The 72,089-nt window shown below is 50.6% G+C and overlaps 2 long non-coding RNA genes across 2 annotated transcripts; both read right to left on the reverse strand.

The window, feature by feature from the left end:
- Positions 1-29,800: 29,800 nt before the first annotated feature.
- LOC146758110 (uncharacterized) lies at positions 29,801-30,616 on the reverse strand. Its single transcript, XR_014935125.1, has 2 exons — positions 30,488-30,616; positions 29,801-30,111 (listed from the first exon to the last, which is right to left on the reverse strand). It is a non-coding gene; the product is annotated as an uncharacterized LOC146758110 (long non-coding RNA).
- A 3,674-nt stretch (positions 30,617-34,290) lies between these two features.
- On the reverse strand, positions 34,291-37,014 carry LOC146758111 (uncharacterized). The gene is made up of 3 exons (XR_014935126.1): positions 36,912-37,014; positions 35,314-35,432; positions 34,291-34,751 (listed from the first exon to the last, which is right to left on the reverse strand). It is a non-coding gene; the product is annotated as an uncharacterized LOC146758111 (long non-coding RNA).
- Between the last annotated feature and the right edge of the window lie 35,075 nt (positions 37,015-72,089).

Genomic DNA, 72,089 nt, shown 5'->3' on the forward strand with positions numbered 1-72,089 from the left:
AGCCCCACAGCAGATCCTGCCTCATAGATCTGACACACACCTGCCCCACAGCAGCTCCTGCCCCATTGATATGACACACACCTGCCCCACAGCAGCTCCTGCCCCATAGATCTGACACACACCTGCCCCACAGCAGCTCCTGCCCCATAGATCTGACCCACATCAGCACCACAGCAGTTCCTGCCCCATATATCTGACCCACATCAGCACCACAGCAACGCCTGCCCCATAGATCTCAACCACATGAGCCCCACAGCAGCTCCTGTCCCACAGATCTGACCCACATAGCCCCCACAGCAGCTCCTGCCCCATAGATCTGACCCACAGCAGCTCCTAACTCATAGATCTGACCCTCATATGACCCACAGCAGATCCTGCCCCATAGATCTGACCCACAGCAGCTCCTGCCCCATAGATCAGACCCACATCAGCCCCACTGCAGATCCTGCCCCATAGATCTGACCCACAGCAGCTCCTGCCCCATAGATCAGACCCACATCAGCCCCACCGCAGATTCCTCCCCATAGATCTGACCCTCATCAGCCCCACAGCAGCTCTTGACCCATAGATCAGACCCACATGTGCCCCACAGCAGCTCCTTCCCCATACATCTGACCCACATGCGCCCCACAGCAGCTCCTGCCTTATAGATCAGACCATCATCAGCCTCACAGCAGCTCCTGCCCCATAGATCTGACCCTCATCATCCCCACAGCAGCTCCTGCCCCATTGATCTGACTCACATCTGCCCCACTGCAGCTCCTGCCCCATAGATCAGACCCACATCAGCCCCTCACCAGCTCCTGCCCCATTGATCTGACCCACACCAGCCCCACAGCAGCTCCTGCCCCATAGATCTGACAAACACCTGCCCCACAGCAGCTCGTGCCCCATAGATATGACACACACCTGCCCCACAGCAGCCCCTGCCCCATAGATCTGACACACACCTGCCCCACAGCAGCTCCTGCCCCATAGATCTGACACACATCTGCCCCACAGCAGCTCCTGCCCCATAGATCTGACACACACCTGCCCCACAGCAGCTCCTGCCCCATAGATATGACACACACCTGCCCCACAGCAGCTCCTTCCCTATCGATCTGACCCACATAAACCCACAGCAGCACCTGACCCATAGATCTGACACACATCATCCCCACAACTGCTCCTGCCCCAAAGATTTGATATACATGTGCCCCACAGGAGCTCCTGCCCCATAGATCTGACCCACATCTGCCCGACAGCAACTCCTGCCCAGTAGATCTGACCCACAGCAGCTCCTGCCCCATAGATCTGACCACCATGTGCCCCAGAGCAGCACCTGCCCCATTGATCTGACCCACACCAGCCCCACAGCAGCTCCTGCCCCATAGATCTGACCCGCATCAGCCTCACAACAGCTCCTGCCCCATAGATCTACCCCACAGCAGCTCCTGCCCCATAGATCTGACCCACATGTGCCCCACAGCAGCTCCTGCCCCATACATCTGACCCACATGTGCAGCACAGCAGCTCCTGCCCCATACATCTGACCCACATGCGCCCCACAGCAGCTCCTGCCTTATAGATCAGACCATCATCAGCCTCACAGCAGCTCCTGCCCCATAGATCTGACCCACATCAGCCCCACTGCAGCTCCTGCCCCATAGATCAGACCCACATCAGCCCCTCACCAGCTCCTGCCCCATTGATCTGACCCACACCAGCCCCACAGCAGCTCCTGCCCCATAGATCTGACAAACACCTGCCCCACAGCAGCTCCTGCCCCATAGATATGACACACACCTGCCCCACAGCAGCCCCTGCCCAATAGATCTGACACACACCTGCCCCACAGCAGCTCCTGCCCCATAGATCTGACAAACATCTGCCCCACAGTAGCTCCTGCCCCATAGATCTTACACACACCTGCCCCACAGCAGCTCCTTCCCTATCGATCTGACCCACATAAGCCCCACAGCAGCACCTGTTCCGTAGATCTGACACACATCAGCCCCACATGAGCTCCTGCCCCATAGATATGACCCACCTCAGCCCCTGCCTCATAGATCTGACCAACATGTGCCCCTTAGCAGCTCCTTCCCCAAAGATCTGACCCACAGCAGCTCCTAACTCATAGATCTGACCCTCATATGACCCACAGCAGATCCTGCCCCATAGATCTGACCCACAGCAGCTCCTGCCCCATAGATCAGACCCACATCAGCCCCACCGCAGATCCTGCCCCATAGATCTGACCCTCATCAGCCCCACAGCAGCTCCTGCCCCATAAATCTGACCCGCATCAGTTCCACAGCAGCTCCTGCCCCATACATCTGACCCACATGCGCCCCACAGCAGCTCCTGCCTTATATATCAGACCATCATCAGCCTCACAACAGCTCCTGCCCCATAGATCTTCCCCACAGCAGCTCCTGCCCCATAGATCTGACCCTCATCATCCCCACAACAGCTCCTGCCCCATTGATCTGACTCACATCTGCCCCACTGCAGCTCCTGCCCCATAGATCAGACCCACATCTGCCCCACAGCAGCTTCTGCCCCATATATCTGACCCACATCAGCACCACAGCAGTTCCTGCCCCATATATCTGACCCACATAAGCACCACAGCAACGCCTGCCCCGTAGATCTCAACCACATGAGCCCCACAGCAGCTCCTGTCCCACAGATCTGACCCACATAGCCCCCACAGCAGCTCCTGCCCCATAGATCTGACCCACATCTGCCCCACTGCAGCTCCTGCCCCATAGATCAGACCCACATCTGCCCCACAGCAGCTTCTGCCCCATAGATCTGACCCACATCAGCCCCTCACCAGCTCCTGCCCCATAGATCTGACCCACACCAGCCCCACAGCAGATCCTGCCCCATAGATCTGACACACACCTGCCCCACAGCAGCTCCTGCCCCATAGATCTGACACACACCTGCCCCACAGCAGCTCCTGCCCCATAGATCTGACACACACCAGCCCCACAGCAGCTCCTGCCCTATAGATCTGACACACATCTGCCCCACAGCAGCACCTGCCCCATAGATCTGGCACACACCTGCCCCACAGCAGCTCCTGCCCCATAGATATGACACACACCTGCCCCACAGCAGCTCCTTCCCTATTAATCTGACCCACATAAGCCCCACAGCAGCACCTGTTCCGTACATGTGACACACATCAGCCCCACAGCAGCTCCTGCCCCATAGATATGACCCACCTCAGCCCCTGCCTCATAGATCTGACCCACATTGCCCCCACAGCAGCTCCTGCCCCATAGATCTGACCCACAGCAGCTCCTAACTCATAGATCTGACCCTCATATGACCCACAGCAGATCCTGCCCCATAGATCTGACCCACAGCTGCTCCTGCCCTATAGATCAGACCCACATCAGCCCCACTGCAGATCCTGCCCCATAGATCTGACCCACAGCAGCTCCTAACTCATAGATCTGACCCTCATATGACCCACAGCAGATCCTGCCTCATAGATCTGACCCACAGCAGCTCCTGCCCTATAGATCAGACCCACATCAGCCCCACTGCAGATCCTGCCACATAGATCTGACCCACAGCAGCTCCTGCCCCATAGATCAGACCCACATCAGCCCCACCGCAGATTCCTCCCCATAGATCTGACCCTCATCAGCCCCACAGCAGCTCCTGACCCATAGATCAGACCCACAGCAGCTCCTGCCTCATAGATCTGACCCACATAGCCCCCACAGCAGCTCCTGCCCCATAGATCTGACCCACAGCAGCTCCTAACTCATAGATCTGACCCTCATATGACCCACAGCAGATCCTGCCCCATAGATCTGACCCACAGCAGCTCCTGCCCTATAGATCAGACCCACATCAGCCCCACTGCAGATCCTGCCCCATAGATCTGACCCACAGCAGCTCCTAACTCATAGATCTGACCCTCATATGACCCACAGCAGATCCTGCCCCATAGATCTGACCCACAGCAGCTCCTGCCCTATAGATCAGACCCACATCAGCCCCACTGCAGATCCTGCCACATAGATCTGACCCACAACAGCTCCTGCCCCATAGATCAGACCCACATCAGCCCCACCGCAGATTCCACCCCATAGATCTGACCCTCATCAGCTCCACAGCAGCTCCTGACCCATAGATCAGACCCACAGCAGCTCCTGCCTCATAGATCTGTCCCCCCTGAGCCCCACAGCAGCTCCTGTCCCGTAGATTTGAACCTCATCAGCCACACAGCAGCTCCTGTCCCGTAGATCAGCCACACAGCGGCTCCTGCCCCATTGATCTGACCCACATAAACCCACAGCAGCACCTGTTCCATAGATCTGACACACATCATCCCCACAACTGCTCCTGCCCCAAAGATTTGATATACATGTGCCCCACAGGAGCTCCTGCCCCATAGATCTGACCAACATGTGCCCCAGAGCAGCTCCTGCCCCATTGATCTGACCCACACCAGCCCCACAGCAGCTCCTGCCCCATAGATCTGACCCGCATCAGCCTCACAACAGCTCCTGCCCCATAGATCTACCCCACAGCAGCTCCTGCCCCATACATCTGACCCACATGTGCACCACAGCAGCTCCTGCCCCATACATCTGACCCACATGCGCCCCACAGCAGCTCCTGCCTTATAGATCAGACCATCATCAGCCTCACAGCAGCTCCTGCCCCATAGATCTGACCCTCATCATCCCCACCGCAGCTCCTGCCCCATTGATCTGACTCACATCTGCCCCACTGCAGCTCCTGCCCCATAGATCAGACCCACATCAGCCCCTCACCAGCTCCTGCCCCATAGATCTGACCCACACCAGCACCACAGCAGCTCCTGCCCCATAGATCTGACAAACACCTGCCCCACAGCAGCTCCTGCCCCATAGATATGACACACACCTGCCCCACAGCAGCCCCTGCCCCATAGATCTGACACACACCTGCCCCACAGCAGCCCCTGCCCCATAGATCTGACACACATCTGCCCCACAGCAGCTCCTGCCCCATAGATCTGACACACACCTGCCCCACAGCAGCTCCTGCCCCATAGATATGACACACACCTGCCCCACAGCAGCTCCTTCCCTATCGATCTGACCCACATAAGCCCCACAGCAGCACCTGTTCCATAGATCTGACACACATCAGCCCCACATGAGCTCCTGCCCCTTAGATATGACCCACCTCAGCCCCTGCCTCATAGATCTGACCAACATGTGCCCCTTAGCAGCTCCTTCCCCAAAGATCTGACCCACAGCAGCTCCTAACTCATAGATCTGACCCTCATATGACCCACAGCAGATCCTGCCCCATAGATCTGACCCACAGCAGCTCCTGCCCCATAGATCAGACCCACATCAGCCCCACCGCAGATCCTGCCCCATAGATCTGACCCTCATCAGCCCCACAGCAGCTCTTGCCCCATAGATCTGACCCGCATCAGCCCCACAGCACCTCCTGCCCCATACATCTGACCCACATGCGCCCCACAGCAGCTCCTGCCTTATATATCAGACCATCATCAGCCTCACAACAGCTCCTGCCCCATAGATCTTCCCCACAGCAGCTCCTGCCCCATAGATCTGACCCTCATCATCCCCACAGCAGCTCCTGCCCTATTGATCTGACTCACATCTGCCCCACTGCAGCTCCTGCCCCATAGATCAGACCCACATCTGCCCCACAGCAGCTTCTGCCCCATATATCTGACCCACATCAGCACCACAGCAGTTCCTGCCCCATATATCTGACCCACATCAGCACCACAGCAACGCCTGCCCCATAGATCTCAACCACATGAGCCCCACAGCAGCTCCTGTCCCACAGATCTGACCCACATAGCCCCCACAGCAGCTCCTGCCCCATAGATCTGACCCACATCTGCCCCACTGCAGCTCCTGCCCCATAGATCAGACCCACATCTGCCCCACAGGAGCTCCTGCCCCATAGATCTGACCCACATCAGCCCCTCACCAGCTCCTGCCCCATAGATCTGACCCACACCAGCCCCACAGCAGATCCTGCCCCATAGATCTGACACACACCTGCCCCACAGCAGCTCCTGCCCCATTGATATGACACACACCTGCCCCACAGCAGCTCCTGCCCCATAGATCTGACACACACCTGCCCCACAGCAGCTCCTGCCCTATAGATCTGACACACATCTGCCCCACAGCAGCTCCTGCCCCATAGATCTGGCACACACCTGCCCCACAGCAGCTCCTGCCCCATAGATATGACACACACCTGCCCCACAGCAGCTCCTTCCCTATCAATCTGACCCACATAAGCCCCACAGCAGCACCTGTTCCGTACATCTGACACACATCAGCCCCACAGCAGCTCCTGCCCCATAGATATGACCCACCTCAGCCCCTGCCTCATAGATCTGACCAACATGTGCCCCTTAGCAGCTCCTGCCCCATAGATCTGACCCACAGCATCTCCTAACTCATAGATCTGACCCTCATATGACCCACAGCAGATCCTGCCCCATAGATCTGACCCACAGCAGCTCCTGCCCTATAGATCAGACCCACATCAGCCCCACTGCAGATCCTGCCCCATAGATCTGACCCACAGCAGCTCCTGCCCCATAGATCAGACCCACATCAGCCCCACCGCAGATTCCTCCCCATAGATCTGACCCTCATCAGCCCCATAGCAGCTCCTGACCCATAGATCAGACCCACAGCAGCTCCTGCCTCATAGATCTGTCCCCCCTGAGCCCCACAGCAGCTCCTGTCCCGTAGATTTGAACCTCATCAGCCACACAGCAGCTCCTGTCCCGTAGATCAGCCACACAGCGGCTCCTGCCCCATTGATCTGACCCACATAAACCCACAGCAGCACCTGTTCCATAGATCTGACACACATCATCCCCACAACTGCTTCTGCCCCAAAGATTTGATATACATGTGCCCCACAGGAGCTCCTGCCCCATAGATCTGACCCACATCTGCCCCACAGCAACTCCTGCCCAGTAGATCTGACTCACAGCAGCTCCTGCCCCATAGATCTGACCAACATGTGCCCCAGAGCAGCTCCTGCCACATTGATCTTACTTACACCAGCCCCACAGCAGCTCCTGCCCCATAGATCTGACCCGCATCAGCCTCACAACAGCTCCTGCCCCATAGATCTACCCCACAGCAGCTCCTGCCCCATAGATCTGACCCACATGTGCCCCACAGCAGCTCCTGCCCCATACATCTGACCCACATGTGCACCACAGCAGCTCCTGCCCCATACATCTGACCCACATGCGCCCCACAGCAGCTCCTGCCTTATAGATCAGACCATCATCAGCCACACAGCAGCCCCTGCCCCATAGATCTGACATACACCTGCCCCACAGCAGCTCCTGCCCCATAGATCTGACACACATCTGCCCCACAGCAGCTCCTGCCCCATAGATCTGACCCACATCAGCCACACAGCAGCACCTGTTCCGTAGATCTGACACACACCTGCCCCACAGCAGCTCCTGCCCCATAGATCTGACCCACATCAGCCACACAGCAGCTCCTGCCCCATACATCTGACCCACATGCGCCCCACAGCAGCTCCTGCCTTATACATCAGACCATCATCAGCCTCACAACAGCTCCTGCCCCATAGATCTACCCCACAGCAGCTCCTGCACCATAGATCTGACTCACATCTGCCCCACTGCAGCTCCTGCCCCATAGATCTGACCCACATCTGCCCCAAAGCTGCTCCTGCCTCATATATCTGACCCATATCAGATCCACAGCAACGCCTGCCCCATAAATCTCAACAACATGAGCTCCACAGCAGCTCCTGTCCCACAGATCTGACCCACATAGGCCCCACAGCAGCTCCTGCCCCATAGATCTGACCCTCAGCAGCAAAACAGAAGCTCCCGCCCCACAGATCTGACCAACACCAGCCCCACAGCAGCTCCTGCCCCATAGATCCGACCCACATCTGCCCCTTAGGAGCTCCAACCCCATAGATCTGACTGACAGCTGCTCCTGCCACATAGATCTCACCCACATCTGCCCCAGAACAGCTCCCGCCCCATAGATCTGACCCACATCATCCCCAAAGAAGCTCCTGCTCCATAGATCAGACTCACATCAGCCACACAGCAGCTCCCGCCCCATAGATCTGACCCTCATCGGACCCACAACAGCTCCTGCCCCATAGATCAGACCCACATCTACCCCACAGCAGCTCCTGCCCCATATATCTTACCAACATCAGCGCCATAGCATCTCCTGCCCCATAGATCTGACACACATCACCCCCACAGCAGCTCCTGCCCCATAGATCTAGCCCCCATCAGACCCACAGCAGCTCCAGTCCCATAGATCTGACCCACATCTACCCCACAGAAGCTCCTGCCCCATAGATCTGACACACAGCACCCCCACAGCAGCTCCTGCCCCATAGATCTGACCCACGTCTTCCCCACAGCAGCTCCTGCCCCATAGATCTCAACCACATGAGCCACACAGCAGCTCCTGTCCCACAGATCTGACCCACAGCACCCCCACAGCTACTCCTGCCCCATAGATCTGACCAACATCTACCCCACAGCAGCTCCTGCCCCATAGATCTCACTCACATGTGCCCCAGAGCAGATCCTGCCCCATAGATCTGACCCACAACTACCCCACAGCAGCTGCTGCCCCATAGATCTGACCCACCTCAGCCCCTGCCTCATAGATCTGACCCACATGTGCCCCTTTGCAGGGGGGCTCCTCTGCCTGGTGGTCATGGCGGGCCCCATCCTCCTTCTCACTCCTAGGGCTCCCAGCTCCATCCTCCCGCCTGAAACAGGGAAACTTCTACCCTAGCCCTCTTAGCTGCCGACATGGCTGCTAACTGCCACAGCTGTCAGAGTCGAGTGTGTTGCGCGCGGCAGCGGTGACCAAGGTGACGTGGAGAGGGTTCTAAAATGGCGGCCGCACTGCTGGCACTGGTGTTCCACATAGGATGAGGAGGGGGCTGGTAATAGCAGGACAAGGGGAAACTGATTTAAGTTGAAAGAGGAAAGATTTAGGTTGGATGTTAGAGGGAAAGTTGTTTACTAGGAGAGTGGTTAGGCCCTGGAACAGGCTGCCCAGGGAGGTTGTGGATGCCCCGTCCTTGGAGGTATTCAGGGCCAGGTTGGACAGGGCCCTGGGCAACCTGATCTAGTAAAGGTGTATGTTTGGTGGCCCTGCCAGGCAGGGGGGTTTGTTCTTCATGATCCATGAGGTCCCTTCCAACCTGGGTCATTCTGTGACTCTGTGATACTGGTGTGTGGCTGTTTGTCCCAGCGCGCTGACCTTTTGTCTTCAGGTTCACCAACAAGACTGTAACTGATTTATGGAGGAGGCAAGTGATGGGTGCTACTGTGTGACAATCAACATCACTTTGTGGACATTTGAAAGCACCTTCCTCCAGAGCTGTTCACCTCCAGAAGAGGGTGCTCAGAAGTGTTTACTGGCAGAAGATCTGGCTCCAGCTTGGTATGGGGAAACTGGGGAATGATACCATCGTGTCCTGTGAAGAACAAGAAGCAGGTGGGCATCCCTGCTCCCTCTTGTCTGCTGGCAAGGTCCAGATGAGTTCCCAGAGCCAGAAGCTGCCATTCCAAGGGGAGCTGACTCAACCATTTTGGATTTGAGCTGTCACACCAAGGAGAGCTGACTGAACCACGTTGGACTTATTTGTAAGTTTATACTATCATTGGAAACTGTTGCCGTGGTCACAGTCATCGTCAGCGGAACAACAACTCCTGATGACCCACCACTACTGAAGATCAATGACTGAACTACTAAACACGTCAGATCCATGGTGGCGACTCTCTCTCCCTCTTGCTTCCTATAAAGACTCCTTGATTCTTTTTCCTTTCTTTTCTATTGCCCGCCTTCCCTTCCTAATCACCCTAAATCGTAATAGCGTCCGTCCTCCAACATTTGAACCATGCTCAGGCATACACGTATGGACCTCCTCTCCTTCCTATAAATTGGAGCAGGACAGAGAACCACAAGGATTGTCAGCTCCCAAGTCATACAAGTATTGCACACAACACAGATAACTTCATCTGTTGGCCCCGCTGTCTCTGCATACCACCAAGCGAGGACCTGCAGTGCCCAGGCGAGACGATGTGCCTGGCAGTGCAAAGCCAGCCCACGTGTGTGCAGATGGCAAGGAGCGTGTGGCACTGTGCACCGACAGCCCTTGCCTGCCCAGGACTGCGTGTGGAGGGCGTTCTCCACTGCAGCCCTGCCCAACAGTCAGTAGGGGTGTGCGGCCATGATGGCAGTAATGAACAAACTGCTGCTTCACAAAGATCTTGGCCCGATTAGAAATCTTTGAGTAGTGCTGTTACAGCAGACAGAATGTGATAAGCGCAAGTGGTCTCCTACACTTCACATCCTTGCTACTTCATTCTGGGTGTTGTCACTGAGCAGCATCTAACACAAGTTCTGCCCTGGTCAGCTGGCTGCCTTAGCTTGAGCCCTGATGGCAACGCTGTGACGTGATGTTAGTATTGCTGTTTTCTCCTCGTCAGAATACTCTGCCTTTTGAAGGAAGCAGCTTCTTGGTTATTTTGTTTTGTTGTTGAACTTTATTGAATTAATTTACAATATCTATATTCCATATAGTTATAGATGTTTTGAATATGATCATCTGTGGTGCTGAGAATTTTTGTAGAAAAGGTATACTCAGTTCGGAAGGTGTAATAAGGATGTTAAAGAAAGAAGCCCCTGTTGTGTTGACCAGTGATGATGCTCCCACCCCCTGACCAATGGTGGAGAGGAGCATGAAGAGAGAGGTGGTGCTGGGGGGATCTTGGGGCTGCTGGGCCTGTCATACTTTTTCCAGGCAGAGGTTTTACAGGTGTTGCCCCCATGCCGACCCTGTGGGGGGGGGCCACTCCCACATCCTGAAGGATGGAGGAGAGGAGCGGGAGGGCAGAGTTGGTGCTGTGGGGGGCTGGGAGCTGTGGGGCCTGGTATGCTTTCCCCTGGCTGTGGTTTTCTGGGTGTCGGATGATGCCCTCAAACTGCCACCCTGTGGGGGCTGCTCCAACCTCCTGAAGGATGGTGAAGGAAAGTTGGTGACAGTTCCTGGGGGGGACAGGGGGCTGCTGGGCCAGTTGGCTTCCCCCAGGCAATGGTCGTCCGTCTGTTGGATGATGTCCCCAGGTCTATACTCTGCTGGGGTCGCTTCCATCCCCTGATGGATGGTGGAGGGGAGGGTGAGGGCAGAGATGGTGCTGGAGGCTGACAGGCCTCTCAGGCTTCTCTGAGGCAGTGGCTGCCTGCGGGTGACACTTTGAGGGAGCCACTGCCAACCCCTGAAGGATGGTGGTGGGGGACGGGAGGGTGGTGTTGATGCCAGGGTGCTGCTGTTTGGGTGCTAGCCGATGACTGCAAGCTTCCAAACCAGGTGGGTCCCTCCTGTCCCCTGAAAGAGGTGTTGATGCCCAAGGTGGATAGGGGCCACTGGGCCTGATGTACTTCCCAGGGGCCACGGAGCCTGGGCTGGTGGGCTACGGGGGCTGCACTGGGAGCAGCTGAGCCCGACAGCCATCAGGCCTGGCAGGGGCCGCTCTGGTGGTGCTCTGCGGCTGGTGGGCAGATTGTCACTGCACAGGCACCGGTTGTTTGTGCCACGTCTTTTCTGTGCGGCGCACTGAGGCGAGCAAGCTGTTTGTCCAAGCGTGAGGTTGCTGCGGGCAATATGCTGGACTGCAGCATCTTCAGCAAGGCGCCTGCAGGGAGAGAAACGTGCTGAGGGCACAGGAGAACCCCCTGCTCTCCTTCCTCACAGTGCATGATAGAGTCACTCTCAGCTCTGGGCCTGTCTCAGGCCCAGCAGTAAGAACATGCAGCAGGAATGGCGAGGCCAGTTAAATGTCTGACAGTGTCAATCTCAGACAGTGTTAGGCAACAACTAACTGGCTTCTCTATGCTGCTTTAACTAGAAATGCCTCCTTGCTCACAGGATCCCTATAGTAAAGAGAGGGGGCAGGATGGGCTTGGGGGTGAACAAGAACTCACTGGTTTATCTGCCTCCGTTGTCAGACAAGACGATAGCACGAAAACATTGCCATCAGCATGGTAACGAAGATAGCTGCACCGAATCCCAGGCAGTACTTCTCGATAAAATTATTGTCTGCGGCATTTGTGTGTTCCTCACCATCCGCACCTGGAAAAACAATGTGGATCTGTTTCACCAGCTGCTGTTTTGAGTGACATGGACAAGAGCAACCACAGGAAGGATCCCGCTCTGGGCTGCTGTTGTGCCTGGTGGCTCAGGGGAAGCACAGCAAGCTCTGGAATGCAGGGTCTGTGCACAGGAGGTACTATGGAGGGTCCTGTTTCCTCTCCTTATCTGCTGAATGTGGTTCTGGTGGCCTAGTTCCCAAAAGGACAAAGTCCCTAAGTCCCTGGGAACTGGCTGCAGTGGGAGGGGAGCAACCTCTAACCACGGCCACGGAGCTCTATGAGCGGCCCTTACCTGGAGTGACAGTTGTTGTGTGCATGGCCTCTATTACTCTCAGGGGGACAGTCAGTGTGCGAACTCTGCCGTTCCAAAATGCAAGCCAGCGCATAGGTGCTCCACCTGTCTCTTTAGAAAGGAGGTAAGGGAGTGGGACTGTAAGTAACTGCTTCTCATCAGGAAGATGGTGCAGTTTCTCCACATGTATTTCTAGAAATTCAGTTTCACAAGCCTTTCAGGGAACAGACGGAAATACACCTACCACGTGCTTTGTCCTTCATGATTTTCATTAGCAGAGGGGGCAGTGTCTGCAGATATTTTCCTGTTTCCAGGGCCTCTTTCTGTTTCTCAGGACCTAAACAGAAAGCATTAAGATAACTTTCAGACAAACAAGGTATTAAACTGAACGGTCTTTTCAGTGAAGTCAGTAACGACAACAGCCACCCCTGGGATGCCTGTGGGGTTCCAGCACAACTAAGGATTTAGCACGGCCTTCCCTGGAGGCACTTTTGCAACCAAAGAATGAGAACTTTTCACCACACACTGCAGCTTACCTAAACGCATAACGGCATCACTGAATGGGACCAGGGCATTGTGCGAGGGCAGGGCACACACACACAGGTGTGCATTCTCACTCACACCTGCAGACGCGCCTGGCTGACATTAGGACTGTGAGCTGGCATCTCTCAAAGGAAGTAAAATCTCATGACATGGTATGCTGTAATTTCTCTCTTCCTTAGGGACCTGCAGTGACTGGAAGGGGCTCAGGTGATGACATGGCACTCAGACCTGGGTCAAAAGTTGCAAAGCTGCAGAGAAGCCAGGTGGGCAGTTGGCTGGCACTCAGCAGCTTTCCAGATACTCTCTCCAGGCCATGTAAAACAATCTTCAGAGAAGGCATAGAAGAACATTTGGCCCCTCAAGGTTTTTTTAGTGGGGAGATCTCTGATGTATGGAGACAAAGTCAACGGGATGCTGGGAGCATGCAGCACCCAAGAAACAGTGACTACCCAAGCTTCTCATGGAGAAGAAATCACCAGGCAGTGAAAAGATGAACCCCTCCTGAACTTCCACAACCAAATATGAGCAAAGATCATGAGATGAAGACTGGTGACTTACGTCTGGCATCCACCCCAGGCTCAGGGACGCGACTTTGCTTTCGAAATGCACCAAAGGGGCCTGCAGGCACAAGAGTGATCAGACACAGGTGAGGAGAGCTTCCACTGCGCACTGGGGTCTGCCTTGTTTTTTTTCCTGCAGTGACCTGTGAGGACTGGCTGCAGGTCAGGGAATGACATGGCCCAAACAGCAAAGGAATAGGAGCAAAGACTGGCAAGGGCCGCCTTCCCACTGAAATGTGACAATTCTCCAAGTAAAGAAATACTAATGACTGATCTGTGTACGACCTTCAAAGCACAAAGAGACTTGAAAGACCTTTGGAGAGCCTTACGTACCCAAATAAGCTATTATAGCACTAATTTTTCGACTTCCAAGGAAACAGACACTCACAACTTACCTCGGAGTTTCCCCTGAGGCACAAAAGCAGTCTCCTTCCAGTCATCTGAGGAAGGAGTACCAATGTCATCATCTAGAAGAAAGAACAGAAGAGGGTTGTTCCCATTGCATGCTGTGATCTTCCTCTCCCTTAGTGACAGGGAAGGGGCCAGGGAAGGGGACAGGTAACAGGATGGGAGACTCAGGCCTTGATCGCCAAAGCTATAGAGGGGCCAGGGTGACCTGGAGCCTAGCACTCGGCAGCTTTACAAATGCTCCCTCCTGGCCACATGCAGCACCCCTCTGGGACCGCGTGGAAGAGCATACAAAGAAAAGGTGTCTGAAACACACTGGGCTACAGCTGGGGGTCTCTGTTGGGAACCAGGATTTTTCTATGGGGAGCATCAGGCAGCTGGAGCAGAAATGCTCATGCTTTTCCCAGCACACACCTTCCACGTTCTCCCCTGGGACACCCCCAGGATGAAGAGCATGCTCCACCCAGCCAGCGGCAGAGCCGTGGGAGCACAGGGCTTCCTCATGCCCTTGCCCAGCTCCTGTGGTGCTGCCTGTCCCCCTTTTCCAATACCCCCCCGCCCCCATCGAAGGCAGCCTTAGGGCTATAAGGCACAGAGCCACTGGAACCAGAACCTGGGCTTCTCACTCTCATTTCCGCTTATTTTTTACCCCATCTCTGCCCACCCACCTGCTCCTGCTGCTCGCCCTGGAGCAGCACAAGTCTCCTGACAACACATGGCTATCAGTAGGAGGACGGCAAGGCAGGTGGGGGCCGTGGCCCCCAGTACTCGTGCCATGCTGCTACCACCACTGCTACAGCCACAACGAGTGCTGCTATTGGGGCACAGAACACCTAGAGCACGCAGCTGGGCATTGTGATCTTGTGGCACAAGGCAGCAATGTGGCAGGGCATAGTGACCTCACATCCCCAGGCTGCTGGCTGGGCCTCCCCACGGGCTGCTCCTCCTGTGCAGCAGGGCTGCATAGAGTGGGTGCTTGTGGCAACCCTTAGTGGGTGAGTGCCAGGCTGCTGGGGAAGAATTACTGGGAGCGTGTCCCACTGGGTAGATCTGTTCCACCGCAAGGACCAGGCTCCCCCTGGGCTTGTTATGGACGTTGAGGATTCCCAGTCATCTAGAGCAGCAGGAGACCATGGCAGATATTTTCACATTTACACTGTGGAAATATATTATTGTGGAATGGTTTGGGTGGGAAGGGACATTAAAGACCCAGAGACTCTGTCAAAGGATAAAGAAAATCGCTCCAGTGTTGTTTTTACTGCTTTGTGCAAATCAAAAGATTGCATTTTGTCTTTTAATGGCCAAAAAAGCCATTTCTTCAGGGACATTGTATTTGTTGTCACAGACTCTAACAAAAATGCAAACTGAGCTTTATCTGTAGCATCAATACTTTAGTATTTCGTATCTTGTATTTGACAGTTCCCTCCCAGCCAGTTGCCCGTGCCTTTCTCTCAGCCCATGAGAGCACCACTTACTGCCTCTGGGAACTTGGAAACTGGCAGCATGATGGCCAGCACACACACAAGGTGCTCGTGACGCAGCTCCAGACGGCTCTCCTGAGGCCCAGCTTCATTTCACGGCCACTCACGCTCTGCTGCTGGACATTCTGCAACGGAAAAGCCACCGGATGCAAATCCCATCCCTCACAGATGGTATCAGACCCCTGCTCTCATGGCAGTCACCACCGCCCGGCATTGGACAGCGCTTCCACTGCCCTTGCTCCTGCCACAAGACACCAACGTCTGCTTCTAGTTCGGCTCCACCATGGGATCCTGTTTGCAACAGAAAAACACACGGAGGCTGCCAGCCACTGCAACACGCGCTGTGAAACCCCTGGCACTGCTGAGTCCCATGAGCAGAGGAGAGAAGCGTCTGCCTGCCATGGACGGGCTGCGGCGGGATTGAATCCTGCCTTCCAATCGGGACACCCCCAGGGAGAGCCTCCCTGGGGACCCAAAGACTTACGGCAGCGCCAACACAGCAGGCAGAAACGCGACGTGCTCCTGACTGCCCGCACTGTTCAAAGCTCCCTGACTTGCGGAATCAAACTCTATAATCCAGAGATGGGTTATAAAGCAGGTATGTTTTATTCCAGCGCTGGGTGCAAGGGGGATAGCTCCTCCAAACTTGCACACCAACTTGTAAAACCGTGATACAGATATAGGTACACCTCATGCATAGTCAATGATTTCCCGTAATTCTAACATGCATCCCTTAATTCTAATACACATTCTTTATCATGCAGACCCCCTCTTGTTATCGCCCGTCTTGTCACGGAGATGCAAATATCAAAAGAGGAGTTGCAACACCTAATCCCCTTCTCGCCAGGTGTCTCAGGGAGTTCTCACTCCTTAATCTTCATCCTTCCTGCTCTTCCAGACCCACTGTCTCCATTCCTTGTTATTCTAACTAAATCATTTTCTGTAAACTACCTTTAACTATCCCCCTTTTAGCCCCCCTTTATTCTGAATTCCAGCAGAGCATCTGTTTTCTGCTTCCCTGTTCATCCCTCCCTCTCCCTCTCCCTCCCTCCGCCCTATGATGGCAGCCCTTCAAAGCAACCAACACAACCACGCCAAACCGCAGCCCGGACTCGTCCCGCTCACTGCAATTCAGACCCACTCCATCCGTACAAACCTTCATCCACGCCGTTTCTTAACCGGGCCTCGGCGCCACCCAGATCTTACAGCCAGCGAGCGGCTGGCAAACGAATGGCCGTCTTCCTCTTGGTGCCGCACAGCCCAGCACGGCCGGAGCCGCACCACACGATCCGGGCCGGGGCCGGCTCAGGCTCTGCCTCCAGGCTTTTGGGGCCGGCCGGGTGACTCCGCAGCACAGCGAGACCGTGGAGCCACCCGGGAGCCGCCTCTGGGTGCCGGCAGCGCTGCGAGCTCCTCCCCCGACAGCCCCTCCGTGCCCCCGCACCGAGGCCCGACCCCGTTCGCAGCACAGAGCCCGCTCCTCCCGGCCCTGCTCATGGCCACCATGGCCCGGAAGTGCTCTCCGCCGCCTGCAGGAAGCACTTCCTGTCACTGTCACGTGGCTCAGGCCGGGCTGGGGCCTGTTGGGGTGGGGGCAGCTGCCAGATCTTCTGCCAGTAAACACTTCTGAGCACCCTCTTCTGGAGGTGAACAGCTCTGGAGGAAGGTGCTTTCAAATGTCCACAAAGTGATGTTGATTGTCACACAGTAGCACCCATCACTTGCCTCCTCCATAAATCAGTTACAGTCTTGTTGGTGAACCTGAAGACAAAAGGTCAGCGCGCTGGGACAAACAGCCACACACCAGTATCACAGAATCACAGAATGACCCAGGTTGGAAGGGACCTCATGGATCATGAAGAACAAACCCCCCTGCCTGGCAGGGCCACCAAACATACACCTTTACTAGATCAGGTTGCCCAGGGCCCTGTCCAACCTGGCCCTGAACACCCCCAAGGACGGGGCATCCACAACCTCCCTGGGCAGCCCGTTCCAGGGCCTAACCACTCTCCTAGTAAACAACTTTCCCCCTAACATCCAACCTAAATCTTCCCTCTTTCAACTTCAATCAGTTTCCCCTTGTCCTGCTATTACCAGCCCCCTCCTCATCCTATGTGGAACACCAGTGCCAGCAGTGCGGCCGCCATTTTAGAACCCTCTCCACGTCACCTTGGTCACCGCTGCCATGCGCAACGCACTCGCCTCTGACAGCTGTGGCAGTTAGCAGCCATGTCGGCAGCTAAGAGGGCGAGGGTAGAAGTTTTCCCTGTTTCAGGCGGGAGGATGGAGCTGGGGGCCCTAGGAGTGAGAAGGAGGAGGGGGCCCGCCATGACCACCAGGCAGAGGATGGGTAAGAGAGCCATATTCCATCATGCCTGGACCAGCCCCGTGACCACCACCCATGTGGAGCCTATGGAGGTGGATCCACCTCCAGATGAGCGAATGGAGGTGGATCCACCTGCAGAGGAGCCCATGGAGGCGGATCCACCTGCAGAGGAGCCCATGGAGGTGGATCCGCCCGCGGCATAGCTGGCCTGGCACCACACCACCGTGCCAGGCCCCGCGCTGGCATGGTCACAGCTCCACCGTGGCTGGTCCAGGCGCTGAGCTCCTTACCCGCTGCACGGCCCCCGCCCCCTGCATTAGCTGGGTGGCATTTTTGTAACATCTGTTCCTCCTTTGGGCCTATTCTGCAGCCACATTCTGTGGGCCCCCAGTCCCATCTTTACCCTGTTTGTTCCAGTCCCTGTTTCTATAGTTGGTTTTTGGGTTTAGTTTAGTTTTAGAGTTAGGTGTAGGTTGTTGTTAGTGTTTTTGAGTTAGGCATAGGTTATTGTTTGTGTTTTCGAGTTAGGCATTTCTTATTGTTCATTTTTTAGTGTTAGGAGTAGGTTAGGAGTAGGTTTAGTGTTAGTAGTTGGTGTTTTCCTGTTAGGAGTTTGTTCCTCTTCATTCTTTAGTGTTAGGAGTAGATTGTTGTTCCCATAGTAGAGTTAGGCATAGGTTACTGTTGGTACTGTAGGGTTGGGCGTGGGTTCCTACCAGCAGCTGGCAGCAAACAGCGCTCGCTCAGTAAGCACACGTCTGCTTTCTCCCCCGGAGCCGTGAGTGCAACTGCCATGAGAGCAGAGGTCTGATACCATCTGCGAGGGATGGGATTTGCATCCGGTGGCTTTTCCGTTGCAGAATGTCCAGCAGCAGAGCGTGAGTGGCCGTGAAATGAAGCTGGGCCTCAGGAGAGCCGTCTGGAGCTGCGTCACGAGCTTCCTGCATGGCCAGCGCAAGGTAGGTGTGCCTTACTTTAAGCATGCACTGAAGCAGTGTTGGTTAAGCACGGCTCACTCCTCTGTCTGCAACAGATGGGCTTTCTGCGCGCTTTATTGCTGTGGCCAGCGTTGAACAGCACAGCAGCAGCGAGGCCTCGAACATGTCCACAACCAGGTACGTGAATGTGAGTAAATTTAGCTGTGTGAATGATGTTATTGTTCATATTAGTAAGGCAGTATTCACATGTGTGTGATGGAGCTCAGGGATAGGTTTATTCTTGCCTGGTAAATTTTCCCTTCTTTGACACCCACCCGTCCTCTTGCTTCTCTTCCCCTCACCTGTAAGTGCAGCAGTACTGAAGGCTGAGGGCTCTTCTCCGAGGCAGGCGCTAAAGGGCAATTGAAATGCAAGTTTGTTGTCCCTCTTTGTTCTTGGGTCGGTAGCCCAAGGTGACCAAGCTTCAGAGCACTTCTCTAAGTCAGCCTGGAAATGTTTCTATCAGGAAGTAACTCCATCACAGTGCCTGAGAGTAATAATAGTAATAGTAATAGTAATAGTCTCGTGCGGGTTGGAAGGGACCTTAGAGATCATCGAGTCCAACCCCCGGGATTCCAGCCTCTGTGCTACAGGGTGGCACTTCTACCACTTGCACCACAGGGGGATTCGAACACCCGGGCCCCGGTGTTGCAATGCAGCATTCCTACCACCTGCGCCACGGGGGCACACAAAAAGATGCCTCTTTTTCCCCCCTCACAGCAGGCAGCCTCCGTGAGAGCAGTAGAGCAGCAGGCTGTCTGTGCTATGGCTGCTGAACTGCATTTCTGGCCACCTGAGATCCCTGAGCCCATGCTAATGAAGAACATGCTGCGCCACAGACTCTTCTACGGAGCCGTTTTGCAGCTTCTCTGTGCTGGCCATCATGCTGCAAGTTTCCAAGTTCCCAAAGGCAGTAAGTGGTGCTCTCATGGGATAGGAGAAAGGCACGGGCAACTGGGTGGGAGGGAACCATCTGTAACTGTTGCCAGCAGCCTGGAGGTGCCAGCTCAGTCTTATCCTGTGGCTACTGCTGCTCCCTATGAGCTGCCAGGCAGAGGGTCCTCCCGCCCGTGCAGGGACCGCCTTGCAGGAAAGGGCTTTAGGCTCTGGTTTGTGTGGGATTTGGGGAACGAGACAGGGGTGGAGTTTCTTGTGTGCCCGACTGTCAGGAAGGTGGTTCCCAGTTCTGGCAGCCCAACGTGCCCAGCAGGGTGACTTGAGCTCCCAAAGCGAGCCGCCAACCAGTTGTTAGCTGAGAAGGTTCCCTGAGCGTTTCCGAATTGATTCTTGTAGGACTCGGAGAGTTTGGGGACTGAGACTTGGGAGAGAGTGAAGAAAGCTGAGGCAAGGCAAGCGCTGCTCAGCTGAGGAAGAAAGCCGAGAAGGAAAGCAGAAAGCAACGATGATGGCCTGAGCAAGAAGCTACAAAGGACAGCAGAACCACCTGCAGCGCTTTCTCGAAGGTGGCACCAAAAGCTGCTGACTCAACGGTCCAGTTTACCGGCACAGCTGTGCTTTCCCTGTCATGGACGGTGGAGATGATGGAAGTGAACTGGACAGGAAGGACTTGTGCTGCGTTAGAAGCAAAGAGGGCTTCACCTGTGCAGGACTTGGTGTACGGCAAGAGCTGGAGACGCTGCGTTCCTTCAGGGTGTGTCTCTTGAGGTCCAGGCCCAGTGTAGGGTTAGGTTGAAATAGGGCTGGCTGGGACTGGAGAGGGAGGAGGTGACGTAGCCCTGGGGTTTGGCTTCTCCTTGGGTCTGACTGGAGGCTGAGTGACTGATTGCTAAGCGGAAATCCTGGGCACTGGGGCTTCATTTTGGGGTGTGGGCGGGGTAATAAATAGAAGCCGAGTCCTTTTGTACGCAATAAAATTGAAGCGAACTTTCTAAACCTGGTGCTGCCTCTTTCAGTAGCTGGTCAGAACGTCCCTCGCTCGGGCTGGCAATCACAGGGTGATGAAGCGGTCGGCTTCACGTCTCTCCCTTGACATGGTGCAGGTTTTCCCCCGTTTCCTTGTTGGTCTTCCCAACCTGTGGCCTTTCAGCCAACCCGTAAGTGCTGGTGACAGGCTGTGAGCATCTCCTTGCTCTCTGAGGACTGACAGAAAGAAACCAGAGGAGGGGAAGCAGCCTGGCAGGAAGAAGGGTGTCCCGTGCTCAGCCCCTTGAGTTGGCCTCTCTTCCCTGAGGGTTCTTTCAGCTTCTGATGCACCGTGTGCTGCTGTTTGCCCTGGGAAGCCCAGCTGCACGCTGGCAGCCGTGGCCTGTGCATCATCCTCCCCTTGAGGCCCAAGGAGTTGTTTGTTTTTATGTATTCAGTATTGGTGTGGCACTTTGTTGTTTTGTTCAGCTTTGAGATCAAGGGGTAATTTAACACCGTTGGAAGTAATTGGGGTTCAGGAGTAGCACATGCAGAATTTTGATCATGCAGCAAGTTGTGATTTCTACTGTGTTAAAGAACTGGCACACACATATACGCCTGCAGCCGGAGCTTGATTGACTCTCGTCAATACGGCCTTCCAAATCCCGGCCCTGGGGAGCTGTCCAACATTTTGTATTACCTAAGTTTATTTTAAACAGCCAAGGAGGAGTAATCTCTTAAAGGCTTTTTTAAAGGCATTGGACTAGGTTTTGATTATCACGTCTCAGGAAGCTTCTGCATTCCACCTAGTGCTAATGGGATAAATCAAGAGCAGATTACACAAGAGATTCAGGCCTTGCTGCCAGTCTTTTATGAATCAGAACTTTGTTTCATGTTGTCAGATATTCTGGTTTCCTTTTCAGGAGATTCCTTTGCTGTATATTAAGAAGGCCAAGGGCATCCTGGCCTGCATCAGAAACAGTGTTGCCAGCAGGAGCAGAGAGGTGATTGTCCCCCTGTTCTCAGCACTGATGAGGCCGCAGCTCGAGTGCTGTGTTCAGTTTTGGGCCCCTCAGTGCAAGGAAGACATGGAGGCCCCGGAACGCGTTCAGAGGAGGGCAACAAAGCTGGTGAGGGGTCTGGAGCACAGGCCGTATGAGGAGCGGCTGAGGGAGCTGGGATTGTTCATCCTGGAGAAGAGGAGGCTCAGGGGAGACCTCATTGCTCTCTCTAACTTCCTGAAGGGAGGCTGTAGTGAGATCCGGATGTAGTGTGTAGGTCAGATCTATGAGGCAGGAGCTGCTGTGGGGCAGATGTGGGTCAGATCTATGGGGCAGGAGCTGTTGTGGGGATGATGAGGGTCAGATCTATGTGTCAGAAGCTGTTGTGGGACAGATCTAAGGGGCAGGAGCTGCTGTGGGGCACATGTGGGTCAGATCTATAAGGCAGGAGCTGCTGTGGGGCACATGTGGGTCAGATCTATGAGGCAGGAGTTGCTGTGGGGCAGATGTGGGTCTGATCTATGGGGCAGGAGCTGCTGAGGGTCAGATCTATGGGGCAGGAGTTGCTGTGGGGCACATATGGGTCAGATCTATGGGACATAAGCTGCTGTGGGGCTGCTGTGGGTCATATCTATGGGGCAGGAGCTGCTGTGGGGATGATGTGGCTCAGATCTATGAGGCAGGAGCTGCTATGGGGCAGATATGGGTGAGACATATTGAACAGGAGCTGCTGTGGAGCTTAATGTGGATCAGATCTATAGGGCAGGAGCTCCTGTGGGGCAGATGTGGGTCAGATCTATGAAGCAGAAGCTGCTGTGGGGCACAAGTATATCAGATCTATGGGGCAGGAGCTGCTGTGGAGATGATTTGGGTCAGATCTCTGGGGCAGGAGCTTCAGAGGGGCTTATGTGGGTCAGATCTATGGGGCAGGAGCTGCTGTGAGGCTGATGAGGGTCACATCTATGGGCCAGGAATTGCTGTGGGGTAGATATGGCTCATATCAATGGAGCAGGAGATGCTGTGGGGCAGATCTATGGGGCAGAAGCTGCTGTTGGGTATATTTGAGTCAGATGTATGGGGCAGCAGCTGCTATGGGGAGATGTGAATCTGATCTATGGGGCAGGAGCTGCTGTGGGACAGATCTACGGGACAGGAGCTGATGTGGGGCTGATATGGGTCAGATCTATGGGGAAGGAGCTGCTGTGGGGCAGATGTGGGTCAGATCTATGGGGCAGGAGCTGCTGTGGGGCTGAAGTGGGTCAGATCTATGGGGCAGGAGCTACTGTGGGGTAGATGTGGGTCTGATCTATGGGGCAGGAGCTGCTGTGTGGCTGATGTGTGTCAGATCTATGGGGCAGGAGCTGCTGTGGCGCTGATGTGTGTCAGATCTATGGGTCAGGAGCTGCTGTGGGGCAGATGTGGGTCAGATCTATGGGTCAGGAGCTGCTGTGGGGCAGATGTGGTTCAGATCTATGGGGCAGGAGCTGCTGTGGAGATGATTTGGTTCAGAACTATGGGTCAGGAACTGCTATGTGACAGATGTGGGTGAGAGATTTTGAACAGGAGCTGCTGTGGGGCTTCAGTGAATCAGATCTATAGAGCAGGAGCTCATGTGGGGCAGATGTGGGTCAGATCTATGGAAAGGAGCTACTGTGGGTCTGATGAGGGTCAGATCTATGGGGCAGGAGCTGCTGTGGTGCTGATGTGGTTAAGATCTATGAGACAGGAGCTGCTGTGGGGCAGATGTGGGTCAGATCTATGGGGTAGGTGCTGCTGTGGAGCTGATGTTGGTCAGATCTATGGGGCAGGAGCTGCTGTGGGTCAGATCTATGGGGCAGGATCTGCTGTGGGTCATATGTGGGTCAGATCTATGAGTTAGGAGCTGCTGTGGGTCAGATCTATGGGGCAGGAGCTGCTAAGGGGCACATGTGGGTCAGATCTCTGAGGCAGGGGCTGAGGTGGGTCATACCTATGGGGCAGGAGCTGCTGTGGGGCTGATGTGGGTCAGATCTACGGAACAGTTGCTGCTGTGGGGCTTATGTGGGTCAGATCGATAGGGAAGGAGCTGCTGTGGGGCAGGTGTGTGTCATATCTATGGGGCAGGAGCTGCTGTGGGGCTGGTGTGGGTCAGATCAATGGGGCAGGTGCTGGTGTGGGGCTGATGTGGGTCAGATCTATGGGGCAGGAGCTGGTGTGGGGCTGATTTGTGTCAGATCTATGGGGCAGGAGCTGCTGTGGGGTAGTTGTGGGTCAGATCTATGGGGCAGGATCTGCTCTGGGGCACATGTGAGTGAGATCTATGGGGCAGGAGCTGCTGTGGGGTAGATGTTGGTCAGATCTATGGGGCAGGAGTAGCTGTGGGGCATATGTGAGTCAGATGTATGGGGCAGGAGCTGCTGTGGGGTAGTTGTGGGTCAGATCTATCGGGCAGTATCTGCTCTGGGGCACATGTGAGTGAGATCTATGGGGCAGGAGCTGCTGTAGTGCAGATGTGGGTCAGATCTATGGGACAGGAGGTGCGGTGGTGCACATGTGGGTCAGATCTATAGACCAGGAGCTGCTGTGCGGCTGATGTGGGTAAGGTCTATGGGGCAGGAGCTGCTCTGGGGCACATGTTGGTCAGATCTATGGGGCAGGAGCTGCTGTGGGTCAGATCTACTGGGCAGGAGCTGCTGTGGGGCAGATGTGGGTCAGATCTATGGGGCAGGAGCTCCTGTGGGGCACATGTATATCAGATCTTTGGGGCAGGAGCAGTTGTGAGGATGATGTGTGTCAGATCTACGGAACAGGTGCTGCTGTGGGTTTATGTGGGACAGATCTATAGGGAAGGAGCTTCTGTGGAGCTGATGTTGGTTAGATCTATGGGGCAGGAGCTGCTGTGGGGCCTATGTGGGCCAGATCTGTGGGACAGGAGCTGCTGTGTGGCTCATGTGGTTGAGATCTATGGGGCAGGAGCTGCTGTGGGGGTAATGTGTGTCAGATTTATGGGGCTGGAGCTTCTGTGGGGTAGATGTGGGTCAGTTCTATGGGACTGGAGCTGCTGTGGGTCTGATGGGGGCTAGATCTATGGGGCAGGAGCTACTGTGGGGGTGATGTGTGTCAGATCTATGGGGCAGGAGATGCTATGGCGCTGATGTTGGTAAGATCTATGGGGCAGGAGCTGCTGTGGGGTAGATGTGGGTCTGATCTATGGTGCAGGAGCTGTTGTGGGTCCGATGTGGGTCAGATCTATGGGGCGGGAGCTGTTCTGGGGCAGATGTGGGTCAGATCTATGTGGCAGGAGCAGCTGTCGGTCAGATCTATGGGGTTCGAGCTCCTAAGGGGCAGATGTGGGTCAGATCTATGGGGCAGGAGATGCTGTGGGGATGATGTGGGTCAGATCTATGGGGCAGGAGCTGTTGTGTGGCTGATGAGGGTCAGATCTATTGGGCAGGAGCTGCTGTGGTGCTGATGTGGTTAAGATCTATGAGACAGGAGCTGCTGTGGGGCAGATGTGGGTCAGATCTATGGGGCAGTTGCTGCTGTGGGGCAGTCGTTGGTCAGATCTATGGGAGAGGTGCTGCTGTCGTGCTGATGTGGGTCAGATCAATTTGGCAGGAGCTGCTGTGTGTCAGATGTGGGTCAGATCTATGGGGCAGGAACAGCTGTGGTGCTGATATGGGTCAGATCTATGGGGCTGGAGCTGCTGTGGGGCAGATCTGTGGGACAGGAGCTGCTCTGGGGTAGATGTGGGTCGGATCTATGGGGCTGGAGCTGCTGTGGTGCTGATATGGGTCAGATCTATGGGGCTGGAGCTGCTGTGTGGCTGATGGGGATGAGATCACAGAATCACAGAATCGCAGAATCACAGAATGACCCAGGTTGGAAGGGACCTCATGGATCATGAAGAACAAACCCCCCTGCCTGGCAGGGCCACCAAACATACACCTTTACTAGATCAGGTTGCCCAGGGCCCTGTCCAACCTGGCCCTGAATACCCCCAAGGACGGGGCATCCACAACCTCCCTGGGCAGCCCGTTCCAGGGCCTAACCACTCTCCTAGTAAACAACTTTTCCCCTAACATCCAACCTAAATCTTCCCTCTTTCAACTTAAATCAGTTTCCCCTAGTCCTGCTATTATCAGCCCTTTCCAAGAGTTTACTCCCCTCCTGGGAGTAAGTTCCCTTCAGGTATTGAAAGGCTGCAATGAGGTCACCCCGCAACCTTCTCTTCTCCAGGCTGAACAAACCCAACTCCCTCAGCCTGTCCTCATAGGGGAGGTGCTCCAGCCCCCTGATCATCTTTGTGGCCCTCCTCTGGACCCTTTCCAAAATCTCCATGTCTTTTTTGTACTGAGGGCTCCACACCTGGACACGGTACAACAGATGGGGCCTCACAAGAGCAGAGTAGAGAGGGACGATCACCTCCCTATCCCTGCTGACCACCCCTCTCCTGATGGAGCCCAGGATCCCATTTGCTTTCCGGGCTGCCAGAGCGCACTGCTGGCTCATGTTGAGTTTCTCATCCATCAGGACCCCCAGGTCCTTCTCTGCTGAGCTGCTCTCAAGGACCACTCCTCCCAGCCTGTACAGGTGCCTGGGGTTCTTCCAACCTAAGTGCAAAACCTTGCACTTTGCCGTGTTGAACCTCATTAGGTTCACTCAGGCCCACCTTTCAAGCCTGTCAAGGTCCCTCTGAATGGCATTCCGTCAACTGCACCACTCAGCTTAGTGTCATCATGCACACACAGCCATGTGGACAAATTCTGTATAATCATCTCCTCACTTTGGTGATAAAATCTCCCCGAAGAAGGATCCTGCAGCTCCACCATGGAACCTTCTAACTGAGGAAGAGGACCTTTGGTGAAGAAAAGAGCACTTGGGCAGTATGAGTCTCCAAGCACATGTGCTTCGTGTCTCCAGGCTGCTGCTGAGACCCAAAGGTGCTGTAAATCCATATAACTACCTTCACTTTTGCAGTATGACTGAATTAGGCACAGAAATATGGATAAAAGAGGCATTAAAATCAGAGCAGTTGGCCTTCAAGGCACACAGCTTTCAAAATGGCTTGGAGAGCAGAGCAAACTCTTTGCAAGTAACTATTACCACACAGTTCCATTTGGCTAAGTCAAAACATGTGTATTCTATTCGAGTATGATGATCTTTACATGCAGTTTATAACTGTAAAAAGGTATGTTTCAACTTGGGGAGAGGGGAGCTGTGGTGAGAGCCATGGTTTGGAATCCTTCAGGGTCAGCATGCTTATCTGTGAGTCTGAGGGAGACGCCTCCAGGCCAAAGCAGGTGCTACAGAGAGAAAGGTTTGACACAAATGGTTTTATTTGACTGCTAGAGACAAATGAGTAGGAAGAAGCTATGATTTCTTTGCTGACTGCTGGTAAATCAGAACTGCAGACTGTAGGAGAGCTTAAAGGAGCAGTAGTAGGAGTGTGAATGAATGCTCTCTGTTCTGCACTAGGATGGATGTGTGACCAGCATGACATACCAATCTTCCACTCCCAAATCATGCTTTCCTGGAGGGCCTTCAAAACACTCTCACTGAGCCAAAAAAGACACTTTCTGGGCAGGGAAGGTCCTCAGAATGCCCATAGCCCCACCTGAGCACCTGACACTGGCACTCTGTGCCTGCCTCACTGAGCCTCTTTGTATTTTCACCTCTGCCCAGCATCATGTAGAAGGGCTGCCAAGGGCTGTGTGCCTGCATGCTCCCCTTGTGACAGCATTGTGTTGTAGGTGCCAACAAAGGGAAAGCACGGACAGTGCAAAGTAGCTGATAATTGCATTAAATGGGACTGTTTTGGCAGCACTTTGATTGTGTGCTGAACATACTTACACGGATCTTCATTAATTTAGGGGCTGAAGAGAGGCTGCAGCTCATTGCACAACATTCAGAGGTTCCCTCCCACATGCAAACGCATCTTTTGAAAAGCCAAGCCTTGATCTCGTTTGAGGTACCTTAGAAAATGTAACTGCAGTGGATCTGCTGAAGCTGAATTACTTGTGGAGAGAACATATTACATGTCTTCCCTTAGATCTAGTCACTAGTTATCTCACATGTGCTGTTGTATTAGACAGAAAAAGCACAAAATGGTGTACTTCCTCTTGTTCCAAAGGAAGTGACAGTCGTTATTCTTTCCAGCAAATGTAATTGCATCAATTGTTTCTCACACAATACTCACAATTAAGGTTTCCAAAAGAACAGCTAAACTATAAAGCAGAGGGGAGCTGTTATTCACAGGTGTTGGATTAGATCTAATTTATGAGTGTAGCAGAAGCTACTTAGATGCGGGTGCTTAAAGCACATTCCTTCCTCCTATATTCTGAAAGAATACTTAGACCACTCAAAGATATTTCAGTACCCTGAGCTTTTCCTGGAAATGCTTGAATATGGCGTAGGCAAACGAGAGATAAAGGAGAATCTTATAGCACAGGCAGATGACTAATGATGGTGCAAGCCATAAAAAAACACAGGACTACTAACAAGGGAATGGAGATCAGCTGAGTAACCAAAAGAACAGGGTTTCAAATATTCATTTTTACACAAATGCAATTGTGATAGAGTAGGTGCATTATTCCGAGGGAAGGCAGAAAGTGAGATAGAGTAAAAGCTCTGCACTGTGCTGGTCACAGCACATTCAGCATTTTGCAAGCACCTCCCAGCTGCATAGAATTGAGCAACACACCCATGAGCAGCCCACAGCACTGCAGGTGCTGCTGCCCTGCTGTCACCTACAGGTTGTGCTTAACAGTACAACTATATGTGAATACTTATGCTGCAGCTCTCTCCAGCTCCTCCAGATCTGAGCAAGACTGGATCAAAGAAGGGTAAGGTGCCCTGTTTTTTGAGGCAGCAAGGTTTTTTATTCACAGGGGAAAAGAGGTGTAGTCCAACATGAACATGTGCCTCTAAAATCTTTGTCAGTCTTCAAGGGAGGGAGCTGGAATTTCATCTGATTAATTTTTCCCCACTCTCAGTTCTCAGGAGGGTCACCGGCTGAGGAACTGGCAAAACTCTTTTCCCATTTTGTTTTCAACCTTTACCTTTTGTCAGCTCACTCTGCATCTTCTAGATCCCAGCCACCCCCAGTTTCCAAACACACCACCTTCTCACCCATCCTCTGCTCATACATGAGGTACCGCCAGCTGATGTTTATTCAGCTCAGAGAACAGCAGCGTATCTAACGGTCTTTAGTTATTAACACAAAAATCTTACCATGTGCTCACACCAAGACAATCTGGTACCATCACCCTTTCAGGTCATGCAGCAAAGCACTTGTTTGACTGCTTTTGAAAGATTCTTTTTCTTGCACTATCCCCTCAATACTCTTCATCTTATCTAGATGAGAACAAGCCACATCTGCTTACATCTCCTTCCAGATGTAACAGCCCTGGCAATCCTAAGGCATACTTCCTGATTGCACTGCTGCAACCAGCATTACACATACAGTATTGCATAATGTAGCCAAGTGTGGGAACAACCACACAGCCACAGGCAAGCTGTCACCTCAAAAGGAAAGTTCCTTCATGTTTTTCATGGCGCTGGGACTGCAGAGTGCATAAGTGAATTCAACATTCTCTGTATTATTACCAGAATTCAACAGGGATGGAACCTTTACAGCACAAATAATTTTGTTTGAGCCCAGGCTTTGAAGACTATAAACTATTTGACCATTGCACGAGTTAGAAAATAAATTCTAAGTCTTGAAATATTCTCTACATACTTAGGAGTAAAATGCCCTACATTTTGAGCAGTTCTGTTGGCAACACTGTGAGGTTGCTACCTCTGGCTTTGCACGTGCTCTTGAACCAGGAGGAGGATCTGTGCTCTTGTCCACTTAGAGAGCATTTGTGCTTTTTCTCATGAGTTTCCATTCTTTCCATGCTAAAGAGGGAAGGTGATGTGCCTGTAAACATGTTGTAGTTTAAACCTTCTGGTGCTGCACGCAGGTGCTGTGGGAGGGATTACCTTGTTTGTGGCAGTCTGGGCTGGGGGTGTGTTTGTGTGAAGATCTGCAAGGTGATATTTGCTCCTCCCAGACTTCTTATGGGACATGCACGCATGCAAGCAAATATGTAAAAGAAAACCCACTTCAGGTGTGTTGCATTGCTCCAAAGGAGTGTAAGAAAGGAAAACACCACTTACATAATAGAAGTATTCTCAAGAAGAAATTGTTTAATCACAAACACCTTTCAGTCTTAATAAAACTAAATTAGATCTTCTCTAACAGATCAGCATTTTATCCACAGTTGTTATACACACAAATAAAGAGAAAAAAGTAGATTATCGTTTTAAAATGTAGCATTGCTATTATAAAAGAAAGGCTGGATGTTCTGCTGGTACAGCTTCTCCCTCACAGTTTAGCATTAAACTGTGTCAGCATCTTCTCTAGCTTCAATGCTAGTGCCATGTTACCTTTAATCCTTAATTTTCCTGACATGAAGGCCATGGTTGGCTTTAGTTTACCTAAAAAGAAGACACAGAATCATCAGGAAAAGGAAAGGAACTGGAGATTGCGATATCATATAGTAGTTACTTTGCTACCAAGTTCTACTGTAAAAGCATCAGAAAAGAGGTTCAACAGATTGACTGGATGCTTTCTGAAGCTACGCTCTGAAAAGTTCAATAGCTACTGAACAAAGCAGTAGATATTTTTATTATAAAATCATGGACTCACAGAGTGACTTACGTTGGAAGGGAATTTAAAGGCCATGCACTTCCAGCTACAGCTCATCCAATTCCAAGACCACAAAGAGAGGTGAGCCTGTCAGCTCATCCATCAGCAAGATGTTTCCTGCCACCAGTAGCTGCCTCAGTTCTGCCAAACCCGTTTGTTACTCACCAGTGAACATCTTCACAAAGTCGCCACTCGACATGCTCATCACAACATCAGCAGCTGCAGGAGGCTTCCCAAACCCAGCACTCCCACTGCTGGTTTTCAGGTCAAGGTACCAAGTGCCTCCTTCATCACCTGAGTGGAACAGGGAGAACCTGTGGCAGCACCACAAGGACTGATGTGCCCTGCCCTTTGCTACCCCCGCCTGCTTTTCTCTCCCATCTTCGTGCTAGACGTGCTGGAGGTGCTGTGCCAGAAGCTGCCCCGCGCTCTCTGTGCAGACAAGGTCAGCCCCAGCAGATGCCCCACAGTGCCACAGTGTCAGGGGACAAGGCAGTGGCTGCTGGTGGAGCTGGAGGCAGCAGGGGTTTGGAACAGAACTACCATGCTAGCAAACAGAACTACGGCCAGCAGGGTGACACAGCAGAAATGAAACACCAGGAAAACACACCACAGTCCCCAAAAGAGCAGCACATGCTGCTGATGCAGAAAGCATCTCCCTGTGACAACAGCAGCAGGGTAAATCCCACATGTGCTGAAGTTGGCTCTGAAAGGCAGCATCTTATAGAGCACACCCAAAGATGTCCCTGTTCCTAGACCAGTTATAAAAGACAAGTATTTACATGTGAAAATACAGACTGACTCTTGCTAGAAAAGTGAGCATTTGAGAATTTTACAAGTGATGGTCTTACCTGACAATTCAAACTGAAAGACGCCCTGCGTGGATTTCACTATTTCTTTATTGAGTTCTCCCTGAATAACTCTGAATGTTTCTGCAACAGGCCCCGCTGAAGCTGATTCTTTATTAAGCTTGGCTCCACCTGATGCCTGTGAAGCACCTAAAAGAAACAGATGGATTCTCTGTAAAATGCTGGAACGCTCTATCTCACTTATCTTTCTAAGAATATATATGTTTTCAGCAGTTCTTCTGCAAAAGCTTCTAAGGTGTGAATCAATTCACTACTTTAATCAGCAACTTTCTACACTGCAGTGAATGTGCTCATTTAACATTAAGAAAGAGCATTTGCAATTTATAAGGCATGTAATGCTTAGCAGCCCCTAAAAGCCATGCAGAAGGTCAGTGTATCAGGAAATAATTATTCTACTCAGTGAATTGCTACTGTGTTGGAGATCTGGGCAGTTGGCAGTATCAGTTCCTGGCAGAAAAGTCTAAGTGCGCACTCACAAATAGTATTTTCAAGGGAACTGGGCTCTTTTCAAACTTAGCCTCTTTCTTTCCTATATTTGTTTTGGCACTCCTATAAAACATATTCAGTATTACTATTTGCCCTCCAATAGAAACATCACTATTCTGAAAAAGTGAACCTGATGCTTTTGTAAAAAAACAACTTCTCTATTTCATCTTGTAGACATTCACATCATGTACGACTGTGAGAACTTCATGTAGGAATAGAAGCTTCTCAAGTTCTCACACTGCAAGAAAGATGTAACACTCCTGCAAAATATGCTGATTGCTTGTGATTTTTTTACAGCAATATTTACTCATAATCTTCATACCACTTAACTCTGGTGGTAAAAAGCAAAAAGGTTGTTCAAAACAAGGTGCTGATTATGAACTGTGAAAGTTGCAGACACTAAAGTCACTTCCATAAATCAAACAGCCCAAATACAAGAGATTTTGCCACATAGCTTGAATGTAGTCCAAAAGTAACTTGAAATAGAGGAGGCATTCATTATCATCACAAATAATCGACATGTACATGCAGAGGTTGCCCTTCCACGGCCTTCTGATTATGTGGCTGTCATGTCAGTTTCAGCATCCAAGAAGAAGTCAGGCATCAGGGGGTGACCTAAAGGGGAGTTGAACAATAACAGTAAGCCCAAGTAAGGGTGAACAGCACAAACAGGAATCCATTCTGAAGGCAACAGCACCTCAATTTACCAGTAAATGAACTACAGGTTGAAAGAAGACGAGGTGACATGTTTAGGTTCTGGTACATTTAAAATCAGACCCAGAAGCCTCTTACAAATCCAGTCAGAAACATCTGAAGATGAAGAAACACTATCTCACTATTCGGTAAATAGTAATACATGCGCTTGTGGTGCAGGTCTATTTTCTTTTTGCTAATGGGTTTAAAATGTATATATATATATATATATTTATATAGGCATTGATTATTAGAGCCTCAGTGGACTATTATGTGCTTTCCCAGAATCCACATTCTCAAACGTGAGGCAAAGCATCTTTTGACTGAGTCAAAGGAATATATCCATATTTCCCAAATGGCCTTCCTTCCTTCGCAAACTTCTCATTTTAAAGATCTCTTTTACCTGGTGCAATTGCATAGACATCAAAATCCTTAACGCCTTCTTCTCTCAGTAGAACTTCATCAATAATGAAGTTTCCAGTGAAAGTTTTCGGCTTTGTTAAAATGCAATATGCAGCATCTGCAATTATGTCAGTTTTTCTGCACTGCTTCTCTATTCCGGATCCTCCCAGCATATCCATAGCAGCTGTATGTATGGCTGGAAAATTCAGAGGACAGGAAATTACAAGTTTAACACTAATGACATCACATACTCATCTCTTTGGCAAATGCATAAACTTTATTCTCCTCTCACATGAAAGTAAATCATGAGAAGACTAAACTGTGAAATACCATCAACCAGCGAAGAATGGTCAACCAGCAAACAATCCTCAAAGTGTAAAGATTCCCTTACTTGAAAAGTATTAAAGGAACCAAAAGAGGAATAAAGGGAAGAACTCCTTGTAATATTCATATTATTCAATGCTTCTATCAATACTTTCCACACAAAGACTTCCTCTGGCTTTATTCAGGACATGAAAAACTAACAGGACAACTATCTTTCTCAAAGTGAACGTGCATCAGCAATTAACATTTTCTGCAGCCATTACCATACTGAAAATCTCAATTTTAGCCCCACAATAACTTGTGAGATAACAAAGTGACTCTAAGTTAAAGATGAGAAACCCAATAGCACAAACTCAAACTTTTCCTGGCTTATGCTCCTCTACTTTCACATTACAGCCAATATTATTGTTCTAAATATAGCAAAACTATGGGCAAAGACTGATATGAAAAACCATCTACTGTCCTGCAATCTGCACATCCTTCCATTTCATATTTCATATTTCATACAAAGTGCTGCTGGTTTTCCATTAATTCATACATACAGCATCTTCCACTTTGACCCTGAAGTACCTCTACTACTCATTCACACTCTTACATCCTTTTGGCAGGCTACCTCTTTCACTTTTAGTTAAATCGAGAGCTCGTAACATCTCACTATCAGCATATTTTCTTGTTTCAAGGAGCTGGATGAACCAATAGAACCATACTAGCACAGTGTTAATCTCCAGCATTGAAGCTGATCACATATATATGATGTTCTTTAAATTAAAAACTTTGTAATTGTAATGTAGATACTACAGAAGTCACCTCTCTCACTCTCTAAAGTAGTTAACTTTTGTTTTGGCAGATAAACCTTTCAAAACAACATTTTTCTTCCTAGACTGAACATTACAAACTTTTATACTTCAGAACATGAACAGTTTTCATCAAGGAAACACTGATACATACAAATTTTGAAAGCTCACTTGCTGCTTCTAATGCTTTCAAGACACTGGTCTCTTTGTTCAGCAGCTACCAAACCTTCAACAGCAGCCCTGGTCCTCACTGACCCATGGACAATAAACTGGAGCTAGTATAAGATGGGCACACCAAGTTATTTTTCTGCTATGCGGCCCTTCAGTGTGCTGTGACTTGCAAGAAGTGTTGGATGGTTGAGTGAAAAAGCAATTGATTTCCCACTCAGCCAAAACTTTTTTTTTTTTTACATCTACAGAGGTACATATCTTGTCAGCTTCATCTATTTCCTGGCAATCTAACTAGCTGGGGATTCTAAATATTGACATAAATGTCCAATACTACTCAGGGATGGTGTGCAAACCAAAGTTTGAGTCATGTTGAAAGGAGCAGTGACAAGACAGGAGAAAAAGCAGAATGTGCTCAGGCTGAAGGCAAGTTTAAGTGAAAACAGGAAGGCAACAGTGAGAACTAGGAAAGAAAGCCAATACCCACACAACATCTTTGATCACAAAAAAATACACAGAAGTGCTCGGTGTTCTGAATCAGTCCTAAATAAGACCACCTGTATAGGACAAAACACAACAATTCAAAATAATCACCTGTTTTAGGCCATAAAGCATTGACAGCAACTTCTCCTTTAAATTCTTCTGCCATTCCCAAGACACACATGGACATGCCATATTTACAAATTGTGTAGGCTACAAAAAGCACACAAAAATCCCATATTTAGTAGGATACATATTTAGTCTACACATAGAATTTTATTTTTGAAGGATGTAAGTCACGGAAAAATCAACTTTCTGGGGTCAAAGCATCATCTTCCTAGAGTACAGAAACTCTCCCAGCTCCTACCACCCCCTTCAGATACAAACTGACCCTTTTACATGAGTATTGAATTGGGGAGGGAAAAAAAAAGGAAAAAAGCACGTTGTAAATCCTTTTTGTATACTCTGAGAAGGGGATGTTGCAGAGAAGGAACATGGACCTGCAAGAGGAGTTTAACCATGTTCCAAGTGTTGAAGTTTAAAAGATAATCCACAGGTTTAAGATGAGCAACATATGTTCTAGCCCAAAGACGCAATTGGGGCCTCCTTCACTCCTCAAAGATAATTTCTATTTAAAAAGACAGCAATGAGCTATATCGCTATCAAATCAAATGTGGAAGCATAGAGAAAAAAAGATTTTGCCTTCCTATCTCTATTGGGAATAGAAAACATGGTGTAGTATTAAGAAATCCTATGAAAAACTCTTAACTCTTACCTGCAGAACCTTCTTGGAAATATAAGCCTTTCACCACCACTGAAGACTTTTTGTACAATAATCCAAGGCTGCCCACAACAGAACTGCTGCATTCTCCAAAAGCAGAAAAGGAGTGACTTCTAAAAACAACAAAACCAACCAATTCTAACGTTTTGATACTCAGTGCAGCTCTCTGTAATTTAATTCTTTTGGCCCTCTGAACACAGAGGACCAGTAGCTCAACACGCTGTAAAGGCAAAGTCCAGGATCACAATCCCAATGCAGGGTGCCAAAGACAAGAGCCAAAAATCAGATTTTCAAAAATGACCATGATTTTCCTTAAGGCTTTCACAGTAAAACTCAGTTTGCAAGTAACTGCATTTAACCCAATAAATCCCCACAAGTCTGTCCAACCAACCAGCAGGCTGACACAGCTGTGCAAATGACTTGTGACTGAGCCCCTGTGTACAAAGGTGTCACACAGAGTGGAAGCACCAGTGAGATAAAAAGGAACTGGGAATATTGCATGAGCATATCAGCACAGTGTGAGGAGAACCAAAGTTCACCTGCAGCTGAGACTTGCAAGGGAAGCCAGTGGCAACTTGTTTATCTGCTATAATGTGGGTAGGAAGAGCATGAACAAGGGAAAGGCGTTGCTGAGTGGCATGGGTGATTCAGTGAGAGCAGACACTGGTAGTGCCTTGCTTAGGAACATGGTTTACCAGGACATGAGAAACTAGCCATAGATGAGAGGTAATCTTAGAACTTGGAAGGTTGGAAAAGACAATATAGTCCAACCTTCAACCCATCCCCACTATGGCCACTAAACCATGTCCTTCAGTGCCACATCTAAACCCTTCCTGAACGTCACCAGGGATGGTGACTTCACCACTTCCCTGGGCAGCATGTTCCAATGCATCATCAATCTCAGTAGGTAAAATCAAGCCTGGTGAACCTGATTGACTTCTGTGATAGAATGAAAGGATTTGAGGCCAAAGTGATAACAGCTGACACCATTCACATTAGCAAGGCTTTCATTACCATCTCTCAAAATACTTTTGTATCCAAGTAAATACATAATAGTCTGGATGGTTGAACAGCCTAAGGGGTAAGAGAAATGTTAATTGGACAGGTTCAGGGAGTTAGAATCATGCAGGTGGGCTCCTTTTGCAGCAGGCACGGCCGCAACCAGGGCAGCCCACAGGCTGCACCGTGGGCGCTTTCTGCACTCGTACAGGATCTCATGACTACTGCTTGCAACACACGGGAACGAATAAGGTCAACGTATGTCCCCGTTCATTAGCAGCGCAGAAATAACGCCGCAGCAGTCACTCAATTCAGATTCCACAGCACACCCACAGCCGCACTTTGCCCTCCGGACGTGCACACAGCTCGGCCCGTGAGCAAACAGCACCGAGCGGGACTCCGGGTCCAACCGTGCCTGGCCGCGGCCTCCACCCCGCGTCCCATCGCCCTCAAGGGGCTGCGGAGCACGCGTCTGTCCCTCCGCCCGGCCCCGGCCCCGGCCCCGGCCCCGGCCCCAGCTCTGCCCTGGCAGCTCCTGTGGCTCGGAGCTCGCGGCCCCGCCGAAGGAAGGAGGAAAGCCCAGGTCGCCTTACCCAGTGTTGGGCAGCATGGCGGCATGGCCATGGGGCGGCTGTCGGCTCGGCACGGGACGCGCTCCCCGCTCACACCGCCCTCTGCGCAGCCGCGGCCCGGGGAGCCGGGCGGAGCCAGGGCCGAGCGGGGCGGGATGAGGGGCGGGTGATGGAAGTATCGGGATGAGTTCCCTGCGGGAGTACACCTCGTTCAACCAAGCCAAAGCCTTGCACGTTTTCACTGACAAAATTAAAATCGCATCTGAGATCTCGCCCTCAAGGAAAGGACTGAATGACCAAACTGAAGTGACAACTGAAACGATTTATTATTGAAACAACCTGTCCTTATAACTATCGGTCTATCCACTACCACCTCGGGCCACTATGCGGGCGCCGACATGACCCCACTGCAGGGTGCTCACTCGTCATCTTCATCACTGTCATCTTCATCGGTGCGCAGCCAGCAGCCTTCCTCTACCCAGACAGAGCTGGTGAAAGGTGGGCGCTGCGGGTCCTCCCAAGGCTCCCACTCCTCTGGCATCACCGTGACTTCATGCTGTATGTTCACCGTGAGCGATAAGGAGTGGAAAAGCAGGCCAGCCTCAGGAGCACGCTGCTCTTGCTCTCTTGGGCGCCAGGGAAGTTCCTGCAGTGCTGGGTTGCGTGGCAAGCTGTCTCCCATGTAAGATGAAGCGGTGAACGACAAGGAAGTAGAAATGTCTCCAGGGCTCCAGCCGCTGTTTGGTGGCAGCAGGGACGGGTCCAGAGGCTGGTTCATTCCCCAAGCTGCTGCAGCACGCATTGGCCGGCTGTAAGAGGCTCGAGCTCGGCGTCGGCTGCGGTTTCTCCTTCGGCGCTTGGGAGGCCGGGGTCCCCTGGCTGCAGCCGCCTGGGTGCCGGCTGCCGGACCCGCTGCCTGCAGGCAGCCCCTGCGGGAGCAGGAGCAGCAGCAGCAGCAGGAGCAGCAGCAGGGGCCTGTCTCGGCTCTCCTTCTCCGGGCAGATCTCGGCCTGCGCTGCTCGAGGAGCCGAGAGCTCTCTCCTCCAAAGTCTGGGTTCCAGTTGACGAGAGGCTGCAAAAGGCAAAGGAGAAGAGTCAGTTGTTATCACCTTGCGCTTGAAAGACAGCAAGGTACAGGAGATTTTCAATTGCTAAAGACGGACATGGGAGTGAGCAGCATCACGAGCCGATCCTTGACCACCTCTTGCAGGGTGGGAGCGTCTTTGCTCAGTCCAATTGAAGTTTGTCCTTGCAGACATTTCTGCAACAAAGCGGTTTTCGCTGTGCCACTCGGCAAGTGAAATCCTTCTGAACACCCTGGGGGTTCTGATGGGGTGTCATTGTGATGGCACGTGTTTGTGATGGGGGCTTCGGCCACTCCCAACATGGAGTCACAATGATCACCCCAAGGTGATGCTCGGCCCTTTTCACCAGAGCTGTGCTCTGTCCTTTCATCCCCATCTTGTCTCAATGCAGTGCTGCTTATAAATCAGATTATAAATCAGATATAATTCCATGGGCTTTTCTGAACTCTCATGATCTGCAAACAAGAAGAGAGCAAGAGTTTCTACTGCTTTGTCCAGTATTTAATGAAATGTTCATCTCTGATCTGTGGTTTCATCTCAGTTTAAAGCTGGTTCTTTTTTTGCCTGTTTAAATGTACAAAGTATTTGTTGAGCGAGGGTCAAATCGCAGCTTTTACAATGTTGAGTTCTGGCCATGTTTTGGGTCTGTGATATCCACATTTACTGCCATTCAAATCATTCCTCAGTTCCCTTCAGCAAAACTTTGGAACAGAGCAATTAAACATGAGGCAAAGTGACAAAAAGCAAAACATAAAACACATACATAAAAATGTTATTCAACAAGTAAAGTAACTGTTATGGGTTAGCCCTCAGCTGTACCTTCAGAAATGGCCTGGAAAAGCACATTCTTTTTCAGTCAGTCAGCCTCCTTGATGATGATTCTCTTTCTTCTTATTTAGAGACTTAAAGCCATCCCTGTCTTTCCTCACATGGCTTCCTAACATTGCATCTGTGTTAGGAAAGCTGGGATTTAAATGTGATGCAGTATTTGAAATGAGGCTGGAAAAGGTGCTGCCTTCAAACCTTGGGAGGAAAGCATTACTAACAGAATATTGGCCTCTCATACCACGCATCTACAAAATGCCCGTCCTCATTTTGACTTGACATGGTGTAAGCATGAATAAGATGTGGATCTCTAAGAGAAGACGTAACTAAATCCTGCTGCAGTGCCCAGCAAGGAGAACATTTTTTCTGTAATGACTGTGTATAATGACTCAAAGAGAAGACATATAACAGTATTTCTTTATGTTTTGTGAATAATACTTCTTTTGGTTTTCACCTTTTCTGCAGATAGCAAACTGCCCTCTGTTACTGTGAGATGTATGCCACCTAACTGAACGTGATTTTGCTGGAGATGCATCCAGAGCAGAACAAAGCTGTCTCTGGCTGCCCCCTGTGTTTTCCCCTCTCCATTAAAGCAGTAGTTCATCCTGTGGGATGAAAGCTTACTGTGCTGCCCTGGGGGATAGTGATTGTGAATGGCAACTGTGTCAGGGCTGTGTCTGGCTGCTTGTGTGGTTGTACACATGTTTAGAGGGGAGAGAGGACAGGACTGTCATATCCATATATAAGCCATTATGGATTCGAGCCCAATGGAACAAGAAATTCAGTAGCAATAGACAAGGAAAAACAGAAAGATGGAATCTTTGTTTTCTGATGATGTGTTTATGCTATACTGCTTATCCAGGGATGAGCATGTGTCCAAGAGGCAGCATCATGGGAACATAGACAGGTATCCCACCACCTTCCACTCAGGTCCTCAGTGCTGTGCTGTGGGATATTGTGGGAGCTGATGGTGCTGACTATGAGGGGTACTTGATCCTTGCATTACAAATTTTCATGTGGTGCCATTCTTGGACTTTATGCTCTAAACAGACAAGGCTGAACAATGTGCCAGTCTGCTCTGCACTGTAAGGACAAACCCCACAGTGGGTGCTAAAATTCTTCTGGACATTTGCATTCCACAGGATTTTTACATGAGTGTAGAAATGCTCTGCTTATAAATCCGTTCCTCAGGTCACAGCTTTTGTAAAAAAGAAGTGACTAAACAAACTTGTTGCCCTGTTATCAGAAACTGAAGAAAAACTTCAGATTCTTTTAGTGGCCGTTCCAGTTAATAAGTGAAAGAAAACCAGCTCTAAGGCCTGTGTAAAATACAGGCACTATCTGCATGGTGCTGAAGGTAATGAACGACGCTGATTGCTAACTGTACCAAGAAGAAAAGGTAAGCTCAGCCTTCAAGTCCCCACGGGCTCTGTTTCGATGACCTCTTTCATTTCATCAGCTCCACTGGCACGTTTTTTTCCCAGCCTGAGTAGGGAAAAATCCAGCTATGTGTGTGTGCCAGCAGAGGGAGCGCTCAGCACACGAGATTGAATCACGGAATATCCCGATTTGGAAGGGGCTCTCAAGGATCATAGAACCACAGAATAGTTGGGTTGGAAGGGACCTCAGGGCCCACCCAACCCCTGCCATGGGAGCGCTGCTACCCAGCAGGTCAGGTTAGAACAGGGCCATCCAACCTGGCTGACCCCTTTACTTTAACCCTTTGAGGCTGATCTGTCAGCCCATGGTTCACCCATATTTTGCCTGGATTTTATTTATTGTGGTGGTGGCCCAAATGTGGTTTGACTCCCCACCCCCAGTTTCTTTTAAGGCTAGGGCCCCTACTTGTTCTTAGGCTCGTGGCTGGATTCTCTGACACATGCTGAGAGAGCTTGACATGCATTTACTACATATTTCCTACATTTAAAGTCAATGATTGACGGGATTAACAGACTACAAGCTGTGAAAGCTGAAAGGAATGAGGGTTTATTTAAAGCAATCAGTAGATAAAGCTTATCTTTGTTATAGGTAACATTCCTTTTCCATCAGTAACTCAGTGGTGCAAATGTAAGCTGAAAAGTAGAGAAACAAAATCTGTCCCTCTCAAAGAACTAGCATAGATTTCTCACAACTTATAAGCCAATATAATAAACTGAAAAGGCCAGATTTTTTATTTCTCTACTCATTGGTGTTTCTGCACATCTCATTATTTAAAGGGACTCTTCCTTGCTCAAGTATGATGGTCTTCTGAGTTCCCAACCTGAAGTCATGGCTGTGTGGTACCCTCCTGCACCAGCTCTGCTTTGGGGTCTGGCAGTTCCTTCTGTAACTGCCTCCTGCCATTCCCACCTGGAGATTATGCTAAAGAATGGAGAGGGAACTTTGCAAATGAGTGAGGACAGTAGCACAGCACCTCCTGAGAAAGGCTTACTTCCACAGACTTTTATTGGTGGGCTGCACACATCAGCTTGATGTTACCTTAAGGAAATGAGAAAGTGAAGAGAAGGGACAACTGCACAGTAGACAGCCAAGAAACAAAGCCATGTAGTCCCCAGAGGATTTTCTTCTCCAGTGTCAGCAAGTAGTAAGGATGAGGAAGGTGACAATAACTCTTCTTGTCAGACTTTTCCCTCTGTTAGCAAGGGAAAATGAGGAAGAAAAGTGTATGCATTTCCTCCATAGCAGAATAAAGCTTAAGCAAGGCAAACTCTGTGCAGGAAAACAAAAAAATCTTCTCTTGTATTTCCTTAATGTGAACAGTACCTTCTAGCTTTCCCCCTTACTTTCTCCCACTGATAGGAACCACATGGCATGAGCACTAGTTTGTGGAACACACCTTTTTCATCAATGGATGAAGTTTTATCAGGGTGGAGGATAACTGCCACATCATTATTTCCAGTTGTAATCTTTGTCCTAAGGGTGTGTTAGCATGTGTGGGATGTGGTACTGGGAGACTACAGAGCACAAAGTTCTGGATCTTTTTTCCCTATAAATATGAACTGTACTCCATAAAAACGCTTTGTCCAGAAGGTTGTTGTCAGCTATTTCTTCATAAGCTGAGAGCTTGCTTTTTTATTATTATTAATTTTTGTTTTTATTTATTTATTTATTTATTGGGAGGGGGGAGGGGGAAAGAAAGCATTAATGTGATATGGGGGAATGCAGAGATTCAGACTTTGGAGTAAAAGGAGAATACTGAAGGCCACATCTATTCACCAAAAACCACATCTCTCAGAACTCCAAGTTTACCAGGCCCAAAATGGAGGGAATAAAAGATTAATGCTGTTGCCTCATTCAAAACTGGGAAGAGACAAGCCCAGATGGCTCGTTTTCTTATTTTCTTTGCCTGAGGAATAAGTGTTACACTGCTGTTGACTGTTAAACACATCCTAACTAAGCAATGTCCTATGTTTGTGTTTATCATTTTGATTGCTGTCATTTTCCTTTCTTTGTAGAAAGGGAGAGACCCAAACAGAGTGAGGTTTTCTCCATAGGAAATGAACCCTGCTCCAAGAATTCTGCAGCCTGAACAGATGTGACGCACAAGACAAGTTTGTCAGCCTATTACAAATGGGCAGTTGCCTGAAGGACTGCAAATGGCCCTGGGATTTCTGTGACAGAACTGAAAATCAGCCCCTCAGCAGCCCAGCTTTGTCACCACAGACTTTCAGCCCTTCCCTCTGCCTTTCTGTGGGTGCAGCAACTGGCTAAGCCTGAGCTCTCTAAAGCATCTTATAGAACAGTACATCTGCGCTCACAGGTCAGCAGTAGGAGGGCAGAAGTGGAAGGACTGTGGGTCTGCCATAGCATCTGTGCATCACTCATTGATAGCTAATCCAGTTCTGAACAGAGGATCTCACACTTAGCAACGCAAGAGGGCTAAGAGAATGATCCAGTTCCACATTCTTAGTGTTGTGAAGCACACTAGGGAATAACTTGGGGAGACAGCCTGGAGACCCAAGTGTCAGGGTTTCTTAAACATAGAAAACAGCCTATTGTACTTATCTGACACATAAAAATTACACATTGCACATTCTTACTGACGTCAGCCAAATATCCATTCTATAATTAACATATATTCACACTGCCAGATCCCCTGCTTTCTTTCAAGTGGTTTTCTTGTTGAGCTGTTATTACACAGTTTTTAATCATATTCATTGTACAGGCTCTCGTTTAATTTACCCTGCATTACCTGTGTATGTCTGCCTTGTGACAGCTGACACATACCTGCTGTGACCACAGATATTTCATGTCCCACCAAAACCCAGGGGTCTCTCCCATCATTATTTACCTTCCCAGCACAAAGAGGGAGCTGCCATCAAACTAAGAAGGGAATGATGAACCATACTCCTGCCCTTGTTACCCATTCCTGTAGGGTAATAAAGAAGATGGTTACCCTAAGGAAACTCTGCCATACTCTTCATGTGCAGCTCATCAGGAACTTTTCTGACTCCTATTTCATATTTTCCAGATTAGTATTTTTTGCCTGTAAGACATTCATGTTATTCATCTAAAGCAGAAGTCATTTTCAGTCCTGAAAGGGGCTCGTTCTTCACACTTTAGAACATTTTTCTATGAGCTTTGTCTTCCAGACAAATACTGAAGAAATCAGAAATATTTTCTGCATAGCAGCAGTTTATATTCTGACTTATGGTGCACTGTCAATCTCCTTTGTCCTTCCACAAGAGAAAGCAACTGGAACAGGTTACTTTGTGTGGTAAAAGCGTAAGGAGAGCTGAAAATGAGACTTCTTGGACTTTAAGGAGCCACAAGAAGAGCCTAGAAAGTGAATGACATTCATGACTCTGAACATTTAGGTGGACACCAGGGGAGCAAAATCCTTCCTACTGTAAGAGACGAGCAAGTCCAAGACCTCCTCATAAGACTGGATATGTCCAAGTCCATGGGGCAGGATGACGTGCTTCCCAGAGTCATGAGGGAGCTGGTTGATACGCTCACCCAGCCATTCTCCACCGTATTTGAAAAGTCATGGCTGTCAGAAGAAGGCAGGAGAAGTCCCTGGGGTCTGGAAAAGGGAAACATCACTCCCAGTTTTTAGAAAGGCAGGAAGGAAATCACATGGGAAACTACAGGCCAGTGAGCCTTACCTCTGTGCCTGGGAAGATCATGGAGCTGTTCCTCATGGAAGAAATGTGGAGAACGATTTGGAGGTTCTGGTGGACAAAAAGATGGACATGAACCAGCAGTGTGTGCTTGCAGTCTGGAAGACCAACTGTATCCACAGAGAAGTGGCAGCATGGAGAAGTACGCTCTTGCTCCCCTCCATTCTGCCTTCATGAGTCCCCATCTGCAGTACTGTGTCCAGATCTGGAGCCCACAGCACAAGAAAGGTGCAGAGCTTCTGGATTAGCTCTAGAGGAAGGTCAGAATGATAATTAGAGGTCTAGAGCACATCTCCTGTGAATAAAGAGAGGAGAATTAGGCTACATGTTAGGTTAGATACTAGGGGGAAACTTTTTCAGACAGAGGGTGGTGAGGCAATGGCACAGGCTGCCCAGAGAGGCTGTAGATGTGAGTTACCAACAGTGGAGTCTGGGAAGGACAAGAATCTTCCATTAATCGGTGACTGCTGGAAGGCGACAAAAATAGTGCTCTGCATTACAGTAGTTGAATTCCTGTTCCTCAAATTGTCCCACACTGCCTTCTATTTAGGAAACAAGCTCAGGGCACTCCTTGCCTCATTGCTCCTTTTAATTCAGACCTGCTGCTTCCTACAGGACCAGAAAGACGTCTGCTTAAACACTTGCGTAAGCCTGCCCTGCCCCAGTCAGGCAGAGTAGTATTTGCAACGCAAAACCATAGCAACCTTAATGCAGATGGCTGCACCCTCAAGCTTCTCTGCCTGAATCTGGCTTCTTGTGGTCTTGTGTCCTCCATTGCTGTTCCAGCAGGGAAGACGCCCCAGACCCTTGTGGATCCCTTATACTTTCTGTGCCTTGGTTTCTAGCCTGTGTAGGAGGGATGTAGGACAGAGTGTTGAGCAGGAGACAACCAGATGCTGCGGCGATCGACTGGCAGAGAAGGACCAAAGTACTTCAAAGGTGGGTAGATGTGGATCAGATCTATGGGGCAGGAGGTGCTGTGGTGCTGAGGGGGGTCAGATCTATGGTGCTGGAGCTGCTGTGGGGCTGATGGGGGATAGATCAATTGGGCAGGATCTGCTGTGGGGCAGATGTCGGTCTGATCTCTGGGGCAGGATCTGCTGTGGGTCAGATGTATGGGGCAGGAGATGCAGTGGGGCACATGTGGATCAGATATTTGGGGCAGGAGCTGCTCTGGTGCACATGTGAGTCAGATCTATGGGGCAGGAGCTTCTGTGGGGCAGATGTGGGTCTGATCTATGGGGCATGAGCAGCTGTGGGGCAGATGTGGGTCAGATCTATGGGGCATGAGCTGCTGTGGGGCACATGTGGATCAGATCTATGGGGCAGGAGTTGCTGTGGAGCTGCTGTGGGTAAGATATATGGGGTAGGAGCTGCTGTAGGGCTGATTGGGGTCAGATCTATTGTGCAGGACCAGCTCGGGGGTATATGTGTGTCAGATCTATGGGGCAGGAAATGCTGTGGGGCTGATTGCAGTAAGATCTATAGGGCAGGAGCTGCTGTGAGGCAGATGTGGGTCAGATCTATTGGGAAGGATCTGCTGTGGGGTAGAGGTGGGACTGATCTATTGGGCAGGAGCTGCTGTGGGGCTGATGAGGGTCAGATCTATGGAGCAGGAGCAGCTGTGGGGCACATGTGGGTCAGGTCTATGGGACAGGTTCTGCTGTGGGGCTAATTGGGGTATGATCTATTGAGGCAGGAGCTGCTGTGGGTCAGATCTACGGGGCAGGAGCTGCTGTGGGGTTGCTGTGGGTCAGATCTATGGGGCAGGAGCTGCTATGGGGCACATGTGTATCAGATCTATGGGGCAGGAGCTGTTGTGGGGCACATGTGGGTCAGATCGATGGGGCAGGAGATGCTGTGGTGCAAATGTGGGTCAGATCTATGGGGCAGGAGCTGCTGTGGGGCAGATACGGTTCATATCTATGGGGCGGGAGCTGCTGTGGCTCAGATCTATGTGGCAGGAGCTGCTGTGGGGCACATGTGGATCAGATCTGTGGGGCAGGAGCTGCTGTGGGGCAGATCTATGGGACAGGAGATGCTCTGGGGCACATGTGGGTCAGATTAATGGGGAAACGCTGCTGTGTGGATGATGTTGCTCAGATCTATGGGGCAGGAGCTGCTCTGGGTCAGATGTGGGTCAGATATATGGGGAAGGAGCTGCTGTGGGGCTCATGTATGGGACAGGAGCTGCTCTGGGGCACATGTGGGTCAGATCTGTAGGGCAGGAGCTGCTGTGAAGCAGATGTGGGTCTGATCTATAGGGCAGGAGCTGCAGTTGGGCAGATGTGGTTCAGATCTATGGGGCAGGAGCTGCTGTAGGGCTGATTGGGGTCAGATCTATTGGGCAGAAGGTGCTCTGGGGATGATGTGGTTCAGATCTATGGGACAGGATCTGCTATGGGGCAGATGTTGGTCATATATATGGGGCAGGAGATGCTGTGTGTCTGATGAGGGTCATATCAATGGGGCAGGAGATGCTGTGGGTTAGATCTTTGGGTCAGGATCAGCTGTAAGGCTGTGGGGGGTCAGATCTATGGGGCAGTAGCTTCTCTGGGGCTGATGTGGGTCAGATCTAAGAGGCAAATCAGCTGTGGGGCAGGCGTGAGTCAGATCTATGGGGCAGGAGCTTCTTTGGGGCTCTTGTGGGTCAGATCTATGGGGCAGGAGTTGCTGTGGGGCAGATGTGGGTCTGATCTATGGGGCAGGAGCTGCTGTGGGTCAGATCTATGGGGCAGGAGTTGCTGTGGGGCACATGTGGGTCAGATCTATGGGGCTGGAGCAGCTGTGGGTCTGATGAGGGTCATATCAATGGGGAAGGAGATGCTGTGGGTTAGATCTATGGGGCAGAAGCTGCTGTCGGTCATATGTGAGTCGGATCTATGGGGCAGGAGCTGCTGTTGGTCAGATGTGGGTCAGATCTATCTAGCAGGAGCTGCTGTGGGGCTGATGTTGGTCAGATCTATGGGGCAGGAGCTGCTGTGAGGCTGATGAGGGTCACATCTATGGGCCAGGTATTGCTATACATCTGACTCACATATGCCCGAAAGCAGCTTCTGCCCCATAGATCTAACCCACAGCAACAGCTACCCCATTGATATGACCCACATCTGCCCCACAGCAGCTGCTTCCCAATAGATATGAACCACATGTGCCCCACAGCTTCTCCTGCCCCATAGATCTGACACACAGCAGCTCCTGCCCCATAGATCAGACCCACATCTGCCCCACAGCAGCTCCTGCCCCATAGATCTGACCCACATCAGCCCGACAGCAGCTCCTGCCCCATAGATCTTACCCACGTCTACACCACAGCAGCTCCTGCCCTACAGATCTGACCCATATCAGCCCCACAGCAGCTCCTGACACATAGATCTGACCCAGATCAGCTCCAGCCTTAGAGGTCTGACCCCCATCAGTCCCACAAGAGCTCCTGCCCCATAGATCTGACCTACATCTGCCCCACAGCAGCTCCTGCCCCATAGATCTGACCCACATCTACCCCACAGCAGCTCCTGCCCCATAGATCTTACCCAGATGTGCCCCAGAGCAGAGCCTGTCCCATAGATCTGCCCCACAGCAGCTCCTGCCCCATAGATCTGACCCAAATCAGCCCCACACCAGCTCCTGCCCCATAGATCTGACCCACATCAGCCCCACAGCAGCTCCTGCCCCATTGATCTGAACCATATCAGCCACACAGCAGCTCCTGCCCCATAGATCTGACCCACATGAGCCCCACAGCTACACCTACCCATAAATCTGAACCACATGTGTCCCACAGCAGCTCGTGCCCCATAGATCTGACCCACAGCAGCTCGTGCCCCATAGATCTGACCCACCTCTGCCTCACAGCAGATCCTGCCCCATAGTTCTGACCGACAGCAGCTCCTGCTCAATTGATCTAAACCCCATCAGTCCCACAGCTGCTCCCTCCCCATAGATCTGACCCACATGTGCCACAGAGAAGCTCCTGACAAATAGATCTGACCCACATCAGTCCCACAGCAGCTCCTGCCCCATAGATCTTACACCAATGAGACCAACAGCACCACCTGCCCCATAGATCTGACCCACATCAGCCCCAAAGCAGCACCTTTCCCAAAAAACTGACCCAAATCAGCCCCAGAGCAGCTTCTGCCCCATAGATCTGCCCCACAGCAGCTCCTGTCCCATAGATCTGACTCATATTTGCCTGACAGCAGCATCTGCCCCATAGATCTGACCCACATAATCTCCACAGTAGCTCCTGCCCCATTGTTCGGACCCACATCTGCCCCACATCAGCTACTGCCCCATATATATGACCCACGTCAGCCCCACAGCAGCTCCTGCCCCATAGATCTGAATCACATCAGCCCCACAGCAGCTCCTGCCCCATAGATCTGAATCACATCTGCCCCACAGAAGCTCCTGCCCCATAGATCTTACCCACATCAGCCCCACAGCAGCTCCTTCCCCATAGATCTGAACCACAGCATCTCCTGCCCCAAATATCTGACCCACATCATCTCCACAGCATCTCCTGCCCCATAGATTTGAACCACAGCATCTCCTGCCCCAAATATCTGACCCACATGTTCCCCACAGCAGCTCCTGCCCCATAGATCTGACCTACATCAGCCCCACAGCAGCTCCTGCCCATAGATCTGATACATATGTGCCCCATAGCAGCACATGGCCCATAGATCCGACCCACATGTGCCTCACAGCAGCTCCTGCTCCATAGATGTGACCCACATCAGCCCCACAGCAGCACCTTCCCTATAGATCTGACCCACATTAGCCCCACAGCAGCTCCTGCCCAATAGATCAGTCCAACCTCTGCCCCACCTCAGCTCCTGCCCCAAAGATGTGACCCACATCTGACCCACAGCAGCTCCTGCCTGATACATCTGGCTCACATATGCCCGACAGCAGCTTCTGCCCCATAGACCTACACCCACAGCATCTCCTGCCCCATTGATAAGACCAACATCAGCCCCACAGCAGCTCCTGCCCCATAGATCTGACACACATATGCCCCACAACAGCTCCTGCCCCATAGATCCCACCCCCCTCAGCCCCACAGCAGCTCCTTCCCCATAATTCTGACCCTCATCTGCCCCACAGCTACTCCTGCCCCATAGATAAGACCCACATCTTTCCCAAAGCAGCTCCTGCCTCATAGATCTGACCCACATCAGCCCCACAGCAGCTCGTCCCCCATAGATTTGACCCACATGTACCCACAGCAGCTCCTGCCCCATAGATCTGAACAACATGAGACCCACTGCAGCTCCTGCCCCATAGATCTGAACAACATGAGACCCACTGCAGCTCCTGCCAAATAGATCTGCCCCATGGCAGCTCCTGCCCCATATATCTGACCCATATCAGACACACAGCAGCACCTGCCCCATAGATCTGATCCACATCTACCCCACTGCATATCCTGCCCCATAGATCTGACCCACAGCAGCTCCTGCCCTAAAGATACGACCCACATCAGCCCCACAGCAGCTCCTGCCACATAGATGAGACCCCCATCAGCCCGAAACCATCTTCTCCCATATAGATGTGACGAAAATCTGCCCCACAGCAGAACCTGCCCCATTGTTCTGACCCACATCTGCCCCACAGCAGCTCCTGCCCCATAGATCTGACCCACATCTGCCCCACAGCAGCTCCTGCCCCATAGATCTGACCCACATCTGCCCCACAGCAGCTCCTGTCCCATAGATCTGACCCACATGTGCCCCACAGCAACTCCTGCCCCATAGATCTGAACCAAATCAGCCCCACAGCAGCTCCTGCCCCATAGTTCTGACCCACATCAGCCCCACAGCAGCTCCTGCCCCATAGATCTGACACACATCAGCCCCACAGCAGCACCTGACCCATAGATCTGACCCACATCATCTCCAAGTAGCTCCTGCCCCATAGATGTGACCCACATGAGCCCCACTGCAGCTCCTGCCCAATTGATCTAAACCCCATCAGCCCCACTGCAGATTCTACCCAGTAGATCTGACCCACATCTGCGCACAGCATCTCCTGCCCCATTGATCTGACCCACATATGCCCCAGAGCAGCTCCTGCCACATAGATCTGACACCAATCAGCCCCACAGCAGCTACTGCCCCATAGATCTGACCCACATCAGCCCCACAGCAGCTCCTGCCCTATACATCGTACGCACATGTGCCCCACAGCAGCTCCTGCCCCATAGATCTGACCCACAGCATCACCTGCCCCATAGATTTGACCCACAGCATCTCCAGACCCATAGATCTGATCCATATCTTCCCCACAGCATCTACTGCCCCATAGATCTGACCCACATCTGCACCACAGCAGCTCCTGGCCCATCAAGATGACCCATATCTGCCCCACAGCAGCTCCTGCCCCATAGATCTTACCAACATCAGCCCCACAGCAGCTACTGCCCCATAGATCTGACCCACATCTGCCCCACAGCAGCTACTGCCCCATAGATCTGACCCACATCTGCACAACAGCAGCTCCTGGCCCATCAAGATGACCCATATCTGCCCCACAGCAGCTCCTGCCCCATAGATCTGACCAACATCAGACCCACAGCAGCGACTGCCCCATAGATCTGACCCAAATCATCAGCCACACAGCAGCTCCTGCCCCATAGATCTGACCCTCCTCAGCCACACAGCAGCTCCTGCCCCATAGAACTGACCCACATCAGCCCCACAGCAACTCCTGCCCCATAGATCAGACCGACATCTGCCCCACAGCAGCTCCTGCCCAATATATCTGACCCACATCTGCCCCATAGCAGCTCCTGCCCCATAGATCTGACCCAAATCATCCCCACAGCATCTCCTGCCCCATATATCTGACCCACATGTGATCCAGAGCAGCTCCTGCCCCATAGATCAGACCCACATCAGCCCCACAGCAGCTACTGCCCATAGATGTGACCCACATCTGCCCCACAGCAGCTCCTGCCCCATAGATCTAACCCACATCAGCCCCACAGCAGCTCCTGCCCCATAGATCTGACGCACATGTGACCCACAGCATATCCTGCCCCATAGAAATGTCCCACATCAGCCCCATAGAAGCTCCTGCCCAATAGATCAGATCCACATCTCCCCCACAGCAGTTCCTGCCCCATAGATCTGACCCATATCTACCCGACAGCAGATCCTGCCCCATAGATCTGGCCAACATCAGCCCCATAGAAGCTCCTGCCACATAGATCTGATCCACATGTGCCCCACAGCAGCTCCTGCCCCATAGATCTGACCCACAGCATCACCTGCCCCATAGATCTGACCCACAGCATCTCCAGCCCCATAGATCTGACCCACATCTGCCCCACAGCAGCTACTGCCCCATAGATCTGACCCACATCTGCACCACAGCAGCTCCTGGCCCATCAAGATGACCCATATCTGCCCCACAGCAGCTCCTGCCCCATAGATCTGACCAACATCAGACCCACAGCAGCTACTGCCCCATAGATCTGACCCAAATCATCAGCCACACAGCAGCTCCTGCCCCATAGATCTGACCCACATCAGACCCACAGCAGCTCCTGCCCCATAGATCAGACCGACATCTGCCCCACAGCAGCTCCTGCCCCATAGATCAGACCCACATCTGCCCCATAGCAGCTCCTGCCCCATAGATCTGACCCAAATCATCCCCACAGCAGCTCCTGCCCCATATATCTGAACCACATGTGATCCAGAGCAGCTCCTGCCCCATAGATCAGACCCACATCTGCCCCACAGCAGCTACTGCCCATAGATCTGACCCACATCAGCCCCATAGAAGCTCCTGCCCCATAGATCTGACCCACATCTGCCCCACAGAAGCTCCTGCCCCATAGGTCTGATCCACATGTGCCCCACAGCAGCTCCTGCCTCATAGATCTGACCCACAGCAGCTTCTGCCCCTTAGATCAGACCCACATCTGCCCACAGCAGCTCCTGCCTCATTGATGTGACCCACCTCTACCCCACAGCAGATCCTTCCCAATAGATCTGAGCCACATCTGCCTCACAGCAGCTCCTGGCCTATAGATCTTACCGCAATCATCCCCACTGCAGCTCCTGCCCCATAGATCTGACCCACATCTGCCCCATAGCAGCTCCTGCCCCATAGATCTGAGCCACATCATCCACACAGCAATTCCTGCCCCATAGATCTGACCCACATCTACCCCACAGCAGCGCGTGCCACATAGATCTGACCCATATCAGCCACACAGCATCTCCTCCCCCATAGATCTGACCCACATGTGCACCAAAGCAGCTCCTGTCCATAGATCTGACGCCAAGCAGCACCACAGCAGCTCCTGCCCCATAGATCTGACCCACATCAGCTCCACAGCAGCTCCTGCCCCATAGATCTGATACACATGTGCCCCATAGCAGCTCCTGCCCCGCAGATCTGACCCACATCAGCTCCTGCCCCATAGATCTGACCCACATCTTCCCCACAGCAGCACCTGCCCCATAGACCTGAACCACATGTCCCCCAGAGCAGCTCCTGCTCCGTAGATCTGACCCACATCAGCCCCACAGCAGCTCCTGCCCAATAGATCAGACCCACCTCTGCCCCACAGCAGCTTCTGCCCCATAGATCTGACCCACCTCTACCCCACAGCAGATCCTTCCCAATAAATCTGACCCTCATCTGCCTCACAGCAGCTCCTGCCCTATTGATCTTAGCGCAATCATCCCCGTAGCAGCTCCTGCCACATAGATCTCACCCATATATGCCCCATAGCAGCTCCTGCCCCATGGATCTGAGCCACAACATCCCCACAGCAGCACCTGCCCCATAGATCTGAGCCACATCTACCCCACAGCAACTACTGCCCCGTATATCTGACCCACATGTGCCCCACACCAGCTCCTGCCCCATAGATCTGACACACATATGCCCCAGAGCACGTCCTGCCCAGTAGATCTGACCACAATCAGCCCTACAGCAGCTGCTGCCCCATAGATCGGACCCGTATCAGCTCCACAGCAGCTCCTGCCACATAGATCTGACCCACATTGTCTCACATCATCTCCTACCACATAGTTCTGACCCACATCATCTCCACAGTTGCTCCTGCCCCATAGATCTGACCCACAGCAGCTACTGCCCCATAGATCTGACTCTCATCTGCACCAAAGCTGCTCCTGCTCCGTAGATCTGACCCATATCAGCCCCACATGATCTCCTGCCCCATAGATCTGAACCACATCAGCCACACAGCAGCTCCTGCCCCATAGATCTGATGCACATCTGCCCCACTGCATCTTCTGCCCCATAGATCTGTGCCACAGCAGCTCCTTGCCCATAGATATGAAGCATATCTGCCCCACAGCAGCTCCTGCCCCATAGATCTGACCCACATATGCCGCAGAGCAGCTCCTGCCCCATAGATCTGACACCAATCAGCCCCACAGCAGCTCCTGCCCCATAGATCTGACCTACATCTGCCCCACTGCTGCTCCTGCCCCATAGATCTGACCAACATGTGCACCACAACAGCTCCTGCCCCATAAATCTGATACACATGTGCCCCACAGCAGCTCCTGCCCCATAGATCTGACTAACATCAGCCCCAAAGCAGCTCCTCCTCCGTAGATCTGACCCACAAGTGCTCCTGCCCCATAGATCTTACCCCAATTAGCCCCACAGATGCAACTGCCCCATAGATCTGACCCACATTGTCCCACATCATCTCCTACCACATAGTTCTGACCCTCATCATCTCCACAGCTGCTCCTGCTCCATAGATCTGACCCATATCATCCCCACAGCATCTCCTGCCCCATAGATCTGATGCACATCTGCCCCACAGTAGCTCCTGCCCCATAGATCTGACAGGTCTCCCTGGCCATTACACACATGCAAAACACGTATGGCGTGTAGTATTCAATAAAAGTTCTTGTTTGCCTCTGATAGATGGACGTGATGATCTTAGTGGTGATTTAACACGTCATGGACTTTGAGTGTCCTCTGTTTTCACGCACGTCAAGTTCTTTTGTGATTAGTAATTTCTGTCTTTTGTCGCATCCATTTCATTTGTCAAAAGAGTTATTAATCCCATCGGTTCTTCCAGTGGTTATCTTTGATGTCTATGGTGCTCCTTGTGTCATTAGCCCCGTTCTCTCATGAAATTCTTTCATTCCTACGAGCCAACTTCTAATGTTTTGCATGCCATCTGACACTCCAGTTCTTCAGGCATTGTTGCCTGTAGGTAATATGAGAAGTAGTGGTTGATGGTTGTTGAATTGTTTCATTTTTGAATGAATTCTGATGGCAAACAAGCAGCGTTCCCTTTGATGAGACTGTACACCAGGCTGTGACAGCTTGTGTTGTGATGTAAGGTGGAATTAGATGGAAGAACATTAGCAGGGGGAAGACTGAGTGAGGGACTGAGTGAGTGTTGGAGCTCAGTATGCTTCATAGGGAGCATGGGAATGATGGTGGAGTTCTTTATTCCGTAGTGAGGCTGGAGAACTTTCTGTTCACCAGATGTGCACTAAACCAAGGGTACGTACTACCGTGTTTAAGAACCAGCTGTGTTGTCTTAGGAACGTGGTGTGAATAGGCACGGAAAGATTTTTGTCTGGTTTTGTCTTCTGTAGAGACATTTCAAATGCCTGCAAAGAAGGAAGTGTATAGGTCCCTACTTAAGAGCGGTTGTACAGGGATGGGCTGCGGATCTGGAGTGGTAGAAGCGAATGGTCCACTCGTAATGGGAAGAAGTGTGTTGTTATCCCCTGTGCTGGGTAGCCCAGCTGCGGTCCCAGCGCTCCAGCTGTGACCTCCTCAGGGCTGAGCAGAGGGCGGGATAACCGCCCTTCACCCACGGGTGGCACCTGGCCTCACGCAGCCCAGGACAGCGTTCGGCAAGGCAGCCCGGGTGGGTTCCTTGCAGGTTCAGCCTGGTGTCCAGCAGGATTGGTGGTTCTGCTCCAGCTGGCTGACCCCAGCTGTAGCACGGCCTGTGGATGTTGGTCCCCAGGAGCAGAGATTTGCCATTGCCCTCTCTGAAGCCCGTGGGGTTCGTGTCTGGAATGCAACAGTGGCAGCAGTTGCATGGCAGTAGGAAAAAGGGGAGAGAGCTTCAAGGATGGGGAAGCGTCAACAGCTGTGCTGTTATCAATACCAACACTCAATACCAACACTTTGTTTTTCAGTTTTTTTCAATGTTAATTTATTGTTTGCAGTCTTTCTGTTTTCTATTTGAGGTTGAATTGGACGGTGATGACAAGGGTCCGTTGGGGCCAGTGTGTGTCCCAGGTGCTGCCTGGCCCCAGCCTCCTCAGCTGCCCCATGGGCTCTTCTATTGCTGCCGGCGGGGTGGCCTCTTCTTTGATGGTGCTGAGGCCTGTGAGTTGCTGGCCTTCCTCTTCGGGGCTCGCCGGGTCCCCTCAGGTGGGCTGGTGCCGGAGGGCCCTGCCACAGGCTCTCCTGGCTCCTCCTGAGGCGCTGCCTGCTCTGTGGTGACAGTTGCAGGGTTGCCGTGTGGGCGGCTGGGATGCCCACGAACCTCTTGTGTTGCCCTGCCCAGCATTTCGTCCCTGTTGGAGCTGGCAGGGCTGCAGGAGGGTGCTGAGCCAGGGACAGGTGGCTCCTCTGGTGTGGCAGCTCTGGGCTCTGCTGCTGTGGCCTCCTGTGCCCCAGGAGCAGGGGGGATGTTGAGGCCCAGGAAGTGGCCTGCCACCCGGCTGCACCTCTGCACCGCAAAGGCGATGAAGTGCCTCACAAAGGTCACCGTGTGGCCATGCAGGTCAGGATCCAGCATTTCTATCAGGATCCCCTCTGCCAAGCCTACGAGGAGCAGGGCCCAGATGACACTGTCAACCAGGATATTTGCCTGTGGCCCCTTGGTGCCCAGGATGCGGTGCAGGTTCTGGTGCAGCCAGGACCGCAGGGGCCGCAGCAGGGCCGGCTGCTCCCTGAAGAGGGAAGCCCAGGTGGCAGGGGAGAGGCCGCCCAGAGGATGCGTGGGCACTGCAGGCCATGGCCGGGCTGCGTGGTGGAGTGCGGGTCTCCGTGTAGCAACGGATGCCTGTGCAGCTGGTCTGACCTCCACCTCCTTGTAGTTGTCGTCCGCTTGCACGGAGTGAATGATGGTCTTCACATCCCGTTTGCACAGCGGACACTGGGGCCTGGTGCTTGTCCACCGCTGGATGCAGCGGAAGCAGAACTGGTGGCAGCAAGGCATGGCGTATGCTGCGCTGTCCCAGTTCTCCAGGCACACGGGGCAGCGGGTCTCAAACTCTGCCTCCATCCTTCCACCAGTTGCGGTGGGCAGTGGGAGCGGGAGATGGTAACGTGCTCCCCAGCACTAACGCTGCAGCAGCAGCAGCAGGTGACACGCTGGAAGAGGACAAGAGACATTAGTCAGACTCCGGCCTGGGAAGGGTCCCTCAAGTTGTGCCCCCCCGCTGCCAGTCTCTGTGCCGCCTACCTGTGCTGCTGCACACGCTTTTTTCTCTAGGATGTCCCGTCTGCCTGCTCCCGGCAGGCTCGGGGAAAGAACAAATGGCTCTGAGAAGGCCGCTGGGAGCTGTGCCAACAGCACCCAGAGCACTTTCCAGCACCAAAGCTCGCCCTGTCCACACTCCAGTCCTCGCACACGCTCGGTCGGAGGCCAGGCACGAACTGCTGGGCTGAGCTGCTGCGCCCGCATCCAAGCCGGCGTGGCCTATGGGGTCACAATCCGTTGTTGCCTGGTAATGTCTCCAACCATGGCTTGGCCAAGCTGCTGGGCGTCACCTTCGCTTGACCTTCGCTTGGGTACATCACTGCCCGTCTCACAGCGATGCCGCAGTCCACTGCTGGCTCATCACAGTGAGCTGTCCTCACCCGCAGCACGTGCTCCAGACCCAGCTCAAGTTTCTGGGCTTTTCCCAGTGCCGCTGCCCTCTCCCTTCCCCACATCTCATGTGCTTGGCATGGGTGTTTCCTACCAGAGTGGGGCCTCAGCCATGTGATCCCATGATCCCCCTCAGGTCTCCCTGGCCATTACACACATGCAAAACACGTATGGCGTGTAGTATTCAATAAAAGTTCATGTTTGTCTCTTATAGATGGACGTGATGATCTTAGTGGCGATTTAACACGTCATGGACTTTGAGTGTCCTCTGTTTTCACACACGTAATGTTCTTTTGTGATTAGTAATTTCTGTCTTTTGTCACAACCATTTCATTTGTCAAAAGAGTTATTAATCCCTCTTAGCAATCTAAGTGATGCATGGATATGCTATTTGAAGTTTTAGGGTGTAATCATTATATTCCTTGTAGAAGGACCATGTATTGAAAAATTTAACTTGAAAGCCGTTTTTGCAATTTTGTACTGTTAATATACACTGTACCAAGTTCTGATTAGATTTAAATGGAACCAATAGTATATGTGGATATTATTTATGAATACTTTAGATATCACATCAATTGACGCTGTGAAGTAGAGCTCATGTATTTGTTGCCCAAGGCATGCATTCGCTGGGTAGTGTTAATATCCATCTTGTACTCCTGAAGAGCTCACTGTTTACAAATGGCACCTGTTCTACTGCTCTTCTGATGGTCTAGAAATGGAATTCAGCTAACTGTAAAGATTGCAAGTACTGCAGTGTTGCAAGGATCGAGTTGCAATGCTTTAATGTAGTAGGTGCCTTCTCTCTGACAGCCTTAAAGTATTTTCTTGTATGTATGTGTCATCTTCTTTCCTGAGAGTTTAAGCTCTAGGGTACAATGTTTTGGAGGTCTTGATGCTCTTTGATACAGATTTGAGAGGGTTTTTGACATTTATTGTTTCTGAAATGGTTTGATCTTGTCTTAGAGAGTCGAATGCCACAAATAGTTAAATACTATCTCCTGTTGCTGAATCATTGCAACATTTATGGCATCCTGCTGGTTTTTTATTTGTTTTTTAATTTCCTGATTGATCTATACATTATTGCCGCATATGAGCTCACAGATGAGTTAACAGGTGATGAGAACGCTAATGCCGGGCAGGGCATGACTGCTCTTCATTTTGTGTAACAAAACAGGGGCTGCTACTGTGACCTGATTTTTAAAGGATATGTTGAGTGAATAAAAAGATGCCTGAAGTTGAACCCAATAATTGTGAGGAAATAGAATGTATTTTTTTTGTTAATCATCTCTTCCTCTTTTTATGAAGGGTATTGGTTTGCCAGATATTTTCAGATTCATTTCAGATAAATGATTTTGTGCTTCTGTCATTTGGTGGGTTGATCGCACAGTTTGTTTTGGGGCAGTGCCTTTGCTGAGGGATGGTGAGAGAAAGCACCTCTGGTACTATGTGTTCGTGCCACCTGGTGGCTTTGCTGGGCAGCCTGGGCTTCAGATACACAGTTAAAAACACAGGTGTAAAGTGTCTGTAAAATCCTCTACATTCCAGTACTGTAGTTTTTTTCTACTAACCCAGTGAGAGTTAAACTTTTAGTATATGCAGATCGACTTAAGCTGGTTGTTATCTTTGTTAGCAGTTTTTAGCTTGTGGTTCTTTTGATCTGATACCAATGACATAAGTCAGAGCATTTGTAAATACAGATTCTGCGTGGAATGCACAGATGGTTTGTCTCCAGAACAAAACAAGCCTTCAGTAAAAGGATTTTGTAGGTATTTATAGATAACTATTATCCTGTTGCTAATTACATACTGTGAATTTAAAGTGGAAAATATTCTTTCTTGTCTCACTTAGAATACAAAGAGGTGCCTAATGTTGTGCTGTTTCCCAGCTTCATTAATTGACTTTTTTTTTTTTCCCCAGGCATCAGTATAGGGGTAGGTCATGTTTAATATCTTTATTGATGATCTGGATGGGGGGATTGAGTGTATCCTCAGTGAGTTTGCAGATGACTCCTCGCTGGAAGGAAGTGTTGATTTGCCTGAGAGTAGGAAGGCCTTACAGAGGGATCTGAATTGGCTGGATCAATGGGCTGAAGGCAATTGTATAAGCTTCAACAAAGTCAAGTGCCAGCTACTGCACTTTGATCACAATATCATGCCACTCCATTTTGCAGGCTTGTGGCTAGAATCTAGATTCTGGTGGTGTTAGTTGACAGCCAGATGAATGTGAGCCAGCAGTGTGCCTGGTAGCCTAGAAGGCCTGGCTTGTATCAGAAATAGTGTTGCCAGCAGGACCAGGGAGGTGATAATCTCTCAGTACTTGGCACTGGTGAAGCTGTGACTTGAGCACTGTGTTCATTTTTGGGCCCCCTCACTACAAGAAAGACCCTGGCACATGTTCATAGAATGGTAATGAGGCTGGTGTGGGGTCTGGAGCATAAGTCTTGTGAGGAGCAGCTGAGGAAGTTGGGGGTATTTAGTCCGGCGAAGAGGAGGCTTGGGGGGAGACCTCATTGCTCTCTACAACTTCCTGAAGGGGGGTTGTGGTGAGGTGAGGTTCAACCTCTTTTTGTGTGTAACTAGTGACAGGACAAGAGGGAGTGGCTTAGAGTTGTGCCAGGAGAGGTTCTACTGGATGTTCGGAGAAACAACTTCTCAAAAATAGTCATTAGGTATTGGAAAGGTTTGCCCAGGGTGATGGTGGAATCACCATCCCTGCAGACGTCCAAGAAACGTGTAGATGTGGCTCTGAGGGACATAGTGGGCATGCTGGGAGTGGGTTGATGGTTGAACTAGATGACCTTCAGTGGTCTTTTCCAACCTTAAGTCACAGAATCATAGAACCATAGAGTCATTCGTTCTTCTAAGAACCAGCTACACTCTGAAATGCTATACAGCTTGGTTGGTCCTTCTGATCCTTCTCATTTATGGCTCTGTATTATCTTATCCTCAGTGATCCTGCCGTCCTTCAAGAAAGGTGCTTTAGATATACTTCTGTTATACTTCAGCTTGATTGCTTTAAGTGTATCTCTCAATACCACAGTCCAAGGAAATGTGTGTGTACATTCTTCCGGCTAGATAAATAAATAAAAACACAAAGCATCTCTGAAGCTCGGACTCACTGTGTTTATTAAATGTTTTATTAACTTCATAATGACTCACAAAGAAACATTTTAATTTTGATTGTGTGTTTCTGTCTATGCTCTGATTTCTGTTAAAATCAGCTTTTGGATATGTAGAGGGAGAATTTTTTCGGTGAATAAGTGTGTGTTTAGGGCAGGAATGGATGATCCTTGATTTCACATGGTAGATGTTCTTTACCTGCTCTGTACTCATTTTACAAATCATTTCATGCTGTAACAGTAAACAAATGGTGAATTCTTCATCAGATACGTCTGCTACTGTAAGGTTTTTGTCTGATTTCAAAGTTAAAGTCAGGAGTCAAACTAAAAGAAGAAAAAACTAGTTTGATAAGGACGTATAGAAATTCTGCCTTTCTGTAACACAGCTTTGTTGGAAGTAACCGCGGGAGACAAGTCTCATGCTCTCATGGTCAACAAGTCTCGTTTATTAGGTGTTACAGCATCTCATTTATACAATCAGTAATAAGTTCATGCATATTGCAAAAGTTAAGCTCAGGAGTGGTGGGTTACACATTACTTCATCTGACCTTTGTGGTTAGTCTTATGGATACTTTTTCTTTGCAGCTCTGTCTACACCTTGCTACACATCTTGCTTTTCCCTCAGGCCGTCCTTGCCTCTAGATACATATTTCGTCTTTAGCTACATACCCTGTCTTTTCACATCCTGATTTCTTCTCAGCTGCCTAGCCCGTGATCGGCCCTAGGATAGACCGTCGTTGTCTTCAGTCACGTTCATTCTTTTACAATTTAACTAGTGGAATCTCTTCATGTCCTTTCTCATGAAGCCATTCTGCATAAACATTCTCCACACATAGAGACCCATAGGGAGACACAGGGACCCATTGGGGGACATTGGGACACATAGGGACCCCATGGATTACAGTGAAGGACAGTGAGACCCATAAAGACACATAGGGACCCTGCTGAGACGCATAGGAGACCCCATAGAGGCACATAGCAACCCACAGGGGGGACATTGGGACACTTAAGGACACAGAGTGACCCATCAGGGAGACACAGGGAATAATAAGGGGACATTGGGACACATAGGGTCCACATCGATTACAGTTGGGGACATTGAGACCCATAGAGACACATAGGGACCCCACTGAGACCCATAAGAGACCCCATAGTGGCACATAGGGACCACATTGTAACCCATAGATTTCCATAGGAAGACATTTGGGCCCAGAGATACCCATAAGAGACCACATAGAGACCCCATAGAGGTACATAGCAACCCATAGTGTGGACATTGGGACACATAGAAAAAAATAGTGACCCATAGGGAGATACTGGGACCAAAAGGGGGACATTGGGACACATAGGGACTGCATGGATTAGAGTGGGGGACAGTGAGACTTATGGAGACACATAGGGACCTCGATGAGCCCCATAAGAGAACCCATAGAAACACATGGGGACCACATTGGAACCCATAGATACCCATAGGAAGACATTTGGGCCCATAGATACCAATAAGAGACCCCATAGAAACCCCACAGAGGCACATAGCAACCCGTAGGAAAGACTTTGTGACACATAGGGACACATAGTGACCCATAGGGAGATACTGGGACCCATAGGGGGACATTGGGACACTTAAGGACCCCATGGATTAAAGTGGGGGACAGTGAGACCCATAGAGACACATACGGACGGACCCCACTGAGACCCATAAGTGACCCCATAGAAGGACATAGCAACCCACAGGGTGGACATATATGGACACATAGTGACCCATAGGGAGACACTGGGACACATAGGGGGACACTGGGACACATAGGGACACAAAGTGACCAATAGGGAGACACTGGGACCCATAGGGGGACATAGAGGTCCATAGGAGGACAGTGGGACATGTTGAGACCCCATAGAGAGACATAGAGACACATAGGGACCCATTTAGAGGCATAATAACCCCACTGAGTCCTATAGGGACACCCAGAGACCCATAGGTAAACATTGGAACCCATAGGGGCTGTGTGGGAGATTGGTAATCACAGCCTGAACCTCTGATTAATCAGCTGAGGCAAGTGTGGGGTCAGCTGCGGGAGCACAGGTGAGAGTAATGGAGCTGTGCTCCCGGGAGGGCTGGAGCTCGACTCCACCTCCTCTGAGACCTCATTTAAGGGCTGACCCTCACTCGAGCCGCTTTCCATTATCTTTCCGAGCTCCCTGTTACCGGGAGAGGTCCCAGAAGACTGGAGGCTTGCCAACGTGACTCCCATTTCCAAGCAAGGTTGTCAGGAGGATCCGGGCAACTCCAGGCCTGTTAGCCTGACCTCGGTGCCAGGGAAGGGAATGGAACGAATTGTCTTGAGGGAGATGACAGATGCGGCAGGTGTGGGATGAGCAGGAGATCAGACCTAGCCAGCATGGGTTCGTGAAGGGCAGCTCCTGCTTGACCAATCTGATCTCCTTCTACGATCCTGTGACCCATCTGATGGATGAAGGAAAGAAAGAAAGGCTGTTGATGTGCTCTACTTGGACTTCAGCAAAGCCTTCACAACTGTCTCCCATGCTATTCTCCTACAAAAGCTGGCAGCCCTTTTCCAACCTTGAGAATTCTGTGATTCTGTGAGGCAGCATCTCTTGGACATCGCTCTGCAGTGAAGACCGCCCCAGCTTCCTCAGCGAAGGCATCACCACTGGTGAGTTTCTCTCTCGCTTAGAACCTCTGTCCATTTGTTACCATCTTTGTTACCATCTGTATAGTTACCACCTAGACAGGGGGACATAGAGAGACACTGGGACCCATAGAGTCCCATAGAGACCCATAGACAGTCATTGGGAGCCATAAGGATAAATTGAGATCCATAGTGCCCCATATTGCCCCAAAGAAACCCATAGCGACCCCATAGTCACCCATAACGCTCCATAGGAACACAAAGATACCACATAAAGCCCCATTGAGACCCCATAGACACCCCATAGACACCCCATAGTGACCCATAGGGGCCCAAAGAGAACCCATAGCACCCCATAGCTACTCCATAGTGCCCCATAGCAGCCCATGGAGCCTCATAGACACTCCATTGTGCCCCATGGCACCCCATTGCACCCCATAGGGACCCATAGACAAAACATACTGCTCCATAGAGCCCCATAGACACCCCATAGTTCCCCACAGTACCCCATAGCACCACATAGTGCCCCATAGACACCACATAAGGCCCTACAGCCACACCATAGAGCCCAATTGATCCACGTAGACACCCCATATTGCCCCATAGTGCCTGTAGACACCCCATAGAGCCCCGTAGAGACACACTGAACCCCATACAGACTTTATGCAGACCCCACAGAGCCCGACAGACAACCCATAGATCCCAATAGACACCCCATAGTGCCCAATAGAGCCTCATAGGGACCCAATAGCGCTCCATAGACACCCCATAGATCCCCATGGAGAACCCATAGCCACCCACAGAACACCATAGAGCCCAATAGGCACCACATAACACACAATAGACAACCCCTAGCACACCATAGACACCCCATAGTGCTTCATAGAGACCCCATTCTTCCGCATAGAGCCCCAAAGCGCCGCATAGGAACCCAAGGATACCTCAAAGCACCGCATAGCCACCCCATAGAGCCCCATAGACAGCACATAGTGACCCATAGCTCCCCATAGGGGCACAAAGAGACCCCAAATCATCCCATAGCTACTCCACAGTGCCCCATAGCAGCCCATGGAGCCTCATAGACACACCCTTGTGCCCCACAGCGCCCCATTACACCCCATAGGGTCCCACAGACACCCTATACTGCTCCATAGAGCCCCATAGCACCCCATAGTGCCTCACAGCACCCCATAGCACACCATAGTGCCACATAGACACCACATAAGGACCTATAGCCGCCCCATAGAGACCCCATAGAATGCCATAGAGCCCCATAGACACCCCATAGAACCCCATAGACATCCCATAGAGCCCCATAGGCAACCCTACAGTGCCCCTTAGAGATCCCATAGCCACCCACAGAAACTCATTTTGCCCCATAGACACACAATAGCCATGCATAGTGCCCCTTAGAGCCCCATAGACACACCATAGCGCCCCATAGACATTCCATAGAAACCTCAGAATGCCCCATAGAACCCCATAGAACTCAATAGGCACCCCATAGAGCCCAATAGCTACCCACAGAACACCACAGAGCCCAATAGGCACCCAATAGCCACCCCATAGTGCCCCACAGACATCACATAGACCCCCATAGTGCCCCACATCGACACACAGTGCCCAATTGAACCCCATACAGACCTCATAGAGCCCCATAGACACCCCATACTACTCCATAGAGCCCCATAGGTGTTGGAAGTAACTGCGGGAGACAAGTCTCATACTATCATGGTCAACAAGCCTCGTTTATTAGGTGTTAGAGCATCTTATTTATACAATCAGTAATAAGTTCATGCATATTGCAAAAGTTAAGCTCAGGATTGGTGAATTAGACATTACTTCATCTGACCTTTGTGGTTAGTCTTATGGATACTTTTTCTTTGCAGCTCTGTCTACACCTTGCTACACATCTTGCTTTTCCCTTAGGCCGTCCTTGCCTCTAGATACATATTTCGTCTTTAGCTACATACCCTGTCTTTTCACATCCTGATTTCTTCTCAGCTGCCTAGCCCATGATCGGCCCTAGAATAGACCGTCTTTGTCTTTAATCACGTTCATTCTTTTACAATTTAACTAGTGGAATCTCTTCATGTCCTTTCTCATGAAGCCATTCTGCATAAACACTCTCCACATTATTGCCATTCTGCATAAACACTCTCCACATTTCCCCCGTTTTCTTTTAAAATGAAAAGGCTCAGTTCAACGACCGATTAATCATATTTAACAAGCAGTTCAGTTCATTTGTTCAATCAGTTCTCATGTAGTTTTATCCTGCTCCATAGCTGCTGCTCTGTGAACTTCTCATCTCGATCCATGGCTGCTGCTCCATAGAATTCTTCTTGTATTACAACAATTCCAAGATACTGCCTATAGAATAACAACACTACTTATATTAATAACGTAACTATTATAACTCAATCAAGACCTCGATTGACAATACTCTAAAAGTGAAAAAAGAGACAAGTCAAATATAACATAACAACATTACTATTAAACCTACTAAAAAGAACAAACATGTTTGTACTGCAACCTAAGTTTCTGCAACCTGAAAATAAATCCGTGAGGGTCCCATTGTGTTAATCTGTAACTGATCAGGAAAAGTCTTCAATTTTCATATACTCTGATATATTGATTTTAATGACCACTAAAATTTGTGCAATAAATGCTTTTAAGATGTTCATAACCATGCTCTACCAACTGAGTTATCCGGGCTAATAATTGATTAATGATTGTGAAATTTTATGAAGTAGCATGTCAAATAGAACCAATTTTAGAGGACAAATGTACTAGAGTATCACTAGGGGCATTAATACTTATTGACCCTTGAGAAACAGCAAGCCCTGTTGGTGGTGGATGTAACAGGTAGTGCCAGCAGGGCGTCCCCTGCTTCAAGGTGCACATTTCCTCTCTCACCCATCACAGATTCTCTCCTGCATTCAGGGTCTGAAGGATTTCTTCCAGTTGTACACCATATCCGCATGGCCAGTGCGTGATATAGAGCCCAAGTGGAACACCTGCTTGGAAAACAGAATAAACTATCAAATTTAGTTCTATTAGCGTGCACTTTTGTCTAAAATGATGCATGGTTATATTTTCAGATCCCAATTAATTGGATGTAAAAGAGGTATCCATTCTATGATACAGGGTCATCTCTTTGTCTGGAATTCCTTTCCAGGTTTTGTCTTTGCAAATTAAGAAAAGCTAATTAATAGGCTAATAATATCATAACCAAACAGTACTAAAACATTAAAAGAGCTATTCCTGTAGATTCTAGCATTGATTACATCAAATCCTGTTTAATACACATCTGATCTATTACTAAAATAGAAGAAGCACACAACATCCTAGCTAATGCCTTAAACTCTAAATCTTGAGACTGCATTGGTAAAACAGAAAATCACACACTATGTCAAATTATTACTAATATTATCTATAACACAGCAAGTTACAAAGCAATACCACTAAGTAAGAAACACACAATTACAATTACTATAAAGGCTGGATGCTATTTTCTGCCTTCAGATGAGACCGAAGATATCATGCAGGAACCCACACAGGGCCAGTCCCTGTGGAAATATGAGCATATTCACGACCCCAAGTTGTCAGTGGTAGAGGACAGTCCCAAAGTCCTGTGGCCATATTCCAAACATTAACCATAGGCTGTTCCTTTAGCACCGGGGAAGCCTCAAAATGACGATCCACATAAGCTGTATCTCTATGAACACGATTCAAAAGCTTCATCACAAGCAAAACAAGCAAAACCTTACATAATATTTCTTGCAGTGTGTCTCCCATATTCCCCCTTTTTTGTTTATTAATAAGAATGGATTTCAGTGTTTGATAAATGTGATCAGTGATAGCTTGTCCAGTGGGAGAATGAGCAATGGCTGTAGTATGTTTAACACACCCTTCTTGGAGGAAAGTTTGAGTGGCCTTAGAGGTATATGCAGGCCCATTATCTGTTTTTGTAGTATGTGGGATTCCCATAGCAGCATAAGCAGATAACCAGTGTTTACGGGTGTCATGACTGTGTTCACCTGTATGTGCTGTGGCAAATATGTAAGAAGAATGAATATCTATTGTTACATGTGCATATTTTACACGGCCAAATTCAGGAATGTGAGTGACATTTGTCTGACACAGTTGAAGAGGTGCTGTGCCACATGGATTTGTCTGAGTCTGAGGTAAAGAGGTATCAGTCAAATTATGTAGCCGGTATTCAATCATAAACACAGCATATTGCATAGGAGAGAGGATCATTCTTAACGCAGTTTTCCAATCGTGAGGGGTCATAGCGTAAGTGTCACTGTTTGTAACCAAAAGATTGTATGTAAAGGCTGACTGAACTCTGTATGTTCTCACTGACTCCCTTAGCTCCTTCACTGACTCATAAGGCAGGGATTCCACATGGGGGACCTGATTAGGAAAGGTTTGCAACGTGTCAGCATCACCCCTTAATATTGTTTCTTCTCTGCATTGCTCTAAGACATCACAGTACGCTGTAGGGAAAATTGTCATTCCTGCTTCCTTCAAAGTACCATCAGGAAGAAATGCGTCCGATTCGCTTTCTGGATCTACTGGACCTGGGTCACAACAATCCCCTGGTTTCAGTCCATCCGTGTCTTTAACCACGTTACACACGGGCTGCACAGACACAGCCGCGCAGGACGAGGGAGGGGCGGCATGGCGAGGTGCAGAGAACGACGTGGGCGAAGCAGAGGGCGGGGGTGCTGTAGAGACCGACAACGCGGCGAGCGACGTGTGCGGGGGGGCAGGCGGCCGCTGGCTGGGAACGGCAGCTTGTATCGGAGCGCGGCCGCTGTTCTTTCGTGCGCTGCTTCTCACGTTTCCCGACTTCCTATAGCATACAGCAGCGTTGTGGGTGTTGGATTGACACTTGCTGCGCCAAATCCCAGTGGCTTGGCACTCGTGACGGATGTGGCCAGTTTTTTCACAACGGAAACATTTCATGAGGGAGCTGATCTGCGAGCGTGGGCTTGTAGCGACTGCAGCTTGGAGGGGTGCAAGGGCTGCTAACACTTGATTCTGAGAAGCCTCAGCCTGTGCCTTTAATCCTGCCCCTAGCTCTTTAATAGCCTCAACTATGAAAGCCTGAGCCCCCGTGGGCACGCTCGATAGTCTGTCTAACGCCTCCTCTATTGTCCAGTTACTCCTCAAAGTACTTAGAATGCCACGAGCTGTAGCATTACAATTCTGAAGTGCACAATGTTTTAGCATTATTTCCCTCATATACTCTGGTACTCCAGCCTTCTCTATGGCTCCAGCTACCTTATCTAGAAACGCTCCAAAATCCTCATTTCTTCCCTGCCGGATTCCCATATAAGACAACAACCCACCTGGTGCCTTGATCTTATCCATAGCCTGCCTGGCCAGATGCATTGACTCCCTACATTTAGCTGGTCCTAATAAAGCCTGGGCCTCCGTCCGGATGAAAGGACCCACCCCTAAAAGTTCTTCAACGGTGACATTATACAAGGGATCTCCGGGCTGCCTAACTATCGCAACTCTCTGTTGGCACATCTCTTCCCAATAAGCATTAAATAGCAATTGTTCGTGCTGCGAAAAAATCAACCTAGCTATAGCCTGACAATCAGATGGCAACAAAACCTGAGTACTCCAGATATAATCCAGTATCTGTCTCACTGGCTCACTTTTTACTCCAAACTGACTGACCGTAGACCGCAATTGTAACAACAACTTCCAATCTAAAGCACTGATAGCAGCCTGTGTCCCACCTGCAGGATCAGGCGAATACCCCACCGGCAGCACCGCCTGTGGCACCGCTTCCAACGCCTCACCGTCTCCTGCCTCTAAACAAGCCCGCGCCAGCGCAGCACAAGCCCCCCCCCGCTCCCGCGCGACGGCCTCCGCCAGGGCACTCTGTGCCCCAGGGAGCGGCTCATTGCAAAGGGGGGTCGAGGGGGCCGGCTGTAGCGCCATGGTCGATGCAGGCGGCTCGTCTGATACAGACGTGCAGGGAGACGGAGACGGGGCACTCGGCTCCGCAGCCACTGGCAATGCAGGCTCGGCGGCCGGCGGAAACTTTACGGTGGACACAGCAGGGGGCCCCGGGCAATCTGACCATTCATTATAATTCTTATTCCTCCCCTGCACAGCACTAGCTTGCTCTACCGCTTCCTTTTCTGCCTGATATTGCAACAAATCATTATAAACAACACGCCACCACTTCCCACATTTTTTAGCCATTTTCTCCCCATCTATCATTCCCTGAAAAATCGCATCTCCAAATTTACGCCACTCAGCAAGATCATGCACTAAATGCGGATTCTGAAATAACCCTTTAGCATACCCATACACTAATAACTTAGGGAGTTCCTTTTCCAAGTCTACCCCCTTAAACTGTCTCCGCCTAAGAAAAGCGGAAAATAAATTATATGCTGCTTGCCTGTCCATTTTTACTCACGTCGGTACCGTTGCAGCCCTCCAGGCTTCGGCAGCACGTGTCGGTCGAGCCCACCTGTCGTGGTCACTCGAGACGCGGAGCTCCAATTTTAGCTCTTTTCGTCGTCCGTCGAGCTGCGAAATCCGGACCCGAACCCAACGCAGTTCTTCACCCGTGGCACCCTTTTTTTCCTTATCACGTCGAGGGTCACCATTTGTTGGAAGTAACCGCGGGAGACAAGTCTCATACTATCACGGTCAACAAGCCTCGTTTATTAGGTGTTACAGCATCTTATTTATACAATCAGTAATAAGTTCATGCATATTGCAAAAGTTAAGCTCAGGATTGGTGAATTAGACATTACTTCATCTGACCTTTGTGGTTAGTCTTATGGATACTTTTTCTTTGCAGCTCTGTCTACACCTTGCTACACATCTTGCTTTTCCCTTAGGCCGTCCTTGCCTCTAGATACATATTTCGTCTTTAGCTACATACCCTGTCTTTTCACATCCTGATTTCTTCTCAGCTGCCTAGCCCATGATCGGCCCTAGAATAGACCGTCTTTGTCTTTAATTACGTTCATTCTTTTACAATTTAACTAGTGGAATCTCTTCATGTCCTTTCTCATGAAGCCATTCTGCATAAACACTCTCCACATTATTGCCATTCTGCATAAACACTCTCCACACATAGGCACACTACAGTGCCCCATAGCCAGTCCACAGCACACCATACTACCCCATAGAGCACCATAGACACCCACAGCATCCCATAGAAACCCATAGGGACCCATAAAGACCCATAGCACCTCATAGACACCCCATAGAGACCCCTTAGACATAGACACCTATAGGGAGACACTGGGACACTTAGGGGGACACTGGGACCCAAAGAGACCCATAGACAGACATATGGACCCCATAGAGACCAATAGAGACCCCATAGGGGAACACTGGGACCCATAGAAATTCCATAGAGACCCACTGAAACCTCATAGTGACACACTGAGTACCATAGAGACCCATAGAAAGACACTGGGACCCATATGGGGACAAAGGGAGACATCATAGAGACTCATAGGAACCCATTGGGACCAATAGGGACCCAAAGAGAGACAGAGAGACCCCATAGAAACCCATGGAGACCCCATAGAGGCACAAAGTGACACATAGAGGGACACCAAGACCCATAGAAACCAGATAGAGACTCCATATAGACACATAGGAACACATAGAGACCCACTGGGACAGTGAGACCACATATAGACTCATAGGGACACATTAGGAGCCATTAAGACCCATAGGGACACATAGGATGACTTTGAAACTTATAGATACCCAAAGGAAGACATTTGGGCCCAGAGATAACCATAAGAGACCCCATAGAGACCCCATAGGGGCACATAGCAACCCATAGGGGGGACATTGGGACACATAGGTACACATTGTGACGCGTAGGAAGACACTGGGATCCATAGGGGTACATTGGGACACATAGGGACCCAATGAATTACAGTGGGGGACAGTGAGACCCATAGAGATACATAAGGACCCCGCTGAGACCCGTAAGAGACCCCATAGAGGCACCTAGGGACCAAATTGAAACCCATAGATACTTGTAGGAAGACATTTGGGCCCAGAGATATCCATAAGAGACCACACAGAGACCCCATAGAGGCACATAGCAACCCATAGGGGGGACATTGGGACATGTAGGGAAACATAGTGACCCATAGGGAGACACTGGTACCCATATGGGGACATTGGGACACATAGGGACCCCTTGGATTACAGTGGGGGACAGCCAGACCCATAGAGACACATAGAAACCCCGCTGAGACCCATAAGAGACCCCATAGAGGCACATAGGGACCACATTGAAACCCATAGATAGCTATAGGAAGATATTTGGACCCAGAGATACCCATAAGAAACCACATACAAGCACATAGCAACTCATAGGGGAGACATTGGGACACATAGTGACCCATAGGGAGACACTGGGACCCATAGGGGGACATTGGGACACATAGGTACACATAGGGAGACACTGGGACCCATAGGGGGACATTGGGAAACATAGTGACCCCATGGATTAAAGTGGGGGACAGTCAGATCCATCGAGACACATAGGGACCCTGCTGAGACCCATAAGAGACCCCATAGAGGCACATAGCAACCCATAGGGGGGACATAGGGACACATAGGGACACACCGTGACCCATGAGGAGACACTGGAACCCATAGGGGGACAATGGGACACATAGGGACCCCATGGATTACAGTGGGGGACAGTGAGACCCATAGAGACACATAAGGAACCCGCTGAGACCCATAAGAGACCCCATAGAGGCACATAGGGACCTAATGTAACCCATAGATACCCACAGGGAGATATTTGGGCCCAGAGCTATCCATAAGAAAGCCCATTGAGGCACATAGCAACCCATAGGGGGGACATTGGGACACATAGGGACCACATGGATTACAGTGGGGGACAGTGAGACCCATAGAGACACATAGGGACCTTGCTGAGACCCATAAGAGACCCCATAGAGGCACATAGGGACCACATTAAAACCCATAGATACCCTTAGGAATACATTTGGGACGATAGTTACCCATAAAAGACCCCATAGAGACCCCATAGAGGCACATAGCAAACCATAGTGGGGACATTGGGACATAGAGGGACCCCATAGAGAGACATAGAGACATATAGGGACCCATTTAGAGGCATAATAACCCCATAGAGACCAATAGGGACAGCTAGAGACCCATAGGGAAACATTGGGACCCATAGGGGCTGTATGGGAGATTGGTAATCACAGCCTGAACCTCTGATTAATCAGCTGAGGCAAGTGTGGGGTCAGCTGCGGGAGCACAGGTGAGAGTAATGGAGCTGTGCTCCCGGGAGGGCTGGAGCTCGACTCCACCTCCTCTGAGACCTCATTTAAGGGCTGACCCTCACTCGAGCCGCTTTCCATTATCTTTCCGAGCTCCCTGTTACCGGGTGAGGTCCCAGAAGACTGGAGGCTTGCCAACGTGACTCCCATTTCCAAGCAAGGTTGTCAGGAGGATCCGGGCAACTCCAGGCCTGTTAGCCTTACCTCGG

The sequence above is a fragment of the Coturnix japonica genome, chromosome 17 (genome assembly GCF_054131305.1).
Source record: "Coturnix japonica strain WE chromosome 17, WE-NBRP24, whole genome shotgun sequence".
NCBI classification, from domain to species: domain Eukaryota; kingdom Metazoa; phylum Chordata; class Aves; order Galliformes; family Phasianidae; genus Coturnix; species Coturnix japonica.